The sequence below is a fragment of the Lissotriton vulgaris genome, chromosome 12, assembly GCF_964263255.1.
Source record: "Lissotriton vulgaris chromosome 12, aLisVul1.2, whole genome shotgun sequence".
Lineage (NCBI taxonomy): Eukaryota > Metazoa > Chordata > Amphibia > Caudata > Salamandridae > Lissotriton > Lissotriton vulgaris.
In genome coordinates, this window is record NC_141700.1 from 451,281,929 (window position 1) to 451,354,017 (window position 72,089).

Sequence of the window (72,089 nt, forward strand, 5' to 3'; positions counted from 1 at the left end):
CCAACATAGAGAGTGCAGGAGAAGAGGTTAGATGAGCTTCCTTCCTTGAGTATGTAACACTATTTTTCATAAGTGAGATGGTGCATTTCAGTCTCAAACGCAGATATTTCCTCGAATAGAATGTTGCTAGCACCAGGATCTAAAGCAGGTTTTAGTAGAGTTTGAGTCAGTCAGTCTTTTATTAACTATCATGACCAACATAATGTGATACATATTACTTCCATCTTGACAGAAATAATATTCAGGCACAGGCTCCCACTATAAATTAGTGAGGACATTCCGATGCTATTTACATCTTTTTAATGCCTAAAAGAATGATTGGGAGTTTTACTTACCACATAAATTGGTAAAATGATGCAGTATGCCAGAAGACTTCCTTTTTTTTTTTTTGCTTCAGTCTCGGCAATTCAGAGAAACTCTGCTGTGAAACACTGCCACTGCTGGTCATTCAGTATAATCTGCAGATGGAAAAGTCCACTGTTAGTACATTTAGTATAAGCAATACAAAATGTTTAGATTTTTATAAAGGGTAACCAGATCAATACTATGGAGTCTGTTTTATTGTGAAAATCAACAGCTCAATTTAAAAATCAAATCTCAATTTGTGTTTATAACCTCTCATACTTCTCTGCGTCCCCTTGCCTCATTTGCTAACACTCTCTAAACAATTGTAGCACGTACATTGGGATATAAATCTTTTGCCAGCCAAGTGGCAGCGCACCCTTCTTACTTCCTTTGTTTTAGGATATGGTACACCAGTAGCGATTAAGCCAGCTGGTAAGTTGAGAGAGGAAGGGTTATGCTACAGTTAACAGGAATAATAGAAACTATGAATAGCATAATTTGCATCTTCTCTTTAGCCAAATCCTACCAGTGCAGCAATGGTGAAGTTGAGACTCTTATGCTCAAACCTGCGTTCATACAAATGTGTAAGTCTAAATAAAGTTCTAATTTCTTTCTTCTTACCATCTCATCTTTTCGTTGGGCATCCTATCTACCCTGCAACTCATCTCATTACCAAGATAAATGTATCCTACTCCTTGTTAGGTAACAGAGTGGCTCTCATGTCAGACAACATCTTCCTTTACCTTCATGATGCCAGCTGCTTTGCAACAGAGTGGCCTTCTAGTCAGAAAACATTGTGCTTTAGCTTCATGATGTCAGACTGCTAGGCAACAGAATGGCACCTCATGTCAGACAACTTCTTGCTTTAGCTTTATGATGTCAGACACCCCTGGACCAATTGTCCTTGTGGAAGCTAACCACACAGGAGGATGAGATATCAGAAGTTATGCAGTAGGTTACTATCTGTATTCATGACTGCCAGCCACGTAGGAGGGGGAATGGTAAAGGAATGGGAACCAGTCGAAGCACTGTGTCCTTTTCAAAAGTGGGATTGAGGTACAAAGACAGATTAACCTTAACAACAATCCATCTTGAGTATCAGAGTCCAACATAGAGAGTGCAGGAGAAGAGGTTAGATGAGCTTCCTTCCTTGAGTATGTAACACTATTTTTCATAAGTGAGATGGTGCATTTCAGTCTCAAACGCAGATATTTCCTCGAATAGAATGTTGCTAGCACCAGGATCTAAAGCAGGTTTTAGTAGAGTTTGAGTCAGTCAGTCTTTTATTAACTATCATGACCAACATAATGTGATACATATTACTTCCATCTTGACAGAAATAATATTCAGGCACAGGCTCCCACTATAAATTAGTGAGGACATTCCGATGCTATTTACATCTTTTTAATGCCTAAAAGAATGATTGGGAGTTTTACTTACCACATAAATTGGTAAAATGATGCAGTATGCCAGAAGACTTCCTTTTTTTTTTGCTTCATTCTCGGCAATTCAGAGTAACTCTGCTGTGAAACACTGCCACTGCTGGTCATTCAGTATAATCTGCAGATGGAAAAGTCCACTGTTATTACATTTAGTATAAGCAATACAAAATGTTTAGATTTTTATAAAGGGTAACCAGATCAATACTATGGAGTCTGTTTTATTGTGAAAATCAACAGCTCAATTAAAAAATCAAATCTCAATTTGTGTTTATAACCTCTCATACTTCTATGCGTCCCCTTGCCTCATTTGCTAACACTCTCTAAACAATTGTAGCACGTACATTGGGATATAAATCTTTTTGCCAGCCAAGTGGCAGCGCACCCTTCTTACTTCCTTTGTTTTAGGATATGGTACACCAGTAGCGATTAAGCCAGCTGGTAAGTTGAGAGAGGAAGGGTTATGCTACAGTTAACAGGAATAATAGAAACTATGAATAGCATGATTTGCATCTTCTCTTTAGCCAAATCCTACCAGTGCAGCAATGGTGAAGTTGAGACTCTTATGCTCAAACCTGCGTTCATACAAATGTGTAAGTCTAAATAAAAATCTAATTTCTTTCTTTGTACCATCTCATCTTTTCGTTGGGCATCCTGTCTACCCTGCAACTCATCTCATTACCAAGATAAATGTATCCTACTCCTTGTTAGGCAACAGAGTGGCTCTCATGTCAGACAACATCTTCCTTTACCTTCATGATGCCAGCTGCTTTGCAACAGAGTGGCCTTCTAGTCAGAAAACATCTTGCTTTAGCTTTATGATGTCAGACTGCTAGGCAACAGAATGGCACCTCATGTCAGACAACTTCTTGCTTTAGCTTTATGATGTCAGACACCCCTGGACCAATTGTCCTTGTGGAAGCTAACCCCACAGGAGGATGAGATATCAGAAGTTACGCAGTAGGTTACTATCTGTATTCATGACTGCCAGCCACGTAGGAGGGGGAATGGTAAAGGAATGGGAACCAGTCGAAGCACTGTGTCCTTTTCAAAAGTGGGATTGAGGTACAAAGACAGATTAACCTTAACAACAATCCATCTTGAGTATCAGAGTCCAACATAGAGAGTGCAGGAGAAGAGGTTAGATGAGCTTCCTTCCTTGAGTATGTAACACTATTTTTCATAAGTGAGATGGTGCATTTCAGTCTCAAAGGCAGATATTTCCTCGAATAGAACGTTGCTAGCACCAGGATCTAAAGCAGGTTTTAGTAGAGTTTGAGTCAGTCAGTCTTTTATTAACTATCATGACCAACATAATGTGATACATATTACTTCCATCTTGACAGAAATAATATTCAGGCACAGGCTCCCACTATAAATTAGTGAGGACATTCCGATGCTATTTACATCTTTTTAATGCCTAAAAGAATGATTGGGAGTTTTACTTACCACATAAATTGGTAAAATGATGCAGTATGCCAGAAGACTTCCTTTTTTTTTTGCTTCATTCTCGGCAATTCAGAGAAACTCTGCTGTGAAACACTGCCACTGCTGGTCATTCAGTATAATCTGCAGATGGAAAAGTCCACTGTTAGTACATTTAGTATAAGCAATACAAAAAGTTTAGATTTTTATAAAGGGTAACCAGATCAATACTATGGAGTCTGTTTTATTGTGAAAATCAACAGCTCAATTAAAAAATCAAATCTCAATTTGTGTTTATAACCTCTCATACTTCTCTGCATTCCCTTGCCTCATTTGCTAACACTCTCTAAACAATTGTAGCACGTACATTGGGATATAAATCTTTTTGCCAGCCAAGTGGCAGCGCACCCTTCTTACTTCCTTTGTTTTAGGATATGGTACACCAGTAGCGATTAAGCCAGCTGGTAAGTTGAGAGAGGAAGGGTTATGCTACAGTTAACAGGAATAATAGAAACTATGAATAGCATAATTTGCATCTTCTCTTTAGCCAAATCCTACCAGTGCAGCAATGGTGAAGTTGAGACTCTTATGCTCAAACCTGCGTTCATACAAATGTGTAAGTCTAAATAAAGTTCTAATTTCTTTCTTCGTACCATCTCATCTTTTCGTTGGGCATCCTATCTACCCTGCAACTCATCTCATTACCAAGATAAATGTATCCTACTCCATGTTAGGCAACAGAGTGGCTCTCATGTCAGACAACATCTTCCTTTACCTTCATGATGCCAGCTGCTTTGCAACAGAGTGGCCTTCTAGTCAGAAAACATCTTGCTTTAGCTTCATGATGTCAGACTGCTAGGCAACAGAATGGCACCTCATGTCAGACAACTTCTTGCTTTAGCTTTATGATGTCAGACACCCCTGGACCAATTGTCCTTGTGGAAGCTAACCCCACAGGAGGATGAGATATCAGAAGTTACGCAGTAGGTTACGATCTGTATTCATGACTGCCAGCCACGTAGGAGGGGGAATGGTAAAGGAATGGGAACCAGTCGAAGCACTGTGTCCTTTTCGAAAGTGGGATTGAGGTACAAAGACAGATTAACCTTAACAACAATCCATCTTGAGTATCAGAGTCCAACATACAGAGTGCAGGAGAAGAGGTTAGATGAGCTTCCTTCCTTGAGTATGTAACACTATTTTTCATAAGTGAGATGGCGCATTTCAGTCTCAAAGGCAGCAATTTCCTCGAATAGAACATTGCTAGCACCAGGATCTAAAGCAGGTTTTAGTAGAGTTTGAGTCAGTCAGTCTTTTATTAACTATCATGACCAACATAATGTGATACATATTACTTCCATATTGACAGAAATTACTATTCAGGCACAGGCTCCCACTATAAAGTAGTGACAACATTCCAATGCTATTAACATCTTTTTAATGCCTAAAAGAATGATTGGGAGTTTTACTTACCACATAAATTGGTAAAATGATGCAGTATGCCAGAAGACTTCCTTTTTTTTTTGCTTCATTCTCGGCAATTCAGAGAAACTCTGCTGTGAAACACTGCCACTGCTGGTCATTCAGTATAATCTGCAGATGGAAAAGTCCACTGTTAGTACATTTAGTATAAGCAATACAAAAAGTTTAGATTTTTTTAAAGGGTAACCAGATCAATACTATGGAGTCTGTTTTATTGTGAAAATCAACAGCTCAATTAAAAAATCAAATCTCAATTTGTGTTTATAACCTCTCATACTTCTCTGCATTCCCTTGCCTCATTTGCTAACACTCTCTAAACAATTGTAGCACGTACATTGGGATATAAATCTTTTTGCCAGCCAAGTGGCAGCGCACCCTTCTTACTTCCTTTGTTTTAGGATATGGTACACCAGTAGCGATTAAGCCAGCTGGTAAGTTGAGAGAGGAAGGGTTATGCTACAGTTAACAGGAATAATAGAAACTATGAATAGCATAATTTGCATCTTCTCTTTAGCCAAATCCTACCAGTGCAGCAATGGTGAAGTTGAGACTCTTATGCTCAAACCTGCGTTCATACAAATGTGTAAGTCTAAATAAAGTTCTAATTTCTTTCTTCGTACCATCTCATCTTTTCGTTGGGCATCCTATCTACCCTGCAACTCATCTCATTACCAAGATAAATGTATCCTACTCCATGTTAGGCAACAGAGTGGCTCTCATGTCAGACAACATCTTCCTTTACCTTCATGATGCCAGCTGCTTTGCAACAGAGTGGCCTTCTAGTCAGAAAACATCTTGCTTTAGCTTCATGATGTCAGACTGCTAGGCAACAGAATGGCACCTCATGTCAGACAACTTCTTGCTTTAGCTTTATGATGTCAGACACCCCTGGACCAATTGTCCTTGTGGAAGCTAACCCCACAGGAGGATGAGATATCAGAAGTTACGCAGTAGGTTACGATCTGTATTCATGACTGCCAGCCACGTAGGAGGGGGAATGGTAAAGGAATGGGAACCAGTCGAAGCACTGTGTCCTTTTCGAAAGTGGGATTGAGGTACAAAGACAGATTAACCTTAACAACAATCCATCTTGAGTATCAGAGTCCAACATACAGAGTGCAGGAGAAGAGGTTAGATGAGCTTCCTTCCTTGAGTATGTAACACTATTTTTCATAAGTGAGATGGCGCATTTCAGTCTCAAAGGCAGCAATTTCCTCGAATAGAACATTGCTAGCACCAGGATCTAAAGCAGGTTTTAGTAGAGTTTGAGTCAGTCAGTCTTTTATTAACTATCATGACCAACATAATGTGATACATATTACTTCCATATTGACAGAAATTACTATTCAGGCACAGGCTCCCACTATAAAGTAGTGACAACATTCCAATGCTATTAACATCTTTTTAATGCCTAAAAGAATGATTGGGAGTTTTACTTACCACATAAATTGGTAAAATGATGCAGTATGCCAGAAGACTTCCTTTTTTTTTTGCTTCATTCTCGGCAATTCAGAGAAACTCTGCTGTGAAACACTGCCACTGCTGGTCATTCAGTATAATCTGCAGATGGAAAAGTCCACTGTTAGTACATTTAGTATAAGCAATACAAAAAGTTTAGATTTTTTTAAAGGGTAACCAGATCAATACTATGGAGTCTGTTTTATTGTGAAAATCAACAGCTCAATTAAAAAATCAAATCTCAATTTGTGTTTATAACCTCTCATACTTCTCTGCATTCCCTTGCCTCATTTGCTAACACTCTCTAAACAATTGTAGCACGTACATTGGGATATAAATCTTTTTGCCAGCCAAGTGGCAGCGCACCCTTCTTACTTCCTTTGTTTTAGGATATGGTACACCAGTAGCGATTAAGCCAGCTGGTAAGTTGAGAGAGGAAGGGTTATGCTACAGTTAACAGGAATAATAGAAACTATGAATAGCATAATTTGCATCTTCTCTTTAGCCAAATCCTACCAGTGCAGCAATGGTGAAGTTGAGACTCTTATGCTCAAACCTCCGTTCATACAAATGTGTAAGTCTAAATAAAGTTCTAATTTCTTTCTTCGTACCATCTCATCTTTTCGTTGGGCATCCTATCTACCCTGCAACTCATCTCATTACCAAGATAAATGTATCCTACTCCTTGTTAGGCAACAGAGTGGCTCTCATGTCAGACAACATCTTCCTTTACCTTCATGATGCCAGCTGCTTTGCAACAGAGTGGCCTTCTAGTCAGAAAACATCTTGCTTTAGCTTTATGATGTCAGACTGCCCGGCAACAGAATGGCACCTCATGTCAGACAACTTCTTGCTTTAGCTTTATGATGTCAGGCACCCCTGGACCAATTGTCCTTGTGGAAGCTAACCACACAGGAGGATGAGATATCAGAAGTTATGCAGTAGGTTACTATCTGTATTCATGACTGCCAGCCACGTAGGAGGGGGAATGGTAAAGGAATGGGAACCACTCAAAGCACTGTGTCCTTTTCAAAAGTGGGATTGAGGTACAAAGACAGATTAACCTTAACAACAATCCATCTTGAGTATCAGAGTCCAACATAGAGAGTGCAGGAGAAGAGGTTAGATGAGCTTCCTTCCTTGAGTATGTAACACTATTTTTCATAAGTGAGATGGTGCATTTCAGTCTCAAAGGCAGATATTTCCTCGAATAGAACGTTGCTAGCACCAGGATCTAAAGCAGGTTTTAGTAGAGTTTGAGTCAGTCAGTCTTTTATTAACTATCATGACCAACATAATGTGATACATATTACTTCCATCTTGACAGAAATAATATTCAGGCACAGGCTCCCACTATAAATTAGTGAGGACATTCCGATGCTATTTACATCTTTTTAATGCCTAAAAGAATGATTGGGAGTTTTACTTACCACATAAATTGGTAAAATGATGCAGTATGCCAGAAGACTTCCTTTTTTTTTTGCTTCATTCTCGGCAATTCAGAGTAACTCTGCTGTGAAACACTGCCACTGCTGGTCATTCAGTATAATCTGCAGATGGAAAAGTCCACTGTTATTACATTTAGTATAAGCAATACAAAATGTTTAGATTTTTATAAAGGGTAACCAGATCAATACTATGGAGTCTGTTTTATTGTGAAAATCAACAGCTCAATTAAAAAATCAAATCTCAATTTGTGTTTATAACCTCTCATACTTCTCTGCGTCCCCTTGCCTCATTTGCTAACACTCTCTAAACAATTGTAGCACGTACATTGGGATATAAATCTTTTTGCCAGCCAAGTGGCAGCGCACCCTTCTTACTTCCTTTGTTTTAGGATATGGTACACCAGTAGCGATTAAGCCAGCTGGTAAGTTGAGAGAGGAAGGGTTATGCTACAGTTAACAGGAATAATAGAAACTATGAATAGCATGATTTGCATCTTCTCTTTAGCCAAATCCTACCAGTGCAGCAATGGTGAAGTTGAGACTCTTATGCTCAAACCTCCGTTCATACAAATGTGTAAGTCTAAATAAAAATCTAATTTCTTTCTTTGTACCATCTCATCTTTTCGTTGGGCATCCTGTCTACCCTGCAACTCATCTCATTACCAAGATAAATGTATCCTACTCCTTGTTAGGCAACAGAGTGGCTCTCATGTCAGACAACATCTTCCTTTACCTTCATGATGCCAGCTGCTTTGCAACAGAGTGGCCTTCTAGTCAGAAAACATCTTGCTTTAGCTTTATGATGTCAGACTGCTAGGCAACAGAATGGCACCTCATGTCAGACAACTTCTTGCTTTAGCTTTATGATGTCAGACACCCCTGGACCAATTGTCCTTGTGGAAGCTAACCACACAGGAGGATGAGATATCAGAAGTTACGCAGTAGGTTACTATCTGTATTCATGACTGCCAGCCACGTAGGAGGGGGAATGGTAAAGGAATGGGAACCAGTCGAAGCACTGTGTCTTTATCAAAAGTGGGATTGAGGTACAAAGACAGATTAACCTTAACAATCCATCTTGAGTATCAGAGTCCAACATAGAGAGTGCAGGAGAAGAGGTTAGATGAGCTTCCTTCCTTGAGTATGTAACACTATTTTTCATAAGTGAGATGGTGCATTTCAGTCTCCAAGGCAGATATTTTCTCGAATAGAACGTTGCTAGCACCAGGATCTAAAGCAGGTTTTAGTAGAGTTTGAGTCAGTCAGTCTTTTATTAACTATCATGACCAACATAATGTGATACATATTACTTCCATCTTGACAGAAATTATATTCAGGCACAGGCTCCCACTATAAATTAGTGAGGACATTCCAATGCTATTTACATCTTTTTAATGCCTAAAAGAATGATTGGGAGTTTTACTTACAACATAAATTCGTAAAATGATGCAGTATGCCAGAAGATTTCCTTTTTTTTTTTTGCTTCAGTCTCGGCAATTCAGAGAAACTCTGCTGTGAAACACTGCCACTGCTGGTCATTCAGTATAATCTGCAGATGGAAAAGTCCACTGTTAGTACATTTAGTATAAGCAATACAAAAAGTTTAGATTTTTATAAAGGGTAACCACATCAATACTATGGAGTCTGTTTTATTGTGAAAATCAACAGCTCAATTAAAAAATCAAATCTCAATTTGTGTTTATAACCTCTCATACTTCTCTGCATTCCCTTGCCTCATTTGCTAACACTCTCTAAACATTTGTAGCACGTACATTGGGATATAAATCTTTTTGCCAGCCAAGTGGCAGCGCACCCTTCTTACTTCCTTTGTTTTAGGATATGGTACACCAGTAGCGATTAAGCCAGCTGGTAAGTTGAGAGAGGAAGGGTTATGCTACAGTTAACAGGAATAATAGAAACTATGAATAGCATAATTTGCATCTTCTCTTTAGCCAAATCCTACCAGTGCAGCAATGGTGAAGTTGAGACTCTTATGCTCAAACCTCCGTTCATACAAATGTGTAAGTCTAAATAAAGTTCTAATTTCTTTCTTTGTACCATCTCATCTTTTCGTTGGGCATCCTGTCTACCCTGCAACTCATCTCATTACCAAGATAAATGTATCCTACTCCTTGTTAGGCAACAGAGTGGCTCTCATGTCAGACAACATCTTCCTTTACCTTCATGATGCCAGCTGCTTTGAAACAGAGTGGCCTTCTAGTCAGAAAACATCTTGCTTTAGCTTTATGATGTCAGACTGCAAGGCAACAGAATGGCACCTCATGTCAGACAACTTCTTGCTTTAGCTTTATGATGTCAGACACCCCTGGACCAATTGTCCTTGTGGAAGCTAACCCCACAGGAGGATGAGATATCAGAAGTTACGCAGTAGGTTACTATCTGTATTCATGACTGCCAGCCACGTAGGAGGGGGAATGGTAAAGGAATGGGAACCAGTCAAAGCACTGTGTCCTTTTCGAAAGTGGGATTGAGGTACAAAGACAGATTAACCTTAACAACAATCCATCTTGAGTATCAGAGTCCAACATACAGAGTGCAGGAGAAGAGGTTAGATGAGCTTCCTTCCTTGAGTATGTAACACTATTTTTCATAAGTGAGATGGTGCATTTCAGTCTCAAAGGCAGCAATTTCCTCGAATAGAACATTGCTAGCACCAGGATCTAAAGCAGGTTTTAGTAGAGTTTGAGTCAGTCAGTCTTTTATTAACTATCATGACCAACATAATGTGATTCATATTACTTCCATCTTGACAGAAATTATATTCAGGCACAGGCTCCCACTATAAAGTAGTGACGACATTTCGTTGCTATTGACATCTTTTTAGTGCCTAAAAGAATGACTGGGAGTTTTACTTACCACATAAATTGGTAAAATGATGCAGTATGCCAGAAGACTTCCTTTTTTTTTTGCTTCAGTCTCGGCAATTCAGAGTAACTCTGCTGTGAAACACTGCCACTGCTGGTCATTTAGTATAATCTGCAGATGGAAAAGTCCACTGTTAGTACATTTAGTATAAGCAATACAAAAAGGTTAGATTTTTTTAAAGGGTAACCAGATCAATACTATGGAGTCTGTTTTATTGTGAAAATCAACAGCTCAATTAAAAAATCAAATCTCAATTTGTGTTTATAACCTCTCATACTTCTCTGCATTCCCTTGCCTCATTTGCTAACACTCTCTAAACAATTGTAGCACGTACATTGGGATATAAATCTTTTTGCCAGCCAAGTGGCAGCGCACCCTTCTTACTTCCTTCTTTTTAGGATATGGTACACCAGTAGCGATTAAGCCAGCTGGTAAGTTGAGAGAGGAAGGGTTATGCTACAGTTAACAGGAATAATAGAAACTATGAATAGCATAATTTGCATCTTCTCTTTAGCCAAATCCTACCAGTGCAGCAATGGTGAAGTTGAGACTCTTATGCTCAAACCTGCGTTCATACAAATGTGTAAGTCTAAATAAAGTTCTAATTTCTTTCTTCGTACCATCTCATCTTTTCGTTCGGCATCCTATCTACCCTGCAACTCATCTCATTACCAAGATAAATGTATCCTACTCCTTGTTAGGCAACAGAGTGGCTCTGATGTCAGACAACATCTTCCTTTACCTTCATGATGCCAGCTGCTTTGCAACAGAGTGGCCGTCTAGTCAGAAAACATCTTGCTTTAGCTTCATGATGTCAGACTGCTAGGCAACAGAATGGCACCTCATGTCAGACAACTTCTTGCTTTAGCTTTATGATGTCAGACACCCCTGGACCAATTGTCCTTGTGGAAGCTAACCCCACAGGAGGATGAGATATCAGAAGTTATGCAGTAGGTTACTATCTGTATTCATGACTGTCAGCCACGTAGGAGGGGGAATGGTAAAGGAATGGGAACCAGTCGAAGCACTGTGTCCTTTTCAAAAGTGGGATTGAGGTACAAAGACAGATTAACCTTAACAACAATCCATCTTGAGTATCAGAGTCCAACATAGAGTGCAGGAGAAGAGGTTAGATGAGCTACCTTTCTTGAGTATGTAACACTATTTTTCATAAGTGAGATGGTGCATTTCAGTCTCAAAGGCAGATATTTCCTCGAATAGAACGTTGCTAGCACCAGGATCTAAAGCAGGTTTTAGTAGAGTTTGAGTCAGTCATTCTTTTATTAACTATCATGACCAACATAATGTGATACATATTACTTCCATCTTGACAGAAATAATATTCAGGCACAGGCTCCCACTATAAATTAGTGAGGACATTCCGATGCTATTTACATCTTTTTAATGCCTAAAAGAATGATTGGGAGTTTTACTTACCACATAAATTGGTAAAATGATGCAGTATGCCAGAAGACTTCCTTTTTTTTTTGCTTCAGTCTCGGCAATTCAGAGAAACTCTGCTGTGAAACACTGCCACTGCTGGTCATTCAGTATAATCTGCAGATGGAAAAGTCCACTGTTAGTACATTTAGTATAAGCAATACAAAAAGTTTAGATTTTTATAAAGGGTAACCAGATCAATACTATAGAGTCTGTTTTATTGTGAAAATCAACAGCTCAATTAAAAAATCAAATCTCAATTTGTGTTTATAACCTCTCATACTTCTCTGCATTCCCTTGCCTCATTTGCTAACACTCTCTAAACAATTGTAGCACGTACATTGGGATATAAATCTTTTTGCCAGCCAAGTGGCAGCGCACCCTTCTTACTTCCTTTGTTTTAGGATATGGTACACCAGTAGCGATTAAGCGAGCTGGTAAGTTGAGAGAGGAAGGGTTATGCTACAGTTAACAGGAATAATAGAAACTATGAATAGCATAATTTGCATCTTCTCTTTAGCCAAATCCTACCAGTGCAGCAATGGTGAAGTTGAGACTCTTATGCTCAAACCTCCGTTCATACAAATGTGTAAGTCTAAATAAAGTTCTAATTTCTTTCTTTGTACCATCTCATCTTTTCGTTGGGCATCCTATCTACCCTGCAACTCATCTCATTACCAAGATAAATGTATCCTACTCCTTGTTAGGCAACAGAGTGGCTCTCATGTCAGACAACATCTTCCTTTACCTTCATGATGCCAGCTGCTTTGCAACAGAGTGGCCTTCTAGTCAGAAAACATCTTGCTTTAGCTTTATGATGTCAGACTGCCCGGCAACAGAATGGCACCTCATGTGAGACAACCTCTTGCTTTAGCTTTATGATGTCAGACACCCCTGGACCAATTGTCCTTGTGGAAGCTAACCACACAGGAGGATGAGATATCAGAAGTTACGCAGTAGGTTACTATCTGTATTCATGACTGCCAGCCACGTAGGAGGGGGAATGGTAAAGGAATGGGAACCAGTCGAAGCACTGTGTCCTTTTCGAAAGTGGGATTGAGGTACAAAGACAGATTAACCTTAACAACAATCCATCTTGAGTATCAGAGTCCAACATACAGAGTGCAGGAGAAGAGGTTAGATGAGCTTCCTTCCTTGAGTATGTAACACTATTTTTCATAAGTGAGATGGCGCATTTCAGTCTCAAAGGCAGCAATTTCCTCGAATAGAACATTGCTAGCACCAGGATCTAAAGCAGGTTTTAGTAGAGTTTGAGTCAGTCAGTCTTTTATTAACTATCATGACCAACATAATGTGATACATATTACTTCCATCTTGACAGAAATTATATTCAGGCACAGGCTCCCACTATAAAGTAGTGACAACATTCCAATGCTATTAACATCTTTTTAATGCCTAAAAGAATGATTGGGAGTTTTACTTACCACATAAATTGGTAAAATGATGCAGTATGCCAGAAGACTTCCTTTTTTTTTTGCTTCATTCTCGGCAATTCAGAGAAACTCTGCTGTGAAACACTGCCACTGCTGGTCATTCAGTATAATCTGCAGATGGAAAAGTCCACTGTTAGTACATTTAGTATAAGCAATACAAAAAGTTTAGATTTTTTTAAAGGGTAACCAGATCAATACTATGGAGTCTGTTTTATTGTGAAAATCAACAGCTCAATTAAAAAATCAAATCTCAATTTGTGTTTATAACCTCTCATACTTCTCTGCATTCCCTTGCCTCATTTGCTAACACTCTCTAAACAATTGTAGCACGTACATTGGGATATAAATCTTTTTGCCAGCCAAGTGGCAGCGCACCCTTCTTACTTCCTTTGTTTTAGGATATGGTACACCAGTAGCGATTAAGCCAGCTGGTAAGTTGAGAGAGGAAGGGTTATGCTACAGTTAACAGGAATAATAGAAACTATGAATAGCATAATTTGCATCTTCTCTTTAGCCAAATCCTACCAGTGCAGCAATGGTGAAGTTGAGACTCTTATGCTCAAACCTGCGTTCATACAAATGTGTAAGTCTAAATAAAGTTCTAACTTCTTTCTTCGTACATCTCATCTTTTCGTTGGGCATCCTGTCTACCCTGCAACTCATCTCATTACCAAGATAAATGTATCCTACTCCTTGTTAGGCAACAGAGTGGCTCTCATGTCAGACAACATCTTCCTTTACCTTCATGATGCCAGCTGCTTTGCAACAGAGTGGCCTTCTAGTCAGAAAACATCTTGCTTTAGCTTCATGATGTCAGACTGCTAGGCAACAGAATGGCACCTCATGTCAGACAACCTCTTGCTTTAGCTTTATGATGTCAGACACCCCTGGACCAATTGTCCTTGTGGAAGCTAACCACACAGGAGGATGAGATATCAGAAGTTATGCAGTAGGTTACTATCTGTATTCATGACTGCCAGCCACGTAGGAGGGGGAATGGTAAAGGAATGGGAACCAGTCGAAGCACTGTGTCCTTTTCAAAAGTGGGATTGAGGTACAAAGACAGATTAACCTTAACAACAATCCATCTTGAGTATCAGAGTCCAACATAGAGAGTGCAGGAGAAGAGGTTAGATGAGCTTCCTTCCTTGAGTATGTAACACTATTTTTCATAAGTGAGATGGTGCATTTCAGTCTCAAAGGCAGATATTTCCTCGAATAGAACATTGCTAGCACCAGGATCTAAAGCAGGTTTTAGTAGAGTTTGAGTCAGTCAGTCTTTTATTAACTATCATGACCAACATAATGTGATACATATTACTTCCATCTTGACAGAAATAATATTCAGGCACAGGCTCCCACTATAAATTAGTGAGGACATTCCGATGCTATTTACATCTTTTTAATGCCTAAAAGAATGATTGGGAGTTTTACTTACCACATAAATTGGTAAAATGATGCAGTATGCCGGAAGACTTCCTTTTTTTTTTGCTTCAGTCTCGGCAATTCAGAGAAACTCTGCTGTGAAACACTGCCACTGCTGGTCATTCAGTATAATCTGCAGATGGAAAAGTCCACTGTTAGTACATTTAGTATAAGCAATACAAAAAGTTTAGATTTTTTTAAAGGGTAACCAGATCAATACTATGGAGTCTGTTTTATTGTGAAAATCAACAGCTCAATTAAAAAATCAAATCTCAATTTGTGTTTATAACCTCTCATACTTCTCTGCATTCCCTTGCCTCATTTGCTAACACTCTCTAAACAATTGTAGCACGTACATTGGGATATAAATCTTTTTGCCAGCCAAGTGGCAGCGCACCCTTCTTACTTCCTTTGTTTTAGGATATGGTACACCAGTAGCGATTAAGCCAGCTGGTAAGTTGAGAGAGGAAGGGTTATGCTACAGTTAACAGGAATAATAGAAACTATGAATAGCATAATTTGCATCTTCTCTTTAGCCAAATCCTACCAGTGCAGCAATGGTGAAGTTGAGACTCTTATGCTCAAACCTCCGTTCATACAAATGTGTAAGTCTAAATAAAGTTCTAATTTCTTTCTTTGTACCATCTCATCTTTTCGTTGGGCATCCTGTCTACCCTGCAACTCATCTCATTACCAAGATAAATGTATCCTACTCCTTGTTAGGCAACAGAGTGGCTCTCATGTCAGACAACATCTTCCTTTACCTTCATGATGCCAGCTGCTTTGCAACAGAGTGGCCGTCTAGTCAGAAAACATCTTGCTTTAGCTTCATGATGTCAGACTGCTAGGCAACAGAATGGCACCTCATGTCAGACAACTTCTTGCTTTAGCTTTATGATGTCAGACACCCCTGGACCAATTGTCCTTGTGGAAGCTAACCCCACAGGAGGATGAGATATCAGAAGTTACGCAGTAGGTTACTATCTGTATTCATGACTGCCAGCCACGTAGGAGGGGGAATGATAAAGGAATGGGAACCAGTCGAAGCACTGTGTCCTTTTCGAAAGTGGGATTGAGGTACAAAGACAGATTAACCTTAACAACAATCCATCTTGAGTATCAGAGTCCAACATACAGAGTGCAGGAGAAGAGGTTAGATGAGCTTCCTTCCTTGAGTATGTAACACTATTTTTCATAAGTGAGATGGCGCATTTCAGTCTCAAAGGCAGCAATTTCCTCGAATAGAACATTGCTAGCACCAGGATCTAAAGCAGGTTTTAGTAGAGTTTGAGTCAGTCAGTCTTTTATTAACTATCATGACCAACATAATGTGATACATATTACTTCCATCTTGACAGAAATTATATTCAGGCACAGGCTCCCACTATAAAGTAGTGACAACATTCCAATGCTATTAACATCTTTTTAATGCCTAAAAGAATGATTGGGAGTTTTACTTACCACATAAATTGGTAAAATGATGCAGTATGCCAGAAGACTTCCTTTTTTTTTTGCTTCATTCTCGGCAATTCAGAGAAACTCTGCTGTGAAACACTGCCACTGCTGGTCATTCAGTATAATCTGCAGATGGAAAAGTCCACTGTTAGTACATTTAGTATAAGCAATACAAAAAGTTTAGATTTTTTTAAAGGGTAACCAGATCAATACTATGGAGTCTGTTTTATTGTGAAAATCAACAGCTCAATTAAAAAATCAAATCTCAATTTGTGTTTATAACCTCTCATACTTCTCTGCATTCCCTTGCCTCATTTGCTAACACTCTCTAAACAATTGTAGCACGTACAGTGGGATATAAATCTTTTTGCCAGCCAAGTGGCAGCGCACCCTTCTTACTTCCTTTGTTTTAGGATATGGTACACCAGTAGCGATTAAGCCAGCTGGTAAGTTGAGAGAGGAAGGGTTATGCTACAGTTAACAGGAATAATAGAAACTATGAATAGCATAATTTGCATCTTCTCTTTAGCCAAATCCTACCAGTGCAGCAATGGTGAAGTTGAGACTCTTATGCTCAAACCTGCGTTCATACAAATGTGTAAGTCTAAATAAAGTTCTAATTTCTTTCTTCGTACCATCTCATCTTTTCGTTGGGCATCCTATCTACCCTGCAACTCATCTCATTACCAAGATAAATGTATCCTACTCCATGTTAGGCAACAGAGTGGCTCTCATGTCAGACAACATCTTCCTTTACCTTCATGATGCCAGCTGCTTTGCAACAGAGTGGCCTTCTAGTCAGAAAACATCTTGCTTTAGCTTCATGATGTCAGACTGCTAGGCAACAGAATGGCACCTCATGTCAGACAACTTCTTGCTTTAGCTTTATGAGGTCAGACACCCCTGGACCAATTGTCCTTGTGTAAGCTAACCCCACAGGAGGATGAGATATCAGAAGTTACGCAGTAGGTTACTATCTGTATTCATGACTGCCAGCCACGTAGGAGGGGGAATGGTAAAGGAATGGGAACCAGTCGAAGCACTGTGTCCTTTTCGAAAGTGGGATTGAGGTACAAAGACAGATTAACCTTAACAACAATCCATCTTGAGTATCAGAGTCCAACATACAGAGTGCAGGAGAAGAGGTTAGATGAGCTTCCTTCCTTGAGTATGTAACACTATTTTTCATAAGTGAGATGGCGCATTTCAGTCTCAAAGGCAGCAATTTCCTCGAATAGAACATTGCTAGCACCAGGATCTAAAGTAGGTTTTAGTAGAGTTTGAGTCAGTCAGTCTTTTATTAACTATCATGACCAACATAATGTGATACATATTACTTCCATCTTGACAGAAATTATATTCAGGCACAGGCTCCCACTATAAAGTAGTGACAACATTCCAATGCTATTAACATCTTTTTAATGCCTAAAAGAATGATTGGGAGTTTTACTTACCACATAAATTGGTAAAATGATGCAGTATGCCAGAAGACTTCCTTTTTTTTTTGCTTCATTCTCGGCAATTCAGAGAAACTCTGCTGTGAAACACTGCCACTGCTGGTCATTCAGTATAATCTGCAGATGGAAAAGTCCACTGTTAGTACATTTAGTATAAGCAATACAAAAAGTTTAGATTTTTATAAAGGGTAACCAGATCAATACTATGGAGTCTGTTTTAGTGTGAAAATCAACAGCTCAATTAAAAAATCAAATCTCAATTTGTGTTTATAACCTCTCATACTTCTCTGCGTTCCCTTGCCTCATTTGCTAACACTCTCTAAAGAATTGTAGCACGTACATTGGGATATAAATCTTTTTGCCAGCCAAGTGGCAGCGCACCCTTCTTACTTCCTTTGTTTTAGGATATGGTACACCAGTAGCGATTAAGCCAGCTGGTAAGTTGAGAGAGGAAGGGTTATGCTACAGTTAACAGGAATAATAGAAACTATGAATAGCATAATTTGCATCTTCTCTTTAGCCAAATCCTACCAGTGCAGCAATGGTGAAGTTGAGACTCTTATGCTCAAACCTCCGTTCATACAAATGTGTAAGTCTAAATAAAGTTCTAATTTCTTTCTTTGTACCATCTCATCTTTTCGTTGGGCATCCTATCTACCCTGCAACTCATCTCATTACCAAGATAAATGTATCCTACTCCTTGTTAGGCAACAGAGTGGCTCTCATGTCAGACAACATCTTCCTTTACCTTCATGATGCCAGCTGCTTTGCAACAGAGTGGCCTTCTAGTCAGAAAACATCTTGCTTTAGCTTTATGATGTCAGACTGCCCGGCAACAGAATGGCACCTCATGTCAGACAACCTCTTGCTTTAGCTTTATGATGTCAGACACCCCTGGACCAATTGTCCTTGTGGAAGCTAACCACACAGGAGGATGAGATATCAGAAGTTACGCAGTAGGTTACTATCTGTATTCATGACTGCCAGCCACGTAGGAGGGGGAATGGTAAAGTAATGGGAACCAGTCGAAGCACTGTGTCCTTTTCAAAAGTGGGATTGAGGTACAAAGACAGATTAACCTTAACAACAATCCATCTTGAGTATCAGAGTCCAACATAGAGTGCAGGAGAAGAGGTTAGATGAGCTTCCTTCCTTGAGTATGTAACACTATTTTTCATAAGTGAGATGGCGCATTTCAGTCTCAAAGGCAGCAATTTCCTCGAATAGAACATTGCTAGCACCAGGATCTAAAGCAGGTTTTAGTAGAGTTTGAGTCAGTCAGTCTTTTATTAACTATCATGACCAACATAATGTGATACATATTACTTCCATCTTGACAGAAATTATATTCAGGCACAGGCTCCCACTATAAAGTAGTGACAACATTCCAATGCTATTAACATCTTTTTAATGCCTAAAAGAATGATTGGGAGTTTTACTTACCACATAAATTGGTAAAATGATGCAGTATGCCAGAAGACTTCCTTTTTTTTTTGCTTCATTCTCGGCAATTCAGAGAAACTCTGCTGTGAAACACTGCCACTGCTGGTCATTCAGTATAATCTGCAGATGGAAAAGTCCACTGTTAGTACATTTAGTATAAGCAATACAAAAAGTTTAGATTTTTTTAAAGGGTAACCAGATCAATACTATGGAGTCTGTTTTATTGTGAAAATCAACAGCTCAATTAAAAAATCAAATCTCAATTTGTGTTTATAACCTCTCATACTTCTCTGCATTCCCTTGCCTCATTTGCTAACACTCTCTAAACAATTGTAGCACGTACATTGGGATATAAATCTTTTTGCCAGCCAAGTGGCAGCGCACCCTTCTTACTTCCTTTGTTTTAGGATATGGTACACCAGTAGCGATTAAGCCAGCTGGTAAGTTGAGAGAGGAAGGGTTATGCTACAGTTAACAGGAATAATAGAAACTATGAATAGCATAATTTGCATCTTCGCTTTAGCCAAATCCTACCAGTGCAGCAATGGTGAAGTTGAGACTCTTATGCTCAAACCTCCGTTCATACAAATGTGTAAGTCTAAATAAAGTTCTAATTTCTTTCTTTGTACCATCTCATCTTTTCGTTGGGCATCCTGTCTACCCTGCAACTCATCTCATTACCAAGATAAATGTATCCTACTCCTTGTTAGGCAACAGAGTGGCTCTCATGTCAGACAACATCTTCCTTTACCTTCATGATGCCAGCTGCTTTGCAACAGAGTGGCCGTCTAGTCAGAAAACATCTTGCTTTAGCTTCATGATGTCAGACTGCTAGGCAACAGAATGGCACCTCATGTCAGACAACTTCTTGCTTTAGCTTTATGATGTCAGACACCCCTGGACCAATTGTCCTTGTGGAAGCTAACCCCACAGGAGGATGAGATATCAGAAGTTACGCAGTAGGTTACTATCTGTATTCATGACTGCCAGCCACGTAGGAGGGGGAATGATAAAGGAATGGGAACCAGTCGAAGCACTGTGTCCTTTTCGAAAGTGGGATTGAGGTACAAAGACAGATTAACCTTAACAACAATCCATCTTGAGTATCAGAGTCCAACATACAGAGTGCAGGAGAAGAGGTTAGATGAGCTTCCTTCCTTGAGTATGTAACACTATTTTTCATAAGTGAGATGGCGCATTTCAGTCTCAAAGGCAGCAATTTCCTCGAATAGAACATTGCTAGCACCAGGATCTAAAGCAGGTTTTAGTAGAGTTTGAGTCAGTCAGTCTTTTATTAACTATCATGACCAACATAATGTGATACATATTACTTCCATCTTGACAGAAATTATATTCAGGCACAGGCTCCCACTATAAAGTAGTGACAACATTCCAATGCTATTAACATCTTTTTAATGCCTAAAAGAATGATTGGGAGTTTTACTTACCACATAAATTGGTAAAATGATGCAGTATGCCAGAAGACTTCCTTTTTTTTTTGCTTCATTCTCGGCAATTCAGAGAAACTCTGCTGTGAAACACTGCCACTGCTGGTCATTCAGTATAATCTGCAGATGGAAAAGTCCACTGTTAGTACATTTAGTATAAGCAATACAAAAAGTTTAGATTTTTTTAAAGGGTAACCAGATCAATACTATGGAGTCTGTTTTATTGTGAAAATCAACAGCTCAATTAAAAAATCAAATCTCAATTTGTGTTTATAACCTCTCATACTTCTCTGCATTCCCTTGCCTCATTTGCTAACACTCTCTAAACAATTGTAGCACGTACATTGGGATATAAATCTTTTTGCCAGCCAAGTGGCAGCGCACCCTTCTTACTTCCTTTGTTTTAGGATATGGTACACCAGTAGCGATTAAGCCAGCTGGTAAGTTGAGAGAGGAAGGGTTATGCTACAGTTAACAGGAATAATAGAAACTATGAATAGCATAATTTGCATCTTCTCTTTAGCCAAATCCTACCAGTGCAGCAATGGTGAAGTTGAGACTCTTATGCTCAAACCTGCGTTCATACAAATGTGTAAGTCTAAATAAAGTTCTAATTTCTTTCTTCGTACCATCTCATCTTTTCGTTGGGCATCCTATCTACCCTGCAACTCATCTCATTACCAAGATAAATGTATCCTACTCCATGTTAGGCAACAGAGTGGCTCTCATGTCAGACAACATCTTCCTTTACCTTCATGATGCCAGCTGCTTTGCAACAGAGTGGCCTTCTAGTCAGAAAACATCTTGCTTTAGCTTCATGATGTCAGACTGCTAGGCAACAGAATGGCACCTCATGTCAGACAACTTCTTGCTTTAGCTTTATGAGGTCAGACACCCCTGGACCAATTGTCCTTGTGTAAGCTAACCCCACAGGAGGATGAGATATCAGAAGTTACGCAGTAGGTTACTATCTGTATTCATGACTGCCAGCCACGTAGGAGGGGGAATGGTAAAGGAATGGGAACCAGTCGAAGCACTGTGTCCTTTTCGAAAGTGGGATTGAGGTACAAAGACAGATTAACCTTAACAACAATCCATCTTGAGTATCAGAGTCCAACATACAGAGTGCAGGAGAAGAGGTTAGATGAGCTTCCTTCCTTGAGTATGTAACACTATTTTTCATAAGTGAGATGGCGCATTTCAGTCTCAAAGGCAGCAATTTCCTCGAATAGAACATTGCTAGCACCAGGATCTAAAGTAGGTTTTAGTAGAGTTTGAGTCAGTCAGTCTTTTATTAACTATCATGACCAACATAATGTGATACATATTACTTCCATCTTGACAGAAATTATATTCAGGCACAGGCTCCCACTATAAAGTAGTGACAACATTCCAATGCTATTAACATCTTTTTAATGCCTAAAAGAATGATTGGGAGTTTTACTTACCACATAAATTGGTAAAATGATGCAGTATGCCAGAAGACTTCCTTTTTTTTTTGCTTCATTCTCGGCAATTCAGAGAAACTCTGCTGTGAAACACTGCCACTGCTGGTCATTCAGTATAATCTGCAGATGGAAAAGTCCACTGTTAGTACATTTAGTATAAGCAATACAAAAAGTTTAGATTTTTATAAAGGGTAACCAGATCAATACTATGGAGTCTGTTTTAGTGTGAAAATCAACAGCTCAATTAAAAAATCAAATCTCAATTTGTGTTTATAACCTCTCATACTTCTCTGCGTTCCCTTGCCTCATTGTCAGGTTTGCCCCACAAGTCTTACCTTTGCTTGTGGCGCGATTCCGCAGAGGCGACAAGAGCACCCGTCCCTGTACCCACCTGACCCTCGTGGACGATTATACCCAGCAGGGATGAGATGGACGCAGGGATGGGAGCCAGGGTGTAGGGTTAAGGATGGCGTGGAGCTGGTGGGGCGTCCCGGTGTCACTGGAAACCAGAACAAGAAAGATCAGAAAGTGAAGCAGACCCGAAAAGGAACCACCCCACATACACACACACAGGACCAGTTACCCTTGAGGACTCACCAAGGCTCTTGAAACGAATGTTCCCCGATGAGTGTAGCTCCGGATGTGAATAGCGAGGAAGGCGCTCCTGCGCGATATCGCCAAGTGCACACTAAATAAAGCGCCCCTGCGCGTTCACCCAAGCTAAAACAAAATGAAAGCGCTCCTGCGCGGGTAGCTGAAAACCGGAAACAACCACCCAGGTATGTGGTATCCCTGGTAAGGTGACAGGGTCTGTAGGCAGGGTTATTCCCAATGGCGCTCCTGCGCAGTGGGAAAACTAAAGTGTACACCCAAAACACAATCCTAGGTTCAATGTACACCCTTAGGGCGCTCCTGCGCACCAAGGGTCATGAAAACAAAAAATGAGCTTTTCCTGGAACCCCCAGGTGAATAATTGCACAAGCGCTCCTGCGTGGCGCTTTCTGAGACAAGGTAGCGCTTCAGCGCGGCTTGCCTCCTAGAAGGGTAAGAATCAAAGTATCCCTTCAGCTCGGCTCTCCGAGAAGGCAGCAGAAACAAAGTATCTTTTCAGCGCGGCTCTCCGGGAAGGCAGTTTGAAACAAAGTATCTTTTCAGCGCGGCTCTCCGGGAAGGCAGCTGAAACAAAGTATCTTTTCAGCGCGGCTCTCCGGGAAGGCAGTTTGAAACAAAGTATCTTTTCAGCGCGGCTCTCCGGGAAGGCAGCTGAAACAAAGTATCCCTTCAGCGCGGCTCTCCGGGAAGGCAGCTGAAACAAAGTATCCCTTCAGCGCGGCTCTCCGTGAGTCAGCAGAAGAGAGCTTGGAAGGGCATGCAGGTCTCGGCAAACAGTGTCCCAGCAAGGTACTGGAATCCGAAGCACTCAGCCGGCGGGAAACGCGAGGTTTATGCGTTTTCCCCCGGAAGTGCTTCTGAGCCTTGCTGCCTGGTGACTAGACCGGGTACTCGACTTCCGCCGGAAGTGAGTATCCCGGCCTCCCGTGTGTGATTGCGGAAATGGCCGGCCGCGGCAACGCCGCGAGCCGTGACACTCATTTGCTAACACTCTCTAAAGAATTGTAGCACGTACATTGGGATATAAATCTTTTTGCCAGCCAAGTGGCAGCGCACCCTTCTTACTTCCTTTGTTTTAGGATATGGTACACCAGTAGCGATTAAGCCAGCTGGTAAGTTGAGAGAGGAAGGGTTATGCTACAGTTAACAGGAATAATAGAAACTATGAATAGCATAATTTGCATCTTCTCTTTAGCCAAATCCTACCAGTGCAGCAATGGTGAAGTTGAGACTCTTATGCTCAAACCTCCGTTCATACAAATGTGTAAGTCTAAATAAAGTTCTAATTTCTTTCTTTGTACCATCTCATCTTTTCGTTGGGCATCCTATCTACCCTGCAACTCATCTCATTACCAAGATAAATGTATCCTACTCCTTGTTAGGCAACAGAGTGGCTCTCATGTCAGACAACATCTTCCTTTACCTTCATGATGCCAGCTGCTTTGCAACAGAGTGGCCTTCTAGTCAGAAAACATCTTGCTTTAGCTTTATGATGTCAGACTGCCCGGCAACAGAATGGCACCTCATGTCAGACAACCTCTTGCTTTAGCTTTATGATGTCAGACACCCCTGGACCAATTGTCCTTGTGGAAGCTAACCACACAGGAGGATGAGATATCAGAAGTTACGCAGTAGGTTACTATCTGTATTCATGACTGCCAGCCACGTAGGAGGGGGAATGGTAAAGTAATGGGAACCAGTCGAAGCACTGTGTCCTTTTCAAAAGTGGGATTGAGGTACAAAGACAGATTAACCTTAACAACAATCCATCTTGAGTATCAGAGTCCAACATAGAGTGCAGGAGAAGAGGTTAGATGAGCTACCTTTCTTGAGTATGTAACACTATTTTTCATAAGTGAGATGGTGCATTTCAGTCTCAAAGGCAGATATTTCCTCGAATAGAACGTTGCTAGCACCAGGATCTAAAGCAGGTTTTAGTAGAGTTTGAGTCAGTCATTCTTTTATTAACTATCATGACCAACATAATGTGATACATATTACTTCCATCTTGACAGAAATAATATTCAGGCACAGGCTCCCACTATAAATTAGTGAGGACATTCCGATGCTATTTACATCTTTTTAATGCCTAAAAGAATGATTGGGAGTTTTACTTACCACATAAATTGGTAAAATGATGCAGTATGCCAGAAGACTTCCTTTTTGTTTTTTGCTTCAGTCTCGGCAATTCAGAGAAACTCTGCTGTGAAACACTGCCACTGCTGGTCATTCAGTATAATCTGCAGATGGAAAAGTCCACTGTTAGTACATTTAGTATAAGCAATACAAAAAGTTTAGATTTTTATAAAGGGTAACCAGATCAATACTATGGAGTCTGTTTTATTGTGAAAATCAACAGCTCAATTAAAAAATCAAATCTCAATTTGTGTTTATAACCTCTCATACTTCTCTGCAATCCCTTGCCTCATTTGCTAACACTCTCTAAACAATTGTAGCACGTACATTGGGATATAAATCTTTTTGCCAGCCAAGTGGCAGCGCACCCTTCTTACTTCCTTTGTTTTAGGATATGGTACACCAGTAGCGATTAAGCCAGCTGGTAAGTTGAGAGAGGAAGGGTTATGCTACAGTTAACAGGAATAATAGAAACTATGAATAGCATAATTTGCATCTTCTCTTTAGCCAAATCCTACCAGTGCAGCAATGGTGAAGTTGAGACTCTTATGCTCAAACCTGCGTTCATACAAATGTGTAAGTCTAAATAAAGTTCTAACTTCTTTCTTCGTACCATCTCATCTTTTCGTTGGGCATCCTGTCTACCCTGCAACTCATCTCATTACCAAGATAAATGTATCCTACTCCTTGTTAGGCAACAGAGTGGCTCTCATGTCAGACAACATCTTCCTTTACCTTCATGATGCCAGCTGCTTTGCAACAGAGTGGCCTTCTAGTCAGAAAACATCTTGCTTTAGCTTTATGATGTCAGACTGCCCGGCAACAGAATGGCACCTCATGTCAGACAACCTCTTGCTTTAGCTTTATGATGTCAGACACCCCTGGACCAATTGTCCTTGTGGAAGCTAACCACACAGGAGGATGAGATATCAGAAGTTACGCAGTAGGTTACTATCTGTATTCATGACTGCCAGCCACGTAGGAGGGGGAATGGTAAAGTAATGGGAACCAGTCGAAGCACTGTGTCCTTTTCAAAAGTGGGATTGAGGTACAAAGACAGATTAACCTTAACAACAATCCATCTTGAGTATCAGAGTCCAACATAGAGTGCAGGAGAAGAGGTTAGATGAGCTACCTTTCTTGAGTATGTAACACTATTTTTCATAAGTGAGATGGTGCATTTCAGTCTCAAAGGCAGATATTTCCTCGAATAGAACGTTGCTAGCACCAGGATCTAAAGCAGGTTTTAGTAGAGTTTGAGTCAGTCATTCTTTTATTAACTATCATGACCAACATAATGTGATACATATTACTTCCATCTTGACAGAAATAATATTCAGGCACAGGCTCCCACTATAAATTAGTGAGGACATTCCGATGCTATTTACATCTTTTTAATGCCTAAAAGAATGATTGGGAGTTTTACTTACCACATAAATTGGTAAAATGATGCAGTATGCCAGAAGACTTCCTTTTTTTTTTTGCTTCAGTCTCGGCAATTCAGAGAAACTCTGCTGTGAAACACTGCCACTGCTGGTCATTCAGTATAATCTGCAGATGGAAAAGTCCACTGTTAGTACATTTAGTATAAGCAATACAAAAAGTTTAGATTTTTATAAAGGGTAACCAGATCAATACTATGGAGTCTGTTTTATTGTGAAAATCAACAGCTCAATTAAAAAATCAAATCTCAATTTGTGTTTATAACCTCTCATACTTCTCTGCATTCCCTTGCCTCATTTGCTAACACTCTCTAAACAATTGTAGCACGTACATTGGGATATAAATCTTTTTGCCAGCCAAGTGGCAGCGCACCCTTCTTACTTCCTTTGTTTTAGGATATGGTACACCAGTAGCGATTAAGCCAGCTGGTAAGTTGAGAGAGGAAGGGTTATGCTACAGTTAACAGGAATAATAGAAACTATGAATAGCATAATTTGCATCTTCTCTTTAGCCAAATCCTACCAGTGCAGCAATGGTGAAGTTGAGACTCTTATGCTCAAACCTGCGTTCATACAAATGTGTAAGTCTAAATAAAGTTCTAACTTCTTTCTTCGTACCATCTCATCTTTTCGTTGGGCATCCTGTCTACCCTGCAACTCATCTCATTACCAAGATAAATGTATCCTACTCCTTGTTAGGCAACAGAGTGGCTCTCATGTCAGACAACATCTTCCTTTACCTTCATGATGCCAGCTGCTTTGCAACAGAGTGGCCTTCTAGTCAGAAAACATCTTGCTTTAGCTTTATGATGTCAGACTGCCCGGCAACAGAATGGCACCTCATGTCAGACAACCTCTTGCTTTAGCTTTATGATGTCAGACACCCCTGGACCAATTGTCCTTGTGGAAGCTAACCACACAGGAGGATGAGAAATCAGAAGTTACGCAGTAGGTTACTATCTGTATTCATGACTGCCAGCCACGTAGGAGGGGGAATGGTAAAGGAATGGGAACCAGTCGAAGCACTGTGTCCTTTTCAAAAGTGGGATTGAGGTACAAAGACAGATTAACCTTAACAACAATCCATCTTGAGTATCAGAGTCCAACATAGAGTGCAGGAGAAGAGGTTAGATGAGCTACCTTTCTTGAGTATGTAACACTATTTTTCATAAGTGAGATGGTGCATTTCAGTCTCAAAGGCAGATATTTCCTCGAATAGAACGTTGCTAGCACCAGGATCTAAAGCAGGTTTTAGTAGAGTTTGAGTCAGTCATTCTTTTATTAACTATCATGACCAACATAATGTGATACATATTACTTCCATCTTGACAGAAATAATATTCAGGCACAGGCTCCCACTATAAATTAGTGAGGACATTCCGATGCTATTTACATCTTTTTAATGCCTAAAAGAATGATTGGGAGTTTTACTTACCACATAAATTGGTAAAATGATGCAGTATGCCAGAAGACTTCCTTTTTTTTTTTGCTTCAGTCTCGGCAATTCAGAGAAACTCTGCTGTGAAACACTGCCACTGCTGGTCATTCAGTATAATCTGCAGATGGAAAAGTCCACTGTTAGTACATTTAGTATAAGCAATACAAAAAGTTTAGATTTTTATAAAGGGTAACCAGATCAATACTATGGAGTCTGTTTTATTGTGAAAATCAACAGCTCAATTAAAAAATCAAATCTCAATTTGTGTTTATAACCTCTCATACTTCTCTGCATTCCCTTGCCTCATTTGCTAACACTCTCTAAACAATTGTAGCACGTACATTGGGATATAAATCTTTTTGCCAGCCAAGTGGCAGCGCACCCTTCTTACTTCCTTTGTTTTAGGATATGGTACACCAGTAGCGATTAAGCCAGCTGGTAAGTTGAGAGAGGAAGGGTTATGCTACAGTTAACAGGAATAATAGAAACTATGAATAGCATAATTTGCATCTTCTCTTTAGCCAAATCCTACCAGTGCAGCAATGGTGAAGTTGAGACTCTTATGCTCAAACCTCCGTTCATACAAATGTGTAAGTCTAAATAAAGTTCTAATTTCTTTCTTTGTACCATCTCATCTTTTCGTTGGGCATCCTGTCTACCCTGCAACTCATCTCATTACCAAGATAAATGTATCCTACTCCTTGTTAGGCAACAGAGTGGCTCTCATGTCAGACAACATCTTCCTTTACCTTCATGATGCCAGCTGCTTTGCAACAGAGTGGCCGTCTAGTCAGAAAACATCTTGCTTTAGCTTCATGATGTCAGACTGCTAGGCAACAGAATGGCACCTCATGTCAGACAACTTCTTGCTTTAGCTTTATGATGTCAGACACCCCTGGACCAATTGTCCTTGTGGAAGCTAACCCCACAGGAGGATGAGATATCAGAAGTTACGCAGTAGGTTACTATCTGTATTCATGACTGCCAGCCACGTAGGAGGGGGAATGGTAAAGGAATGGGAACCAGTCGAAGCACTGTGTCCTTTTCGAAAGTGGGATTGAGGTACAAAGACAGATTAACCTTAACAACAATCCATCTTGAGTATCAGAGTCCAACATACAGAGTGCAGGAGAAGAGGTTAGATGAGCTTCCTTCCTTGAGTATGTAACACTATTTTTCATAAGTGAGATGGCGCATTTCAGTCTCAAAGGCAGCAATTTCCTCGAATAGAACATTGCTAGCACCAGGATCTAAAGCAGGTTTTAGTAGAGTTTGAGTCAGTCAGTCTTTTATTAACTATCATGACCAACATAATGTGATACATATTACTTCCATCTTGACAGAAATTATATTCAGGCACAGGCTCCCACTATAAAGTAGTGACAACATTCCAATGCTATTAACATCTTTTTAATGCCTAAAAGAATGATTGGGAGTTTTACTTACCACATAAATTGGTAAAATGATGCAGTATGCCAGAAGACTTCCTTTTTTTTTTGCTTCATTCTCGGCAATTCAGAGAAACTCTGCTGTGAAACACTGCCACTGCTGGTCATTCAGTATAATCTGCAGATGGAAAAGTCCACTGTTAGTACATTTAGTATAAGCAATACAAAAAGTTTAGATTTTTTTAAAGGGTAACCAGATCAATACTATGGAGTCTGTTTTATTGTGAAAATCAACAGCTCAATTAAAAAATCAAATCTCAATTTGTGTTTATAACCTCTCATACTTCTCTGCATTCCCTTGCCTCATTTGCTAACACTCTCTAAACAATTGTAGCACGTACATTGGGATATAAATCTTTTTGCCAGCCAAGTGGCAGCGCACCCTTCTTACTTCCTTTGTTTTAGGATATGGTACACCAGTAGCGATTAAGCCAGCTGGTAAGTTGAGAGAGGAAGGGTTATGCTACAGTTAACAGGAATAATAGAAACTATGAATAGCATAATTTGCATCTTCTCTTTAGCCAAATCCTACCAGTGCAGCAATGGTGAAGTTGAGACTCTTATGCTCAAACCTGCGTTCATACAAATGTGTAAGTCTAAATAAAGTTCTAATTTCTTTCTTCGTACCATCTCATCTTTTCGTTGGGCATCCTATCTACCCTGCAACTCATCTCATTACCAAGATAAATGTATCCTACTCCATGTTAGGCAACAGAGTGGCTCTCATGTCAGACAACATCTTCCTTTACCTTCATGATGCCAGCTGCTTTGCAACAGAGTGGCCTTCTAGTCAGAAAACATCTTGCTTTAGCTTCATGATGTCAGACTGCTAGGCAACAGAATGGCACCTCATGTCAGACAACTTCTTGCTTTAGCTTTATGATGTCAGACACCCCTGGACCAATTGTCCTTGTGGAAGCTAACCACACAGGAGGATGAGATATCAGAAGTTATGCAGTAGGTTACTATCTGTATTCATGACTGCCAGCCACGTAGGAGGGGGAATGGTAAAGGAATGGGAACCAGTCGAAGCACTGTGTCCTTTTCAAAAGTGGGATTGAGGTACAAAGACAGATTAACCTTAACAACAATCCATCTTGAGTATCGGAGTCCAACATAGAGAGTGCAGGAGAAGAGGTTAGATGAGCTTCCTTCCTTGAGTATGTAACACTATTTTTCATAAGTGAGATGGTGCATTTCAGTCTCAAAGGCAGATATTTCCTCGAATAGAACGTTGCTAGCACCAGGATCTAAAGCAGGTTTTAGTAGAGTTTGAGTCAGTCAGTCTTTTATTAACTATCATGACCAACATAATGTGATACATATTACTTCCATCTTGACAGAAATAATATTCAGGCACAGGCTCCCACTATAAATTAGTGAGGACATTCCGATGCTATTTACATCTTTTTAATGCCTAAAAGAATGATTGGGAGTTTTACTTACCACATAAATTGGTAAAATGATGCAGTATGCCAGAAGACTTCCTTTTTTTTTTGCTTCAGTCTCGGCAATTCAGAGAAACTCTGCTGTGAAACACTGCCACTGCTGGTCATTCAGTATAATCTGCAGATGGAAAAGTCCACTGTTAGTACATTTAGTATAAGCAATACAAAAAGTTTAGATTTTTATAAAGGGTAACCAGATCAATACTATGGAGTCTGTTTTATTGTGAAAATCAACAGCTCAATTAAAAAATCAAATCTCAATTTGTGTTTATAACCTCTCATACTTCTCTGCGTTCCCTTGCCTCATTTGCTAACACTCTCTAAAGAATTGTAGCACGTACATTGGGATATAAATCTTTTTGCCAGCCAAGTGGCAGCGCACCCTTCTTACTTCCTTTGTTTTAGGATATGGTACACCAGTAGCGATTAAGCCAGCTGGTAAGTTGAGAGAGGAAGGGTTATGCTACAGTTAACAGGAATAATAGAAACTATGAATAGCATAATTTGCATCTTCTCTTTAGCCAAATCCTACCAGTGCAGCAATGGTGAAGTTGAGACTCTTATGCTCAAACCTCCGTTCATACAAATGTGTAAGTCTAAATAAAGTTCTAATTTCTTTCTTTGTACCATCTCATCTTTTCGTTGGGCATCCGATCTACCCTGCAACTCATCTCATTACCAAGATAAATGTATCCTACTCCTTGTTAGGCAACAGAGTGGCTCTCATGTCAGACAACATCTTCCTTTACCTTCATGATGCCAGCTGCTTTGCAACAGAGTGGCCTTCTAGTCAGAAAACATCTTGCTTTAGCTTTATGATGTCAGACTGCCCGGCAACAGAATGGCACCTCATGTCAGACAACCTCTTGCTTTAGCTTTATGATGTCAGACACCCCTGGACCAATTGTCCTTGTGGAAGCTAACCACACAGGAGGATGAGATATCAGAAGTTACGCAGTAGGTTACTATCTGTATTCATGACTGCCAGCCACGTAGGAGGGGGAATGGTAAAGGAATGGGAACCAGTCGAAGCACTGTGTCCTTTTCAAAAGTGGGATTGAGGTACAAAGACAGATTAACCTTAACAACAATCCATCTTGAGTATCAGAGTCCAACATAGAGTGCAGGAGAAGAGGTTAGATGAGCTACCTTTCTTGAGTATGTAACACTATTTTTCATAAGTGAGATGGTGCATTTCAGTCTCAAAGGCAGATATTTCCTCGAATAGAACGTTGCTAGCACCAGGATCTAAAGCAGGTTTTAGTAGAGTTTGAGTCAGTCATTCTTTTATTAACTATCATGACCAACATAATGTGATACATATTACTTCCATCTTGACAGAAATAATATTCAGGCACAGGCTCCCACTATAAATTAGTGAGGACATTCCGATGCTATTTACATCTTTTTAATGCCTAAAAGAATGATTGGGAGTTTTACTTACCACATAAATTGGTAAAATGATGCAGTATGCCAGAAGACTTCCTTTTTTTTTTTGCTTCAGTCTCGGCAATTCAGAGAAACTCTGCTGTGAAACACTGCCACTGCTGGTCATTCAGTATAATCTGCAGATGGAAAAGTCCACTGTTAGTACATTTAGTATAAGCAATACAAAAAGTTTAGATTTTTATAAAGGGTAACCAGATCAATACTATGGAGTCTGTTTTATTGTGAAAATCAACAGCTCAATTAAAAAATCAAATCTCAATTTGTGTTTATAACCTCTCATACTTCTCTGCATTCCCTTGCCTCATTTGCTAACACTCTCTAAACAATTGTAGCACGTACATTGGGATATAAATCTTTTTGCCAGCCAAGTGGCAGCGCACCCTTCTTACTTCCTTTGTTTTAGGATATGGTACACCAGTAGCGATTAAGCCAGCTGGTAAGTTGAGAGAGGAAGGGTTATGCTACAGTTAACAGGAATAATAGAAACTATGAATAGCATAATTTGCATCTTCTCTTTAGCCAAATCCTACCAGTGCAGCAATGGTGAAGTTGAGACTCTTATGCTCAAACCTCCGTTCATACAAATGTGTAAGTCTAAATAAAGTTCTAATTTCTTTCTTTGTACCATCTCATCTTTTCGTTGGGCATCCTATCTACCCTGCAACTCATCTCATTACCAAGATAAATGTATCCTACTCCTTGTTAGGCAACAGAGTGGCTCTCATGTCAGACAACATCTTCCTTTACCTTCATGATGCCAGCTGCTTTGCAACAGAGTGGCCTTCTAGTCAGAAAACATCTTGCTTTAGCTTTATGATGTCAGACTGCCCGGCAACAGAATGGCACCTCATGTCAGACAACCTCTTGCTTTAGCTTTATGATGTCAGACACCCCTGGACCAATTGTCCTTGTGGAAGCTAACCACACAGGAGGATGAGATATCAGAAGTTACGCAGTAGGTTACTATCTGTATTCATGACTGCCAGCCACGTAGGAGGGGGAATGGTAAAGTAATGGGAACCAGTCGAAGCACTGTGTCCTTTTCAAAAGTGGGATTGAGGTACAAAGACAGATTAACCTTAACAACAATCCATCTTGAGTATCAGAGTCCAACATAGAGTGCAGGAGAAGAGGTTAGATGAGCTACCTTTCTTGAGTATGTAACACTATTTTTCATAAGTGAGATGGTGCATTTCAGTCTCAAAGGCAGATATTTCCTCGAATAGAACGTTGCTAGCACCAGGATCTAAAGCAGGTTTTAGTAGAGTTTGAGTCAGTCATTCTTTTATTAACTATCATGACCAACATAATGTGATACATATTACTTCCATCTTGACAGAAATAATATTCAGGCACAGGCTCCCACTATAAATTAGTGAGGACATTCCGATGCTATTTACATCTTTTTAATGCCTAAAAGAATGATTGGGAGTTTTACTTACCACATAAATTGGTAAAATGATGCAGTATGCCAGAAGACTTCCTTTTTTTTTTTGCTTCAGTCTCGGCAATTCAGAGAAACTCTGCTGTGAAACACTGCCACTGCTGGTCATTCAGTATAATCTGCAGATGGAAAAGTCCACTGTTAGTACATTTAGTATAAGCAATACAAAAAGTTTAGATTTTTATAAAGGGTAACCAGATCAATACTATGGAGTCTGTTTTATTGTGAAAATCAACAGCTCAATTAAAAAATCAAATCTCAATTTGTGTTTATAACCTCTCATACTTCTCTGCATTCCCTTGCCTCATTTGCTAACACTCTCTAAACAATTGTAGCACGTACATTGGGATATAAATCTTTTTGCCAGCCAAGTGGCAGCGCACCCTTCTTACTTCCTTTGTTTTAGGATATGGTACACCAGTAGCGATTAAGCCAGCTGGTAAGTTGAGAGAGGAAGGGTTATGCTACAGTTAACAGGAATAATAGAAACTATGAATAGCATAATTTGCATCTTCTCTTTAGCCAAATCCTACCAGTGCAGCAATGGTGAAGTTGAGACTCTTATGCTCAAACCTGCGTTCATACAAATGTGTAAGTCTAAATAAAGTTCTAACTTCTTTCTTCGTACCATCTCATCTTTTCGTTGGGCATCCTGTCTACCCTGCAACTCATCTCATTACCAAGATAAATGTATCCTACTCCTTGTTAGGCAACAGAGTGGCTCTCATGTCAGACAACATCTTCCTTTACCTTCATGATGCCAGCTGCTTTGCAACAGAGTGGCCTTCTAGTCAGAAAACATCTTGCTTTAGCTTTATGATGTCAGACTGCCCGGCAACAGAATGGCACCTCATGTCAGACAACCTCTTGCTTTAGCTTTATGATGTCAGACACCCCTGGACCAATTGTCCTTGTGGAAGCTTACCACACAGGAGGATGAGATATCAGAAGTTACGCAGTAGGTTACTATCTGTATTCATGACTGCCAGCCACGTAGGAGGGGGAATGGTAAAGGAATGGGAACCAGTCGAAGCACTGTGTCCTTTTCAAAAGTGGGATTGAGGTACAAAGACAGATTAACCTTAACAACAATCCATCTTGAGTATCAGAGTCCAACATAGAGTGCAGGAGAAGAGGTTAGATGAGCTACCTTTCTTGAGTATGTAACACTATTTTTCATAAGTGAGATGGTGCATTTCAGTCTCAAAGGCAGATATTTCCTCGAATAGAACGTTGCTAGCACCAGGATCTAAAGCAGGTTTTAGTAGAGTTTGAGTCAGTCATTCTTTTATTAACTATCATGACCAACATAATGTGATACATATTACTTCCATCTTGACAGAAATAATATTCAGGCACAGGCTCCCACTATAAATTAGTGAGGACATTCCGATGCTATTTACATCTTTTTAATGCCTAAAAGAATGATTGGGAGTTTTACTTACCACATAAATTGGTAAAATGATGCAGTATGCCAGAAGACTTCCTTTTTTTTTTTGCTTCAGTCTCGGCAATTCAGAGAAACTCTGCTGTGAAACACTGCCACTGCTGGTCATTCAGTATAATCTGCAGATGGAAAAGTCCACTGTTAGTACATTTAGTATAAGCAATACAAAAAGTTTAGATTTTTATAAAGGGTAACCAGATCAATACTATGGAGTCTGTTTTATTGTGAAAATCAACAGCTCAATTAAAAAAATCAAATCTCAATTTGTGTTTATAACCTCTCATACTTCTCTGCATTCCCTTGCCTCATTTGCTAACACTCTCTAAACAATTGTAGCACGTACATTGGGATATAAATCTTTTTGCCAGCCAAGTGGCAGCGCACCCTTCTTACTTCCTTTGTTTTAGGATATGGTACACCAGTAGCGATTAAGCCAGCTGGTAAGTTGAGAGAGGAAGGGTTATGCTACAGTTAACAGGAATAATAGAAACTATGAATAGCATAATTTGCATCTTCTCTTTAGCCAAATCCTACCAGTGCAGCAATGGTGAAGTTGAGACTCTTATGCTCAAACCTCCGTTCATACAAATGTGTAAGTCTAAATAAAGTTCTAATTTCTTTCTTTGTACCATCTCATCTTTTCGTTGGGCATCCGATCTACCCTGCAACTCATCTCATTACCAAGATAAATGTATCCTACTCCTTGTTAGGCAACAGAGTGGCTCTCATGTCAGACAACATCTTCCTTTACCTTCATGATGCCAGCTGCTTTGCAACAGAGTGGCCTTCTAGTCAGAAAACATCTTGCTTTAGCTTTATGATGTCAGACTGCCCGGCAACAGAATGGCACCTCATGTCAGACAACCTCTTGCTTTAGCTTTATGATGTCAGACACCCCTGGACCAATTGTCCTTGTGGAAGCTAACCACACAGGAGGATGAGATATCAGAAGTTACGCAGTAGGTTACTATCTGTATTCATGACTGCCAGCCACGTAGGAGGGGGAATGGTAAAGGAATGGGAACCAGTCGAAGCACTGTGTCCTTTTCAAAAGTGGGATTGAGGTACAAAGACAGATTAACCTTAACAACAATCCATCTTGAGTATCAGAGTCCAACATAGAGTGCAGGAGAAGAGGTTAGATGAGCTACCTTTCTTGAGTATGTAACACTATTTTTCATAAGTGAGATGGTGCATTTCAGTCTCAAAGGCAGATATTTCCTCGAATAGAACGTTGCTAGCACCAGGATCTAAAGCAGGTTTTAGTAGAGTTTGAGTCAGTCATTCTTTTATTAACTATCATGACCAACATAATGTGATACATATTACTTCCATCTTGACAGAAATAATATTCAGGCACAGGCTCCCACTATAAATTAGTGAGGACATTCCGATGCTATTTACATCTTTTTAATGCCTAAAAGAATGATTGGGAGTTTTACTTACCACATAAATTGGTAAAATGATGCAGTATGCCAGAAGACTTCCTTTTTTTTTTTTGCTTCAGTCTCGGCAATTCAGAGAAACTCTGCTGTGAAACACTGCCACTGCTGGTCATTCAGTATAATCTGCAGATGGAAAAGTCCACTGTTAGTACATTTAGTATAAGCAATACAAAAAGTTTAGATTTTTATAAAGGGTAACCAGATCAATACTATGGAGTCTGTTTTATTGTGAAAATCAACAGCTCAATTAAAAAATCAAATCTCAATTTGTGTTTATAACCTCTCATACTTCTCTGCATTCCCTTGCCTCATTTGCTAACACTCTCTAAACAATTGTAGCACGTACATTGGGATATAAATCTTTTTGCCAGCCAAGTGGCAGCGCACCCTTCTTACTTCCTTTGTTTTAGGATATGGTACACCAGTAGCGATTAAGCCAGCTGGTAAGTTGAGAGAGGAAGGGTTATGCTACAGTTAACAGGAATAATAGAAACTATGAATAGCATAATTTGCATCTTCTCTTTAGCCAAATCCTACCAGTGCAGCAATGGTGAAGTTGAGACTCTTATGCTCAAACCTGCGTTCATACAAATGTGTAAGTCTAAATAAAGTTCTAATTTCTTTCTTCGTACCATCTCATCTTTTCGTTGGGCATCCTATCTACCCTGCAACTCATCTCATTACCAAGATAAATGTATCCTACTCCATGTTAGGCAACAGAGTGGCTCTCATGTCAGACAACATCTTCCTTTACCTTCATGATGCCAGCTGCTTTGCAACAGAGTGGCCTTCTAGTCAGAAAACATCTTGCTTTAGTTTCATGATGTCAGACTGCTAGGCAACAGAATGGCACCTCATGTCAGACAACTTCTTGCTTTAGCTTTATGATGTCAGACACCCCTGGACCAATTGTCCTTGTGGAAGCTAACCACACAGGAGGATGAGATATCAGAAGTTATGCAGTAGGTTACTATCTGTATTCATGACTGCCAGCCACGTAGGAGGGGGAATGGTAAAGGAATGGGAACCAGTCGAAGCACTGTGTCCTTTTCAAAAGTGGGATTGAGGTACAAAGACAGATTAACCTTAACAACAATCCATCTTGAGTATCAGAGTCCAACATAGAGAGTGCAGGAGAAGAGGTTAGATGAGCTTCCTTCCTTGAGTATGTAACACTATTTTTCATAAGTGAGATGGTGCATTTCAGTCTCAAAGGCAGATATTTCCTCGAATAGAATGTTGCTAGCACCAGGATCTAAAGCAGGTTTTAGTAGAGTTTGAGTCAGTCAGTCTTTTATTAACTATCATGACCAACATAATGTGATACATATTACTTCCATCTTGACAGAAATAATATTCAGGCACAGGCTCCCACTATAAATTAGTGAGGACATTCCGATGCTATTTACATCTTTTTAATGCCTAAAAGAATGATTGGGAGTTTTACTTACCACATAAATTGGTAAAATGATGCAGTATGCCAGAAGACTTCCTTTTTTTTTTTGCTTCAGTCTCGGAAATTCAGAGAAACTCTGCTGTGAAACACTGCCACTGCTGGTCATTCAGTATAATCTGCAGATGGAAAAGTCCACTGTTAGTACATTTAGTATAAGCAATACAAAAAGTTTAGATTTTTATAAAGGGTAACCAGATCAATACTATGGAGTCTGTTTTATTGTGAAAATCAACAGCTCAATTAAAAAATCATATCTCAATTTGTGTTTATAACCTCTCATACTTCTCTGCATTCCCTTGCCTCATTTGCTAACACTCTCTAAACAATTGTAGCACGTACATTGGGATATAAATCTTTTTGCCAGCCAAGTGGCAGCGCACCCTTCTTACTTCCTTTGTTTTAGGATATGGTACACCAGTAGCGATTAAGCCAGCTGGTAAGTTGAGAGAGGAAGGGTTATGCTACAGTTAACAGGAATAATAGAAACTATGAATAGCATAATTTGCATCTTCTCTTTAGCCAAATCCTACCAGTGCAGCAATGGTGAAGTTGAGACTCTTATGCTCAAACCTGCGTTCATACAAATGTGTAAGTCTAAATAAAGTTCTAATTTCTTTCTTCGTACCATCTCATCTTTTCGTTCGGCATCCTATCTACCCTGCAACTCATCTCATTACCAAGATAAATGTATCCTACTCCTTGTTAGGCAACAGAGTGGCTCTGATGTCAGACAACATCTTCCTTTACCTTCATGATGCCAGCTGCTTTGCAACAGAGTGGCCGTCTAGTCAGAAAACATCTTGCTTTAGCTTCATGATGTCAGACTGCTAGGCAACAGAATGGCACCTCATGTCAGACAACTTCTTGCTTTAGCTTTATGAGGTCAGACACCCCTGGACCAATTGTCCTTGTGTAAGCTAACCCCACAGGAGTATGAGATATCAGAAGTTACGCAGTAGGTTACTATCTGTATTCATGACTGCCAGCCACGTAGGAGGGGGAATGGTAAAGGAATGGGAACCAGTCGAAGCACTGTGTCCTTTTCGAAAGTGGGATTGAGGTACAAAGACAGATTAACCTTAACAACAATCCATCTTGAGTATCAGAGTCCAACATAGAGTGCAGGAGAAGAGGTTAGATGAGCTACCTTTCTTGAGTATGTAACACTATTTTTCATAAGTGAGATGGTGCATTTCAGTCTCAAAGGCAGATATTTCCTCGAATAGAACGTTGCTAGCACCAGGATCTAAAGCAGGTTTTAGTAGAGTTTGAGTCAGTCATTCTTTTATTAACTATCATGACCAACATAATGTGATACATATTACTTCCATCTTGACAGAAATAATATTCAGGCACAGGCTCCCACTATAAATTAGTGAGGACATTCCGATGCTATTTACATCTTTTTAATGCCTAAAAGAATGATTGGGAGTTTTACTTACCACATAAATTGGTAAAATGATGCAGTATGCCAGAAGACTTCCTTTTTTTTTTTGCTTCAGTCTCGGCAATTCAGAGAAACTCTGCTGTGAAACACTGCCACTGCTGGTCATTCAGTATAATCTGCAGATGGAAAAGTCCACTGTTAGTACATTTAGTATAAGCAATACAAAAAGTTTAGATTTTTATAAAGGGTAACCAGATCAATACTATGGAGTCTGTTTTATTGTGAAAATCAACAGCTCAATTAAAAAATCAAATCTCAATTTGTGTTTATAACCTCTCATACTTCTCTGCATTCCCTTGCCTCATTTGCTAACACTCTCTAAACAATTGTAGCACGTACATTGGGATATAAATCTTTTTGCCAGCCAAGTGGCAGCGCACCCTTCTTACTTCCTTTGTTTTAGGATATGGTACACCAGTAGCGATTAAGCCAGCTGGTAAGTTGAGAGAGGAAGGGTTATGCTACAGTTAACAGGAATAATAGAAACTATGAATAGCATAATTTGCATCTTCTCTTTAGCCAAATCCTACCAGTGCAGCAATGGTGAAGTTGAGACTCTTATGCTCAAACCTGCGTTCATACAAATGTGTAAGTCTAAATAAAGTTCTAACTTCTTTCTTCGTACCATCTCATCTTTTCGTTGGGCATCCTGTCTACCCTGCAACTCATCTCATTACCAAGATAAATGTATCCTACTCCTTGTTAGGCAACAGAGTGGCTCTCATGTCAGACAACATCTTCCTTTACCTTCATGATGCCAGCTGCTTTGCAACAGAGTGGCCTTCTAGTCAGAAAACATCTTGCTTTAGCTTTATGATGTCAGACTGCCCGGCAACAGAATGGCACCTCATGTCAGACAACCTCTTGCTTTAGCTTTATGATGTCAGACACCCCTGGACCAATTGTCCTTGTGGAAGCTTACCACACAGGAGGATGAGATATCAGAAGTTACGCAGTAGGTTACTATCTGTATTCATGACTGCCAGCCACGTAGGAGGGGGAATGGTAAAGGAATGGGAACCAGTCGAAGCACTGTGTCCTTTTCAAAAGTGGGATTGAGGTACAAAGACAGATTAACCTTAACAACAATCCATCTTGAGTATCAGAGTCCAACATACAGAGTGCAGGAGAAGAGGTTAGATGAGCTTCCTTCCTTGAGTATGTAACACTATTTTTCATAAGTGAGATGGCGCATTTCAGTCTCAAAGGCAGCAATTTCCTCGAATAGAACGTTGCTAGCACCAGGATCTAAAGCAGGTTTTAGTAGAGTTTGAGTCAGTCATTCTTTTATTAACTATCATGACCAACATAATGTGATACATATTACTTCCATCTTGACAGAAATAATATTCAGGCACAGGCTCCCACTATAAATTAGTGAGGACATTCCGATGCTATTTACATCTTTTTAATGCCTAAAAGAATGATTGGGAGTTTTGCTTACCACATAAATTGGTAAAATGATGCAGTACGCCAGAAGACTTCCTTTTTTTTTTGCTTCAGTCTTGGCAATTCAGAGAAACTCTGCTGTGAAACACTGCCACTGCTGGTCATTCAGTATAATCTGCAGATGGAAAAGTCCACTGTTAGTACATTTAGTATAAGCAATACAAAAAGTTTAGATTTTTATAAAGGGTAACCAGATCAATACTATGGAGTCTGTTTTATTGTGAAAATCAACAGCTCAATTAAAAAATCATATCTCAATTTGTGTTTATAACCTCTCATACTTCTCTGCATTCCCTTGCCTCATTTGCTAACACTCTCTAAACAATTGTAGCACGTACATTGGGATATAAATCTTTTTGCCAGCCAAGTGGCAGCGCACCCTTCTTACTTCCTTTGTTTTAGGATATGGTACACCAGTAGCGATTAAGCCAGCTGGTAAGTTGAGAGAGGAAGGGTTATGCTACAGTTAACAGGAATAATAGAAACTATGAATAGCATAATTTGCATCTTCTCTTTAGCCAAATCCTACCAGTGCAGCAATGGTGAAGTTGAGACTCTTATGCTCAAACCTGCGTTCATACAAATGTGTAAGTCTAAATAAAGTTCTAATTTCTTTCTTCGTACCATCTCATCTTTTCGTTCGGCATCCTATCTACCCTGCAACTCATCTCATTACCAAGATAAATGTATCCTACTCCTTGTTAGGCAACAGAGTGGCTCTGATGTCAGACAACATCTTCCTTTACCTTCATGATGCCAGCTGCTTTGCAACAGAGTGGCCGTCTAGTCAGAAAACATCTTGCTTTAGCTTCATGATGTCAGACTGCTAGGCAACAGAATGGCACCTCATGTCAGACAACTTCTTGCTTTAGCTTTATGAGGTCAGGCACCCCTGGACCAATTGTCCTTGTGTAAGCTAACCCCACAGGAGTATGAGATATCAGAAGTTACGCAGTAGGTTACTATCTGTATTCATGACTGCCAGCCACGTAGGAGGGGGAATGGTAAAGGAATGGGAACCAGTCGAAGCACTGTGTCCTTTTCGAAAGTGGGATTGAGGTACAAAGACAGATTAACCTTAACAACAATCCATCTTGAGTATCAGAGTCCAACATACAGAGTGCAGGAGAAGAGGTTAGATGAGCTTCCTTCCTTGAGTATGTAACACTATTTTTCATAAGTGAGATGGCGCATTTCAGTCTCAAAGGCAGCAATTTCCTCGAATAGAACGTTGCTAGCACCAGGATCTAAAGCAGGTTTTAGTAGAGTTTGAGTCAGTCATTCTTTTATTAACTATCATGACCAACATAATGTGATACATATTACTTCCATCTTGACAGAAATAATATTCAGGCACAGGCTCCCACTATAAATTAGTGAGGACATTCCGATGCTATTTACATCTTTTTAATGCCTAAAAGAATGATTGGGAGTTTTACTTACCACATAAATTGGTAAAATGATGCAGTATGCCAGAAGACTTCCTTTTTTTTTTTTTGCTTCAGTCTCGGCAATTCAGAGAAACTCTGCTGTGAAACACTGCCACTGGTGGTCATTCAGTATAATCTGCAGATGGAAAAGTCCACTGTTAGTACATTTAGTATAAGCAATACAAAAAGTTTAGATTTTTATAAAGGGTAACCAGATCAATACTATGGAGTCTGTTTTATTGTGAAAATCAACAGCTCAATTAAAAAATCAAATCTCAATTTGTGTTTATAACCTCTCATACTTCTCTGCATTCCCTTGCCTCATTTGCTAACACTCTCTAAACAATTGTAGCACGTACATTGGGATATAAATCTTTTTGCCAGCCAAGTGGCAGCGCACCCTTCTTACTTCCTTTGTTTTAGGATATGGTACACCAGTAGCGATTAAGCCAGCTGGTAAGTTGAGAGAGGAAGGGTTATGCTACAGTTAACAGGAATAATAGAAACTATGAATAGCATAATTTGCATCTTCTCTTTAGCCAAATCCTACCAGTACAGCAATGGTGAAGTTGAGACTCTTATGCTCAAACCTGCGTTCATACAAATGTGTAAGTCTAAATAAAGTTCTAAATTCTTTCTTCGTACCATCTCATCTTTTCGTTGGGCATCCTGTCTACCCTGCAACTCATCTCATTACCAAGATAAATGTATCCTACTCCTTGTTAGGCAACAGAGTGGCTCTCATGTCAGACAACATCTTCCTTTACCTTCATGATGCCAGCTGCTTTGCAACAGAGTGGCCTTCTAGTCAGAAAACATCTTGCTTTAGCTTTATGATGTCAGACTGCCCGGCAACAGAATGGCACCTCATGTCAGACAACCTCTTGCTTTAGCTTTATGATGTCAGACACCCCTGGACCAATTGTCCTTGTGGAAGCTAACCACACAGGAGGATGAGATATCAGAAGTTACGCAGTAGGTTACTATCTGTATTCATGACTGCCAGCCACGTAGGAGGGGGAATGGTAAAGGAATGGGAACCAGTCGAAGCACTGTGTCCTTTTCAAAAGTGGGATTGAGGTACAAAGACAGATTAACCTTAACAACAATCCATCTTGAGTATCAGAGTCCAACATAGAGTGCAGGAGAAGAGGTTAGATGAGCTACCTTTCTTGAGTATGTAACACTATTTTTCATAAGTGAGATGGTGCATTTCAGTCTCAAAGGCAGATATTTCCTCGAATAGAACGTTGCTAGCACCAGGATCTAAAGCAGGTTTTAGTAGAGTTTGAGTCAGTCATTCTTTTATTAACTATCATGACCAACATAATGTGATACATATTACTTCCATCTTGACAGAAATAATATTCAGGCACAGGCTCCCACTATAAATTAGTGAGGACATTCCGATGCTATTTACATCTTTTTAATGCCTAAAAGAATGATTGGGAGTTTTACTTACAACATAAATTGGTAAAATGATGCAGTATGCCAGAAGATTTCCTTTTTTTTTTTTGCTTCAGTCTCGGCAATTCAGAGAAACTCTGCTGTGAAACACTGCCACTGGTGGTCATTCAGTATAATCTGCAGATGGAAAAGTCCACTGTTAGTACATTTAGTATAAGCAATACAAAAAGTTTAGATTTTTATAAAGGGTAACCAGATCAATACTATGGAGTCTGTTTTATTGTGAAAATCAACAGCTCAATTAAAAAATCAAATCTCAATTTGTGTTTATAACCTCTCATACTTCTCTGCATTCCCTTGCCTCATTTGCTAACACTCTCTAAACAATTGTAGCACGTACATTGGGATATAAATCTTTTTGCCAGCCAAGTGGCAGCGCACCCTTCTTACTTCCTTTGTTTTAGGATATGGTACACCAGTAGCGATTAAGCCAGCTGGTAAGTTGAGAGAGGAAGGGTTATGCTACAGTTAACAGGAATAATAGAAACTATGAATAGCATAATTTGCATCTTCTCTTTAGCCAAATCCTACCAGTGCAGCAATGGTGAAGTTGAGACTCTTATGCTCAAACCTGCGTTCATACAAATGTGTAAGTCTAAATAAAGTTCTAACTTCTTTCTTCGTACCATCTCATCTTTTCGTTGGGCATCCTGTCTACCCTGCAACTCATCTCATTACCAAGATAAATGTATCCTACTCCTTGTTAGGCAACAGAGTGGCTCTCATGTCAGACAACATCTTCCTTTACCTTCATGATGCCAGCTGCTTTGCAACAGAGTGGCCTTCTAGTCAGAAAACATCTTGCTTTAGCTTTATGATGTCAGACTGCCCGGCAACAGAATGGCACCTCATGTCAGACAACCTCTTGCTTTAGCTTTATGATGTCAGACACCCCTGGACCAATTGTCCTTGTGGAAGCTTACCACACAGGAGGATGAGATATCAGAAGTTACGCAGTAGGTTACTATCTGTATTCATGACTGCCAGCCACGTAGGAGGGGGAATGGTAAAGGAATGGGAACCAGTCGAAGCACTGTGTCCTTTTCAAAAGTGGGATTGAGGTACAAAGACAGATTAACCTTAACAACAATCCATCTTGAGTATCAGAGTCCAACATAGAGTGCAGGAGAAGAGGTTAGATGAGCTACCTTTCTTGAGTATGTAACACTATTTTTCATAAGTGAGATGGTGCATTTCAGTCTCAAAGGCAGATATTTCCTCGAATAGAACGTTGCTAGCACCAGGATCTAAAGCAGGTTTTAGTAGAGTTTGAGTCAGTCATTCTTTTATTAACTATCATGACCAACATAATGTGATACATATTACTTCCATCTTGACAGAAATAATATTCAGGCACAGGCTCCCACTATAAATTAGTGAGGACATTCCGATGCTATTTACATCTTTTTAATGCCTAAAAGAATGATTGGGAGTTTTACTTACCACATAAATTGGTAAAATGATGCAGTATGCCAGAAGACTTCCTTTTTTTTTTTGCTTCAGTCTCGGCAATTCAGAGAAACTCTGCTGTGAAACACTGCCACTGCTGGTCATTCAGTATAATCTGCAGATGGAAAAGTCCACTGTTAGTACATTTAGTATAAGCAATACAAAAAGTTTAGATTTTTATAAAGGGTAACCAGATCAATACTATGGAGTCTGTTTTATTGTGAAAATCAACAGCTCAATTAAAAAAATCAAATCTCAATTTGTGTTTATAACCTCTCATACTTCTCTGCATTCCCTTGCCTCATTTGCTAACACTCTCTAAACAATTGTAGCACGTACATTGGGATATAAATCTTTTTGCCAGCCAAGTGGCAGCGCACCCTTCTTACTTCCTTTGTTTTAGGATATGGTACACCAGTAGCGATTAAGCCAGCTGGTAAGTTGAGAGAGGAAGGGTTATGCTACAGTTAACAGGAATAATAGAAACTATGAATAGCATAATTTGCATCTTCTCTTTAGCCAAATCCTACCAGTGCAGCAATGGTGAAGTTGAGACTCTTATGCTCAAACCTCCGTTCATACAAATGTGTAAGTCTAAATAAAGTTCTAATTTCTTTCTTTGTACCATCTCATCTTTTCGTTGGGCATCCGATCTACCCTGCAACTCATCTCATTACCAAGATAAATGTATCCTACTCCTTGTTAGGCAACAGAGTGGCTCTCATGTCAGACAACATCTTCCTTTACCTTCATGATGCCAGCTGCTTTGCAACAGAGTGGCCTTCTAGTCAGAAAACATCTTGCTTTAGCTTTATGATGTCAGACTGCCCGGCAACAGAATGGCACCTCATGTCAGACAACCTCTTGCTTTAGCTTTATGATGTCAGACACCCCTGGACCAATTGTCCTTGTGGAAGCTAACCACACAGGAGGATGAGATATCAGAAGTTACGCAGTAGGTTACTATCTGTATTCATGACTGCCAGCCACGTAGGAGGGGGAATGGTAAAGGAATGGGAACCAGTCGAAGCACTGTGTCCTTTTCAAAAGTGGGATTGAGGTACAAAGACAGATTAACCTTAACAACAATCCATCTTGAGTATCAGAGTCCAACATAGAGTGCAGGAGAAGAGGTTAGATGAGCTACCTTTCTTGAGTATGTAACACTATTTTTCATAAGTGAGATGGTGCATTTCAGTCTCAAAGGCAGATATTTCCTCGAATAGAACGTTGCTAGCACCAGGATCTAAAGCAGGTTTTAGTAGAGTTTGAGTCAGTCATTCTTTTATTAACTATCATGACCAACATAATGTGATACATATTACTTCCATCTTGACAGAAATAATATTCAGGCACAGGCTCCCACTATAAATTAGTGAGGACATTCCGATGCTATTTACATCTTTTTAATGCCTAAAAGAATGATTGGGAGTTTTACTTACCACATAAATTGGTAAAATGATGCAGTATGCCAGAAGACTTCCTTTTTTTTTTTGCTTCAGTCTCGGCAATTCAGAGAAACTCTGCTGTGAAACACTGCCACTGCTGGTCATTCAGTATAATCTGCAGATGGAAAAGTCCACTGTTAGTACATTTAGTATAAGCAATACAAAAAGTTTAGATTTTTATAAAGGGTAACCAGATCAATACTATGGAGTCTGTTTTATTGTGAAAATCAACAGCTCAATTAAAAAATCAAATCTCAATTTGTGTTTATAACCTCTCATACTTCTCTGCATTCCCTTGCCTCATTTGCTAACACTCTCTAAACAATTGTAGCACGTACATTGGGATATAAATCTTTTTGCCAGCCAAGTGGCAGCGCACCCTTCTTACTTCCTTTGTTTTAGGATATGGTACACCAGTAGCGATTAAGCCAGCTGGTAAGTTGAGAGAGGAAGGGTTATGCTACAGTTAACAGGAATAATAGAAACTATGAATAGCATAATTTGCATCTTCTCTTTAGCCAAATCCTACCAGTGCAGCAATGGTGAAGTTGAGACTCTTATGCTCAAACCTGCGTTCATACAAATGTGTAAGTCTAAATAAAGTTCTAATTTCTTTCTTCGTACCATCTCATCTTTTCGTTGGGCATCCTATCTACCCTGCAACTCATCTCATTACCAAGATAAATGTATCCTACTCCATGTTAGGCAACAGAGTGGCTCTCATGTCAGACAACATCTTCCTTTACCTTCATGATGCCAGCTGCTTTGCAACAGAGTGGCCTTCTAGTCAGAAAACATCTTGCTTTAGTTTCATGATGTCAGACTGCTAGGCAACAGAATGGCACCTCATGTCAGACAACTTCTTGCTTTAGCTTTATGATGTCAGACACCCCTGGACCAATTGTCCTTGTGGAAGCTAACCACACAGGAGGATGAGATATCAGAAGTTATGCAGTAGGTTACTATCTGTATTCATGACTGCCAGCCACGTAGGAGGGGGAATGGTAAAGGAATGGGAACCAGTCGAAGCACTGTGTCCTTTTCAAAAGTGGGATTGAGGTACAAAGACAGATTAACCTTAACAACAATCCATCTTGAGTATCAGAGTCCAACATAGAGAGTGCAGGAGAAGAGGTTAGATGAGCTTCCTTCCTTGAGTATGTAACACTATTTTTCATAAGTGAGATGGTGCATTTCAGTCTCAAAGGCAGATATTTCCTCGAATAGAATGTTGCTAGCACCAGGATCTAAAGCAGGTTTTAGTAGAGTTTGAGTCAGTCAGTCTTTTATTAACTATCATGACCAACATAATGTGATACATATTACTTCCATCTTGACAGAAATAATATTCAGGCACAGGCTCCCACTATAAATTAGTGAGGACATTCCGATGCTATTTACATCTTTTTAATGCCTAAAAGAATGATTGGGAGTTTTACTTACCACATAAATTGGTAAAATGATGCAGTATGCCAGAAGACTTCCTTTTTTTTTTTGCTTCAGTCTCGGAAATTCAGAGAAACTCTGCTGTGAAACACTGCCACTGCTGGTCATTCAGTATAATCTGCAGATGGAAAAGTCCACTGTTAGTACATTTAGTATAAGCAATACAAAAAGTTTAGATTTTTATAAAGGGTAACCAGATCAATACTATGGAGTCTGTTTTATTGTGAAAATCAACAGCTCAATTAAAAAATCATATCTCAATTTGTGTTTATAACCTCTCATACTTCTCTGCATTCCCTTGCCTCATTTGCTAACACTCTCTAAACAATTGTAGCACGTACATTGGGATATAAATCTTTTTGCCAGCCAAGTGGCAGCGCACCCTTCTTACTTCCTTTGTTTTAGGATATGGTACACCAGTAGCGATTAAGCCAGCTGGTAAGTTGAGAGAGGAAGGGTTATGCTACAGTTAACAGGAATAATAGAAACTATGAATAGCATAATTTGCATCTTCTCTTTAGCCAAATCCTACCAGTGCAGCAATGGTGAAGTTGAGACTCTTATGCTCAAACCTGCGTTCATACAAATGTGTAAGTCTAAATAAAGTTCTAATTTCTTTCTTCGTACCATCTCATCTTTTCGTTCGGCATCCTATCTACCCTGCAACTCATCTCATTACCAAGATAAATGTATCCTACTCCTTGTTAGGCAACAGAGTGGCTCTGATGTCAGACAACATCTTCCTTTACCTTCATGATGCCAGCTGCTTTGCAACAGAGTGGCCGTCTAGTCAGAAAACATCTTGCTTTAGCTTCATGATGTCAGACTGCTAGGCAACAGAATGGCACCTCATGTCAGACAACTTCTTGCTTTAGCTTTATGAGGTCAGACACCCCTGGACCAATTGTCCTTGTGTAAGCTAACCCCACAGGAGTATGAGATATCAGAAGTTACGCAGTAGGTTACTATCTGTATTCATGACTGCCAGCCACGTAGGAGGGGGAATGGTAAAGGAATGGGAACCAGTCGAAGCACTGTGTCCTTTTCGAAAGTGGGATTGAGGTACAAAGACAGATTAACCTTAACAACAATCCATCTTGAGTATCAGAGTCCAACATAGAGTGCAGGAGAAGAGGTTAGATGAGCTACCTTTCTTGAGTATGTAACACTATTTTTCATAAGTGAGATGGTGCATTTCAGTCTCAAAGGCAGATATTTCCTCGAATAGAACGTTGCTAGCACCAGGATCTAAAGCAGGTTTTAGTAGAGTTTGAGTCAGTCATTCTTTTATTAACTATCATGACCAACATAATGTGATACATATTACTTCCATCTTGACAGAAATAATATTCAGGCACAGGCTCCCACTATAAATTAGTGAGGACATTCCGATGCTATTTACATCTTTTTAATGCCTAAAAGAATGATTGGGAGTTTTACTTACCACATAAATTGGTAAAATGATGCAGTATGCCAGAAGACTTCCTTTTTTTTTTTGCTTCAGTCTCGGCAATTCAGAGAAACTCTGCTGTGAAACACTGCCACTGCTGGTCATTCAGTATAATCTGCAGATGGAAAAGTCCACTGTTAGTACATTTAGTATAAGCAATACAAAAAGTTTAGATTTTTATAAAGGGTAACCAGATCAATACTATGGAGTCTGTTTTATTGTGAAAATCAACAGCTCAATTAAAAAATCAAATCTCAATTTGTGTTTATAACCTCTCATACTTCTCTGCATTCCCTTGCCTCATTTGCTAACACTCTCTAAACAATTGTAGCACGTACATTGGGATATAAATCTTTTTGCCAGCCAAGTGGCAGCGCACCCTTCTTACTTCCTTTGTTTTAGGATATGGTACACCAGTAGCGATTAAGCCAGCTGGTAAGTTGAGAGAGGAAGGGTTATGCTACAGTTAACAGGAATAATAGAAACTATGAATAGCATAATTTGCATCTTCTCTTTAGCCAAATCCTACCAGTGCAGCAATGGTGAAGTTGAGACTCTTATGCTCAAACCTGCGTTCATACAAATGTGTAAGTCTAAATAAAGTTCTAACTTCTTTCTTCGTACCATCTCATCTTTTCGTTGGGCATCCTGTCTACCCTGCAACTCATCTCATTACCAAGATAAATGTATCCTACTCCTTGTTAGGCAACAGAGTGGCTCTCATGTCAGACAACATCTTCCTTTACCTTCATGATGCCAGCTGCTTTGCAACAGAGTGGCCTTCTAGTCAGAAAACATCTTGCTTTAGCTTTATGATGTCAGACTGCCCGGCAACAGAATGGCACCTCATGTCAGACAACCTCTTGCTTTAGCTTTATGATGTCAGACACCCCTGGACCAATTGTCCTTGTGGAAGCTTACCACACAGGAGGATGAGATATCAGAAGTTACGCAGTAGGTTACTATCTGTATTCATGACTGCCAGCCACGTAGGAGGGGGAATGGTAAAGGAATGGGAACCAGTCGAAGCACTGTGTCCTTTTCAAAAGTGGGATTGAGGTACAAAGACAGATTAACCTTAACAACAATCCATCTTGAGTATCAGAGTCCAACATACAGAGTGCAGGAGAAGAGGTTAGATGAGCTTCCTTCCTTGAGTATGTAACACTATTTTTCATAAGTGAGATGGCGCATTTCAGTCTCAAAGGCAGCAATTTCCTCGAATAGAACGTTGCTAGCACCAGGATCTAAAGCAGGTTTTAGTAGAGTTTGAGTCAGTCATTCTTTTATTAACTATCATGACCAACATAATGTGATACATATTACTTCCATCTTGACAGAAATAATATTCAGGCACAGGCTCCCACTATAAATTAGTGAGGACATTCCGATGCTATTTACATCTTTTTAATGCCTAAAAGAATGATTGGGAGTTTTGCTTACCACATAAATTGGTAAAATGATGCAGTACGCCAGAAGACTTCCTTTTTTTTTTGCTTCAGTCTTGGCAATTCAGAGAAACTCTGCTGTGAAACACTGCCACTGCTGGTCATTCAGTATAATCTGCAGATGGAAAAGTCCACTGTTAGTACATTTAGTATAAGCAATACAAAAAGTTTAGATTTTTATAAAGGGTAACCAGATCAATACTATGGAGTCTGTTTTATTGTGAAAATCAACAGCTCAATTAAAAAATCATATCTCAATTTGTGTTTATAACCTCTCATACTTCTCTGCATTCCCTTGCCTCATTTGCTAACACTCTCTAAACAATTGTAGCACGTACATTGGGATATAAATCTTTTTGCCAGCCAAGTGGCAGCGCACCCTTCTTACTTCCTTTGTTTTAGGATATGGTACACCAGTAGCGATTAAGCCAGCTGGTAAGTTGAGAGAGGAAGGGTTATGCTACAGTTAACAGGAATAATAGAAACTATGAATAGCATAATTTGCATCTTCTCTTTAGCCAAATCCTACCAGTGCAGCAATGGTGAAGTTGAGACTCTTATGCTCAAACCTGCGTTCATACAAATGTGTAAGTCTAAATAAAGTTCTAATTTCTTTCTTCGTACCATCTCATCTTTTCGTTCGGCATCCTATCTACCCTGCAACTCATCTCATTACCAAGATAAATGTATCCTACTCCTTGTTAGGCAACAGAGTGGCTCTGATGTCAGACAACATCTTCCTTTACCTTCATGATGCCAGCTGCTTTGCAACAGAGTGGCCGTCTAGTCAGAAAACATCTTGCTTTAGCTTCATGATGTCAGACTGCTAGGCAACAGAATGGCACCTCATGTCAGACAACTTCTTGCTTTAGCTTTATGAGGTCAGGCACCCCTGGACCAATTGTCCTTGTGTAAGCTAACCCCACAGGAGTATGAGATATCAGAAGTTACGCAGTAGGTTACTATCTGTATTCATGACTGCCAGCCACGTAGGAGGGGGAATGGTAAAGGAATGGGAACCAGTCGAAGCACTGTGTCCTTTTCGAAAGTGGGATTGAGGTACAAAGACAGATTAACCTTAACAACAATCCATCTTGAGTATCAGAGTCCAACATACAGAGTGCAGGAGAAGAGGTTAGATGAGCTTCCTTCCTTGAGTATGTAACACTATTTTTCATAAGTGAGATGGCGCATTTCAGTCTCAAAGGCAGCAATTTCCTCGAATAGAACGTTGCTAGCACCAGGATCTAAAGCAGGTTTTAGTAGAGTTTGAGTCAGTCATTCTTTTATTAACTATCATGACCAACATAATGTGATACATATTACTTCCATCTTGACAGAAATAATATTCAGGCACAGGCTCCCACTATAAATTAGTGAGGACATTCCAATGCTATTTACATCTTTTTAATGCCTAAAAGAATGATTGGGAGTTTTACTTACCACATAAATTGGTAAAATGATGCAGTATGCCAGAAGACTTCCTTTTTTTTTTTGCTTCAGTCTCGGCAATTCAGAGAAACTCTGCTGTGAAACACTGCCACTGGTGGTCATTCAGTATAATCTGCAGATGGAAAAGTCCACTGTTAGTACATTTAGTATAAGCAATACAAAAAGTTTAGATTTTTATAAAGGGTAACCAGATCAATACTATGGAGTCTGTTTTATTGTGAAAATCAACAGCTCAATTAAAAAATCAAATCTCAATTTGTGTTTATAACCTCTCATACTTCTCTGCATTCCCTTGCCTCATTTGCTAACACTCTCTAAACAATTGTAGCACGTACATTGGGATATAAATCTTTTTGCCAGCCAAGTGGCAGCGCACCCTTCTTACTTCCTTTGTTTTAGGATATGGTACACCAGTAGCGATTAAGCCAGCTGGTAAGTTGAGAGAGGAAGGGTTATGCTACAGTTAACAGGAATAATAGAAACTATGAATAGCATAATTTGCATCTTCTCTTTAGCCAAATCCTACCAGTACAGCAATGGTGAAGTTGAGACTCTTATGCTCAAACCTGCGTTCATACAAATGTGTAAGTCTAAATAAAGTTCTAAATTCTTTCTTCGTACCATCTCATCTTTTCGTTGGGCATCCTGTCTACCCTGCAACTCATCTCATTACCAAGATAAATGTATCCTACTCCTTGTTAGGCAACAGAGTGGCTCTCATGTCAGACAACATCTTCCTTTACCTTCATGATGCCAGCTGCTTTGCAACAGAGTGGCCTTCTAGTCAGAAAACATCTTGCTTTAGCTTTATGATGTCAGACTGCCCGGCAACAGAATGGCACCTCATGTCAGACAACCTCTTGCTTTAGCTTTATGATGTCAGACACCCCTGGACCAATTGTCCTTGTGGAAGCTAACCACACAGGAGGATGAGATATCAGAAGTTACGCAGTAGGTTACTATCTGTATTCATGACTGCCAGCCACGTAGGAGGGGGAATGGTAAAGGAATGGGAACCAGTCGAAGCACTGTGTCCTTTTCAAAAGTGGGATTGAGGTACAAAGACAGATTAACCTTAACAACAATCCATCTTGAGTATCAGAGTCCAACATAGAGTGCAGGAGAAGAGGTTAGATGAGCTACCTTTCTTGAGTATGTAACACTATTTTTCATAAGTGAGATGGTGCATTTCAGTCTCAAAGGCAGATATTTCCTCGAATAGAACGTTGCTAGCACCAGGATCTAAAGCAGGTTTTAGTAGAGTTTGAGTCAGTCATTCTTTTATTAACTATCATGACCAACATAATGTGATACATATTACTTCCATCTTGACAGAAATAATATTCAGGCACAGGCTCCCACTATAAATTAGTGAGGACATTCCGATGCTATTTACATCTTTTTAATGCCTAAAAGAATGATTGGGAGTTTTACTTACAACATAAATTGGTAAAATGATGCAGTATGCCAGAAGATTTCCTTTTTTTTTTTTTGCTTCAGTCTCGGCAATTCAGAGAAACTCTGCTGTGAAACACTGCCACTGGTGGTCATTCAGTATAATCTGCAGATGGAAAAGTCCACTGTTAGTACATTTAGTATAAGCAATACAAAAAGTTTAGATTTTTATAAAGGGTAACCAGATCAATACTATGGAGTCTGTTTTATTGTGAAAATCAACAGCTCAATTAAAAAATCAAATCTCAATTTGTGTTTATAACCTCTCATACTTCTCTGCATTCCCTTGCCTCATTTGCTAACACTCTCTAAACAATTGTAGCACGTACATTGGGATATAAATCTTTTTGCCAGCCAAGTGGCAGCGCACCCTTCTTACTTCCTTTGTTTTAGGATATGGTACACCAGTAGCGATTAAGCCAGCTGGTAAGTTGAGAGAGGAAGGGTTATGCTACAGTTAACAGGAATAATAGAAACTATGAATAGCATAATTTGCATCTTCTCTTTAGCCAAATCCTACCAGTACAGCAATGGTGAAGTTGAGACTCTTATGCTCAAACCTGCGTTCATACAAATGTGTAAGTCTAAATAAAGTTCTAAATTCTTTCTTCGTACCATCTCATCTTTTCGTTGGGCATCCTGTCTACCCTGCAACTCATCTCATTACCAAGATAAATGTATCCTACTCCTTGTTAGGCAACAGAGTGGCTCTCATGTCAGACAACATCTTCCTTTACCTTCATGATGCCAGCTGCTTTGCAACAGAGTGGCCTTCTAGTCAGAAAACATCTTGCTTTAGCTTTATGATGTCAGACTGCCCGGCAACAGAATGGCACCTCATGTCAGACAACCTCTTGCTTTAGCTTTATGATGTCAGACACCCCTGGACCAATTGTCCTTGTGGAAGCTAACCACACAGGAGGATGAGATATCAGAAGTTACGCAGTAGGTTACTATCTGTATTCATGACTGCCAGCCACGTAGGAGGGGGAATGGTAAAGGAATGGGAACCAGTCGAAGCACTGTGTCCTTTTCAAAAGTGGGATTGAGGTACAAAGACAGATTAACCTTAACAACAATCCATCTTGAGTATCAGAGTCCAACATAGAGTGCAGGAGAAGAGGTTAGATGAGCTACCTTTCTTGAGTATGTAACACTATTTTTCATAAGTGAGATGGTGCATTTCAGTCTCAAAGGCAGATATTTCCTCGAATAGAACGTTGCTAGCACCAGGATCTAAAGCAGGTTTTAGTAGAGTTTGAGTCAGTCATTCTTTTATTAACTATCATGACCAACATAATGTGATACATATTACTTCCATCTTGACAGAAATAATATTCAGGCACAGGCTCCCACTATAAATTAGTGAGGACATTCCGATGCTATTTACATCTTTTTAATGCCTAAAAGAATGATTGGGAGTTTTACTTACAACATAAATTGGTAAAATGATGCAGTATGCCAGAAGATTTCCTTTTTTTTTTTTTGCTTCAGTCTCGGCAATTCAGAGAAACTCTGCTGTGAAACACTGCCACTGCTGGTCATTCAGTATAATCTGCAGATGGAAAAGTCCACTGTTAGTACATTTAGTATAAGCAATACAAAAAGTTTAGATTTTTATAAAGGGTAACCAGATCAATACTATGGAGTCTGTTTTATTGTGAAAATCAACAGCTCAATTAAAAAATCAAATCTCAATTTGTGTTTATAACCTCTCATACTTCTCTGCATTCCCTTGCCTCATTTGCTAACACTCTCTAAACAATTGTAGCACGTACATTGGGATATAAATCTTTTTGCCAGCCAAGTGGCAGCGCACCCTTCTTACTTCCTTTGTTTTAGGATATGGTACACCAGTAGCGATTAAGCGAGCTGGTAAGTTGAGAGAGGAAGGGTTATGCTACAGTTAACAGGAATAATAGAAACTATGAATAGCATAATTTGCATCTTCTCTTTAGCCAAATCCTACCAGTGCAGCAATGGTGAAGTTGAGACTCTTATGCTCAAACCTCCGTTCATACAAATGTGTAAGTCTAAATAAAGTTCTAATTTCTTTCTTTGTACCATCTCATCTTTTCGTTGGGCATCCTGTCTACCCTGCAACTCATCTCATTACCAAGATAAATGTATCCTACTCCTTGTTAGGCAACAGAGTGGCTCTCATGTCAGACAACATCTTCCTTTACCTTCATGATGCCAGCTGCTTTGAAACAGAGTGGCCTTCTAGTCAGAAAACATCTTGCTTTAGCTTTAGGATGTCAGACTGCAAGGCAACAGAATGGCACCTCATGTCAGACAACTTCTTGCTTTAGCTTTATGATGTCAGACACCCCTGGACCAATTGTCCTTGTGGAAGCTAACCCCACAGGAGGATGAGATATCAGAAGTTACGCAGTAGGTTACTATCTGTATTCATGACTGCCAGCCACGTAGGAGGGGGAATGGTAAAGGAATGGGAACCAGTCGAAGCACTGTGTCCTTTTCGAAAGTGGGATTGAGGTACAAAGACAGATTAACCTTAACAACAATCCATCTAGAGTATCAGAGTCCAACATACAGAGTGCAGGAGAAGAGGTTAGATGAGCTTCCTTCCTCGAGTATGTAACACTATTTTTCATAAGTGAGATGGTGCATTTCAGTCTCAAAGGCAGCAATTTCCTCGAATAGAACATTGCTAGCACCAGGATCTAAAGCAGGTTTTAGTAGAGTTTGAGTCAGTCAGTCTTTTATTAACTATCATGACCAACATAATGTGATTCATATTACTTCCATCTTGACAGAAATAATATTCAGGCACAGGCTCCCACTATAAATTAGTGAGGACATTCCGATGCTATTTACATCTTTTTAATGCCTAAAAGAATGATTGGGAGTTTTGCTTACCACATAAATTGGTAAAATGATGCAGTACGCCAGAAGACTTCCTTTTTTTTTTGCTTCAGTCTTGGCAATTCAGAGAAACTCTGCTGTGAAACACTGCCACTGCTGGTCATTCAGTATAATCTGCAGATGGAAAAGTCCACTGTTAGTACATTTAGTATAAGCAATACAAAAAGTTTAGATTTTTATAAAGGGTAACCAGATCAATACTATGGAGTCTGTTTTATTGTGAAAATCAACAGCTCAATTAAAAAATCATATCTCAATTTGTGTTTATAACCTCTCATACTTCTCTGCATTCCCTTGCCTCATTTGCTAACACTCTCTAAACAATTGTAGCACGTACATTGGGATATAAATCTTTTTGCCAGCCAAGTGGCAGCGCACCCTTCTTACTTCCTTTGTTTTAGGATATGGTACACCAGTAGCGATTAAGCCAGCTGGTAAGTTGAGAGAGGAAGGGTTATGCTACAGTTAACAGGAATAATAGAAACTATGAATAGCATAATTTGCATCTTCTCTTTAGCCAAATCCTACCAGTGCAGCAATGGTGAAGTTGAGACTCTTATGATCAAACCTGCGTTCATACAAATGTGTAAGTCTAAATAAAGTTCTAATTTCTTTCTTCGTACCATCTCATCTTTTCGTTCGGCATCCTATCTACCCTGCAACTCATCTCATTACCAAGATAAATGTATCCTACTCCTTGTTAGGCAACAGAGTGGCTCTGATGTCAGACAACATCTTCCTTTACCTTCATGATGCCAGCTGCTTTGCAACAGAGTGGCCGTCTAGTCAGAAAACATCTTGCTTTAGCTTCATGATGTCAGACTGCTAGGCAACAGAATGGCACCTCATGTCAGACAACTTCTTGCTTTAGCTTTATGAGGTCAGGCACCCCTGGACCAATTGTCCTTGTGTAAGCTAACCCCACAGGAGTATGAGATATCAGAAGTTACGCAGTAGGTTACTATCTGTATTCATGACTGCCAGCCACGTAGGAGGGGGAATGGTAAAGGAATGGGAACCAGTCGAAGCACTGTGTCCTTTTCGAAAGTGGGATTGAGGTACAAAGACAGATTAACCTTAACAACAATCCATCTTGAGTATCAGAGTCCAACATACAGAGTGCAGGAGAAGAGGTTAGATGAGCTTCCTTCCTTGAGTATGTAACACTATTTTTCATAAGTGAGATGGCGCATTTCAGTCTCAAAGGCAGCAATTTCCTCGAATAGAACGTTGCTAGCACCAGGATCTAAAGCAGGTTTTAGTAGAGTTTGAGTCAGTCATTCTTTTATTAACTATCATGACCAACATAATGTGATACATATTACTTCCATCTTGACAGAAATAATATTCAGGCACAGGCTCCCACTATAAATTAGTGAGGACATTCCGATGCTATTTACATCTTTTTAATGCCTAAAAGAATGATTGGGAGTTTTACTTACCACATAAATTGGTAAAATGATGCAGTATGCCAGAAGACTTCCTTTTTTTTTTTGCTTCAGTCTCGGCAATTCAGAGAAACTCTGCTGTGAAACACTGCCACTGCTGGTCATTCAGTATAATCTGCAGATGGAAAAGTCCACTGTTAGTACATTTAGTATAAGCAATACAAAAAGTTTAGATTTTTATAAAGGGTAACCAGATCAATACTATGGAGTCTGTTTTATTGTGAAAATCAACAGCTCAATTAAAAAATCAAATCTCAATTTGTGTTTATAACCTCTCATACTTCTCTGCATTCCCTTGCCTCATTTGCTAACACTCTCTAAACAATTGTAGCACGTACATTGGGATATAAATCTTTTTGCCAGCCAAGTGGCAGCGCACCCTTCTTACTTCCTTTGTTTTAGGATATGGTACACCAGTAGCGATTAAGCCAGCTGGTAAGTTGAGAGAGGAAGGGTTATGCTACAGTTAACAGGAATAATAGAAACTATGAATAGCATAATTTGCATCTTCTCTTTAGCCAAATCCTACCAGTGCAGCAATGGTGAAGTTGAGACTCTTATGCTCAAACCTCCGTTCATACAAATGTGTAAGTCTAAATAAAGTTCTAATTTCTTTCTTTGTACCATCTCATCTTTTCGTTGGGCATCCGATCTACCCTGCAACTCATCTCATTACCAAGATAAATGTATCCTACTCCTTGTTAGGCAACAGAGTGGCTCTCATGTCAGACAACATCTTCCTTTACCTTCATGATGCCAGCTGCTTTGCAACAGAGTGGCCTTCTAGTCAGAAAACATCTTGCTTTAGCTTTATGATGTCAGACTGCCCGGCAACAGAATGGCACCTCATGTCAGACAACCTCTTGCTTTAGCTTTATGATGTCAGACACCCCTGGACCAATTGTCCTTGTGGAAGCTAACCACACAGGAGGATGAGATATCAGAAGTTACGCAGTAGGTTACTATCTGTATTCATGACTGCCAGCCACGTAGGAGGGGGAATGGTAAAGGAATGGGAACCAGTCGAAGCACTGTGTCCTTTTCAAAAGTGGGATTGAGGTACAAAGACAGATTAACCTTAACAACAATCCATCTTGAGTATCAGAGTCCAACATAGAGTGCAGGAGAAGAGGTTAGATGAGCTACCTTTCTTGAGTATGTAACACTATTTTTCATAAGTGAGATGGTGCATTTCAGTCTCAAAGGCAGATATTTCCTCGAATAGAACGTTGCTAGCACCAGGATCTAAAGCAGGTTTTAGTAGAGTTTGAGTCAGTCATTCTTTTATTAACTATCATGACCAACATAATGTGATACATATTACTTCCATCTTGACAGAAATAATATTCAGGCACAGGCTCCCACTATAAATTAGTGAGGACATTCCGATGCTATTTACATCTTTTTAATGCCTAAAAGAATGATTGGGAGTTTTACTTACCACATAAATTGGTAAAATGATGCAGTATGCCAGAAGACTTCCTTTTTTTTTTTGCTTCAGTCTCGGCAATTCAGAGAAACTCTGCTGTGAAACACTGCCACTGCTGGTCATTCAGTATAATCTGCAGATGGAAAAGTCCACTGTTAGTACATTTAGTATAAGCAATACAAAAAGTTTAGATTTTTATAAAGGGTAACCAGATCAATACTATGGAGTCTGTTTTATTGTGAAAATCAACAGCTCAATTAAAAAATCAAATCTCAATTTGTGTTTATAACCTCTCATACTTCTCTGCATTCCCTTGCCTCATTTGCTAACACTCTCTAAACAATTGTAGCACGTACATTGGGATATAAATCTTTTTGCCAGCCAAGTGGCAGCGCACCCTTCTTACTTCCTTTGTTTTAGGATATGGTACACCAGTAGCGATTAAGCCAGCTGGTAAGTTGAGAGAGGAAGGGTTATGCTACAGTTAACAGGAATAATAGAAACTATGAATAGCATAATTTGCATCTTCTCTTTAGCCAAATCCTACCAGTGCAGCAATGGTGAAGTTGAGACTCTTATGCTCAAACCTGCGTTCATACAAATGTGTAAGTCTAAATAAAGTTCTAATTTCTTTCTTCGTACCATCTCATCTTTTCGTTGGGCATCCTATCTACCCTGCAACTCATCTCATTACCAAGATAAATGTATCCTACTCCATGTTAGGCAACAGAGTGGCTCTCATGTCAGACAACATCTTCCTTTACCTTCATGATGCCAGCTGCTTTGCAACAGAGTGGCCTTCTAGTCAGAAAACATCTTGCTTTAGTTTCATGATGTCAGACTGCTAGGCAACAGAATGGCACCTCATGTCAGACAACTTCTTGCTTTAGCTTTATGATGTCAGACACCCCTGGACCAATTGTCCTTGTGGAAGCTAACCACACAGGAGGATGAGATATCAGAAGTTATGCAGTAGGTTACTATCTGTATTCATGACTGCCAGCCACGTAGGAGGGGGAATGGTAAAGGAATGGGAACCAGTCGAAGCACTGTGTCCTTTTCAAAAGTGGGATTGAGGTACAAAGACAGATTAACCTTAACAACAATCCATCTTGAGTATCAGAGTCCAACATAGAGAGTGCAGGAGAAGAGGTTAGATGAGCTTCCTTCCTTGAGTATGTAACACTATTTTTCATAAGTGAGATGGTGCATTTCAGTCTCAAAGGCAGATATTTCCTCGAATAGAATGTTGCTAGCACCAGGATCTAAAGCAGGTTTTAGTAGAGTTTGAGTCAGTCAGTCTTTTATTAACTATCATGACCAACATAATGTGATACATATTACTTCCATCTTGACAGAAATAATATTCAGGCACAGGCTCCCACTATAAATTAGTGAGGACATTCCGATGCTATTTACATCTTTTTAATGCCTAAAAGAATGATTGGGAGTTTTACTTACCACATAAATTGGTAAAATGATGCAGTATGCCAGAAGACTTCCTTTTTTTTTTTGCTTCAGTCTCGGAAATTCAGAGAAACTCTGCTGTGAAACACTGCCACTGCTGGTCATTCAGTATAATCTGCAGATGGAAAAGTCCACTGTTAGTACATTTAGTATAAGCAATACAAAAAGTTTAGATTTTTATAAAGGGTAACCAGATCAATACTATGGAGTCTGTTTTATTGTGAAAATCAACAGCTCAATTAAAAAATCATATCTCAATTTGTGTTTATAACCTCTCATACTTCTCTGCATTCCCTTGCCTCATTTGCTAACACTCTCTAAACAATTGTAGCACGTACATTGGGATATAAATCTTTTTGCCAGCCAAGTGGCAGCGCACCCTTCTTACTTCCTTTGTTTTAGGATATGGTACACCAGTAGCGATTAAGCCAGCTGGTAAGTTGAGAGAGGAAGGGTTATGCTACAGTTAACAGGAATAATAGAAACTATGAATAGCATAATTTGCATCTTCTCTTTAGCCAAATCCTACCAGTGCAGCAATGGTGAAGTTGAGACTCTTATGCTCAAACCTGCGTTCATACAAATGTGTAAGTCTAAATAAAGTTCTAATTTCTTTCTTCGTACCATCTCATCTTTTCGTTCGGCATCCTATCTACCCTGCAACTCATCTCATTACCAAGATAAATGTATCCTACTCCTTGTTAGGCAACAGAGTGGCTCTGATGTCAGACAACATCTTCCTTTACCTTCATGATGCCAGCTGCTTTGCAACAGAGTGGCCGTCTAGTCAGAAAACATCTTGCTTTAGCTTCATGATGTCAGACTGCTAGGCAACAGAATGGCACCTCATGTCAGACAACTTCTTGCTTTAGCTTTATGAGGTCAGACACCCCTGGACCAATTGTCCTTGTGTAAGCTAACCCCACAGGAGTATGAGATATCAGAAGTTACGCAGTAGGTTACTATCTGTATTCATGACTGCCAGCCACGTAGGAGGGGGAATGGTAAAGGAATGGGAACCAGTCGAAGCACTGTGTCCTTTTCGAAAGTGGGATTGAGGTACAAAGACAGATTAACCTTAACAACAATCCATCTTGAGTATCAGAGTCCAACATAGAGTGCAGGAGAAGAGGTTAGATGAGCTACCTTTCTTGAGTATGTAACACTATTTTTCATAAGTGAGATGGTGCATTTCAGTCTCAAAGGCAGATATTTCCTCGAATAGAACGTTGCTAGCACCAGGATCTAAAGCAGGTTTTAGTAGAGTTTGAGTCAGTCATTCTTTTATTAACTATCATGACCAACATAATGTGATACATATTACTTCCATCTTGACAGAAATAATATTCAGGCACAGGCTCCCACTATAAATTAGTGAGGACATTCCGATGCTATTTACATCTTTTTAATGCCTAAAAGAATGATTGGGAGTTTTACTTACCACATAAATTGGTAAAATGATGCAGTATGCCAGAAGACTTCCTTTTTTTTTTTGCTTCAGTCTCGGCAATTCAGAGAAACTCTGCTGTGAAACACTGCCACTGCTGGTCATTCAGTATAATCTGCAGATGGAAAAGTCCACTGTTAGTACATTTAGTATAAGCAATACAAAAAGTTTAGATTTTTATAAAGGGTAACCAGATCAATACTATGGAGTCTGTTTTATTGTGAAAATCAACAGCTCAATTAAAAAATCAAATCTCAATTTGTGTTTATAACCTCTCATACTTCTCTGCATTCCCTTGCCTCATTTGCTAACACTCTCTAAACAATTGTAGCACGTACATTGGGATATAAATCTTTTTGCCAGCCAAGTGGCAGCGCACCCTTCTTACTTCCTTTGTTTTAGGATATGGTACACCAGTAGCGATTAAGCCAGCTGGTAAGTTGAGAGAGGAAGGGTTATGCTACAGTTAACAGGAATAATAGAAACTATGAATAGCATAATTTGCATCTTCTCTTTAGCCAAATCCTACCAGTGCAGCAATGGTGAAGTTGAGACTCTTATGCTCAAACCTGCGTTCATACAAATGTGTAAGTCTAAATAAAGTTCTAACTTCTTTCTTCGTACCATCTCATCTTTTCGTTGGGCATCCTGTCTACCCTGCAACTCATCTCATTACCAAGATAAATGTATCCTACTCCTTGTTAGGCAACAGAGTGGCTCTCATGTCAGACAACATCTTCCTTTACCTTCATGATGCCAGCTGCTTTGCAACAGAGTGGCCTTCTAGTCAGAAAACATCTTGCTTTAGCTTTATGATGTCAGACTGCCCGGCAACAGAATGGCACCTCATGTCAGACAACCTCTTGCTTTAGCTTTATGATGTCAGACACCCCTGGACCAATTGTCCTTGTGGAAGCTTACCACACAGGAGGATGAGATATCAGAAGTTACGCAGTAGGTTACTATCTGTATTCATGACTGCCAGCCACGTAGGAGGGGGAATGGTAAAGGAATGGGAACCAGTCGAAGCACTGTGTCCTTTTCAAAAGTGGGATTGAGGTACAAAGACAGATTAACCTTAACAACAATCCATCTTGAGTATCAGAGTCCAACATACAGAGTGCAGGAGAAGAGGTTAGATGAGCTTCCTTCCTTGAGTATGTAACACTATTTTTCATAAGTGAGATGGCGCATTTCAGTCTCAAAGGCAGCAATTTCCTCGAATAGAACGTTGCTAGCACCAGGATCTAAAGCAGGTTTTAGTAGAGTTTGAGTCAGTCATTCTTTTATTAACTATCATGACCAACATAATGTGATACATATTACTTCCATCTTGACAGAAATAATATTCAGGCACAGGCTCCCACTATAAATTAGTGAGGACATTCCGATGCTATTTACATCTTTTTAATGCCTAAAAGAATGATTGGGAGTTTTGCTTACCACATAAATTGGTAAAATGATGCAGTACGCCAGAAGACTTCCTTTTTTTTTTGCTTCAGTCTTGGCAATTCAGAGAAACTCTGCTGTGAAACACTGCCACTGCTGGTCATTCAGTATAATCTGCAGATGGAAAAGTCCACTGTTAGTACATTTAGTATAAGCAATACAAAAAGTTTAGATTTTTATAAAGGGTAACCAGATCAATACTATGGAGTCTGTTTTATTGTGAAAATCAACAGCTCAATTAAAAAATCATATCTCAATTTGTGTTTATAACCTCTCATACTTCTCTGCATTCCCTTGCCTCATTTGCTAACACTCTCTAAACAATTGTAGCACGTACATTGGGATATAAATCTTTTTGCCAGCCAAGTGGCAGCGCACCCTTCTTACTTCCTTTGTTTTAGGATATGGTACACCAGTAGCGATTAAGCCAGCTGGTAAGTTGAGAGAGGAAGGGTTATGCTACAGTTAACAGGAATAATAGAAACTATGAATAGCATAATTTGCATCTTCTCTTTAGCCAAATCCTACCAGTGCAGCAATGGTGAAGTTGAGACTCTTATGCTCAAACCTGCGTTCATACAAATGTGTAAGTCTAAATAAAGTTCTAATTTCTTTCTTCGTACCATCTCATCTTTTCGTTGGGCATCCTATCTACCCTGCAACTCATCTCATTACCAAGATAAATGTATCCTACTCCATGTTAGGCAACAGAGTGGCTCTCATGTCAGACAACATCTTCCTTTACCTTCATGATGCCAGCTGCTTTGCAACAGAGTGGCCTTCTAGTCAGAAAACATCTTGCTTTAGTTTCATGATGTCAGACTGCTAGGCAACAGAATGGCACCTCATGTCAGACAACTTCTTGCTTTAGCTTTATGATGTCAGACACCCCTGGACCAATTGTCCTTGTGGAAGCTAACCACACAGGAGGATGAGATATCAGAAGTTATGCAGTAGGTTACTATCTGTATTCATGACTGCCAGCCACGTAGGAGGGGGAATGGTAAAGGAATGGGAACCAGTCGAAGCACTGTGTCCTTTTCAAAAGTGGGATTGAGGTACAAAGACAGATTAACCTTAACAACAATCCATCTTGAGTATCAGAGTCCAACATAGAGAGTGCAGGAGAAGAGGTTAGATGAGCTTCCTTCCTTGAGTATGTAACACTATTTTTCATAAGTGAGATGGTGCATTTCAGTCTCAAAGGCAGATATTTCCTCGAATAGAATGTTGCTAGCACCAGGATCTAAAGCAGGTTTTAGTAGAGTTTGAGTCAGTCAGTCTTTTATTAACTATCATGACCAACATAATGTGATACATATTACTTCCATCTTGACAGAAATAATATTCAGGCACAGGCTCCCACTATAAATTAGTGAGGACATTCCGATGCTATTTACATCTTTTTAATGCCTAAAAGAATGATTGGGAGTTTTACTTACCACATAAATTGGTAAAATGATGCAGTATGCCAGAAGACTTCCTTTTTTTTTTTGCTTCAGTCTCGGAAATTCAGAGAAACTCTGCTGTGAAACACTGCCACTGCTGGTCATTCAGTATAATCTGCAGATGGAAAAGTCCACTGTTAGTACATTTAGTATAAGCAATACAAAAAGTTTAGATTTTTATAAAGGGTAACCAGATCAATACTATGGAGTCTGTTTTATTGTGAAAATCAACAGCTCAATTAAAAAATCATATCTCAATTTGTGTTTATAACCTCTCATACTTCTCTGCATTCCCTTGCCTCATTTGCTAACACTCTCTAAACAATTGTAGCACGTACATTGGGATATAAATCTTTTTGCCAGCCAAGTGGCAGCGCACCCTTCTTACTTCCTTTGTTTTAGGATATGGTACACCAGTAGCGATTAAGCCAGCTGGTAAGTTGAGAGAGGAAGGGTTATGCTACAGTTAACAGGAATAATAGAAACTATGAATAGCATAATTTGCATCTTCTCTTTAGCCAAATCCTACCAGTGCAGCAATGGTGAAGTTGAGACTCTTATGCTCAAACCTGCGTTCATACAAATGTGTAAGTCTAAATAAAGTTCTAATTTCTTTCTTCGTACCATCTCATCTTTTCGTTCGGCATCCTATCTACCCTGCAACTCATCTCATTACCAAGATAAATGTATCCTACTCCTTGTTAGGCAACAGAGTGGCTCTGATGTCAGACAACATCTTCCTTTACCTTCATGATGCCAGCTGCTTTGCAACAGAGTGGCCGTCTAGTCAGAAAACATCTTGCTTTAGCTTCATGATGTCAGACTGCTAGGCAACAGAATGGCACCTCATGTCAGACAACTTCTTGCTTTAGCTTTATGAGGTCAGACACCCCTGGACCAATTGTCCTTGTGTAAGCTAACCCCACAGGAGTATGAGATATCAGAAGTTACGCAGTAGGTTACTATCTGTATTCATGACTGCCAGCCACGTAGGAGGGGGAATGGTAAAGGAATGGGAACCAGTCGAAGCACTGTGTCCTTTTCGAAAGTGGGATTGAGGTACAAAGACAGATTAACCTTAACAACAATCCATCTTGAGTATCAGAGTCCAACATAGAGTGCAGGAGAAGAGGTTAGATGAGCTACCTTTCTTGAGTATGTAACACTATTTTTCATAAGTGAGATGGTGCATTTCAGTCTCAAAGGCAGATATTTCCTCGAATAGAACGTTGCTAGCACCAGGATCTAAAGCAGGTTTTAGTAGAGTTTGAGTCAGTCATTCTTTTATTAACTATCATGACCAACATAATGTGATACATATTACTTCCATCTTGACAGAAATAATATTCAGGCACAGGCTCCCACTATAAATTAGTGAGGACATTCCGATGCTATTTACATCTTTTTAATGCCTAAAAGAATGATTGGGAGTTTTACTTACCACATAAATTGGTAAAATGATGCAGTATGCCAGAAGACTTCCTTTTTTTTTTTGCTTCAGTCTCGGCAATTCAGAGAAACTCTGCTGTGAAACACTGCCACTGCTGGTCATTCAGTATAATCTGCAGATGGAAAAGTCCACTGTTAGTACATTTAGTATAAGCAATACAAAAAGTTTAGATTTTTATAAAGGGTAACCAGATCAATACTATGGAGTCTGTTTTATTGTGAAAATCAACAGCTCAATTAAAAAATCAAATCTCAATTTGTGTTTATAACCTCTCATACTTCTCTGCATTCCCTTGCCTCATTTGCTAACACTCTCTAAACAATTGTAGCACGTACATTGGGATATAAATCTTTTTGCCAGCCAAGTGGCAGCGCACCCTTCTTACTTCCTTTGTTTTAGGATATGGTACACCAGTAGCGATTAAGCCAGCTGGTAAGTTGAGAGAGGAAGGGTTATGCTACAGTTAACAGGAATAATAGAAACTATGAATAGCATAATTTGCATCTTCTCTTTAGCCAAATCCTACCAGTGCAGCAATGGTGAAGTTGAGACTCTTATGCTCAAACCTGCGTTCATACAAATGTGTAAGTCTAAATAAAGTTCTAACTTCTTTCTTCGTACCATCTCATCTTTTCGTTGGGCATCCTGTCTACCCTGCAACTCATCTCATTACCAAGATAAATGTATCCTACTCCTTGTTAGGCAACAGAGTGGCTCTCATGTCAGACAACATCTTCCTTTACCTTCATGATGCCAGCTGCTTTGCAACAGAGTGGCCTTCTAGTCAGAAAACATCTTGCTTTAGCTTTATGATGTCAGACTGCCCGGCAACAGAATGGCACCTCATGTCAGACAACCTCTTGCTTTAGCTTTATGATGTCAGACACCCCTGGACCAATTGTCCTTGTGGAAGCTTACCACACAGGAGGATGAGATATCAGAAGTTACGCAGTAGGTTACTATCTGTATTCATGACTGCCAGCCACGTAGGAGGGGGAATGGTAAAGGAATGGGAACCAGTCGAAGCACTGTGTCCTTTTCAAAAGTGGGATTGAGGTACAAAGACAGATTAACCTTAACAACAATCCATCTTGAGTATCAGAGTCCAACATACAGAGTGCAGGAGAAGAGGTTAGATGAGCTTCCTTCCTTGAGTATGTAACACTATTTTTCATAAGTGAGATGGCGCATTTCAGTCTCAAAGGCAGCAATTTCCTCGAATAGAACGTTGCTAGCACCAGGATCTAAAGCAGGTTTTAGTAGAGTTTGAGTCAGTCATTCTTTTATTAACTATCATGACCAACATAATGTGATACATATTACTTCCATCTTGACAGAAATAATATTCAGGCACAGGCTCCCACTATAAATTAGTGAGGACATTCCGATGCTATTTACATCTTTTTAATGCCTAAAAGAATGATTGGGAGTTTTGCTTACCACATAAATTGGTAAAATGATGCAGTACGCCAGAAGACTTCCTTTTTTTTTTGCTTCAGTCTTGGCAATTCAGAGAAACTCTGCTGTGAAACACTGCCACTGCTGGTCATTCAGTATAATCTGCAGATGGAAAAGTCCACTGTTAGTACATTTAGTATAAGCAATACAAAAAGTTTAGATTTTTATAAAGGGTAACCAGATCAATACTATGGAGTCTGTTTTATTGTGAAAATCAACAGCTCAATTAAAAAATCATATCTCAATTTGTGTTTATAACCTCTCATACTTCTCTGCATTCCCTTGCCTCATTTGCTAACACTCTCTAAACAATTGTAGCACGTACATTGGGATATAAATCTTTTTGCCAGCCAAGTGGCAGCGCACCCTTCTTACTTCCTTTGTTTTAGGATATGGTACACCAGTAGCGATTAAGCCAGCTGGTAAGTTGAGAGAGGAAGGGTTATGCTACAGTTAACAGGAATAATAGAAACTATGAATAGCATAATTTGCATCTTCTCTTTAGCCAAATCCTACCAGTGCAGCAATGGTGAAGTTGAGACTCTTATGCTCAAACCTGCGTTCATACAAATGTGTAAGTCTAAATAAAGTTCTAATTTCTTTCTTCGTACCATCTCATCTTTTCGTTCGGCATCCTATCTACCCTGCAACTCATCTCATTACCAAGATAAATGTATCCTACTCCTTGTTAGGCAACAGAGTGGCTCTGATGTCAGACAACATCTTCCTTTACCTTCATGATGCCAGCTGCTTTGCAACAGAGTGGCCGTCTAGTCAGAAAACATCTTGCTTTAGCTTCATGATGTCAGACTGCTAGGCAACAGAATGGCACCTCATGTCAGACAACTTCTTGCTTTAGCTTTATGAGGTCAGGCACCCCTGGACCAATTGTCCTTGTGTAAGCTAACCCCACAGGAGTATGAGATATCAGAAGTTACGCAGTAGGTTACTATCTGTATTCATGACTGCCAGCCACGTAGGAGGGGGAATGGTAAAGGAATGGGAACCAGTCGAAGCACTGTGTCCTTTTCGAAAGTGGGATTGAGGTACAAAGACAGATTAACCTTAACAACAATCCATCTTGAGTATCAGAGTCCAACATACAGAGTGCAGGAGAAGAGGTTAGATGAGCTTCCTTCCTTGAGTATGTAACACTATTTTTCATAAGTGAGATGGCGCATTTCAGTCTCAAAGGCAGCAATTTCCTCGAATAGAACGTTGCTAGCACCAGGATCTAAAGCAGGTTTTAGTAGAGTTTGAGTCAGTCATTCTTTTATTAACTATCATGACCAACATAATGTGATACATATTACTTCCATCTTGACAGAAATAATATTCAGGCACAGGCTCCCACTATAAATTAGTGAGGACATTCCGATGCTATTTACATCTTTTTAATGCCTAAAAGAATGATTGGGAGTTTTACTTACCACATAAATTGGTAAAATGATGCAGTATGCCAGAAGACTTCCTTTTTTTTTTTGCTTCAGTCTCGGCAATTCAGAGAAACTCTGCTGTGAAACACTGCCACTGGTGGTCATTCAGTATAATCTGCAGATGGAAAAGTCCACTGTTAGTACATTTAGTATAAGCAATACAACAAGTTTAGATTTTTATAAAGGGTAACCAGATCAATACTATGGAGTCTGTTTTATTGTGAAAATCAACAGCTCAATTAAAAAATCAAATCTCAATTTGTGTTTATAACCTCTCATACTTCTCTGCATTCCCTTGCCTCATTTGCTAACACTCTCTAAACAATTGTAGCACGTACATTGGGATATAAATCTTTTTGCCAGCCAAGTGGCAGCGCACCCTTCTTACTTCCTTTGTTTTAGGATATGGTACACCAGTAGCGATTAAGCCAGCTGGTAAGTTGAGAGAGGAAGGGTTATGCTACAGTTAACAGGAATAATAGAAACTATGAATAGCATAATTTGCATCTTCTCTTTAGCCAAATCCTACCAGTACAGCAATGGTGAAGTTGAGACTCTTATGCTCAAACCTGCGTTCATACAAATGTGTAAGTCTAAATAAAGTTCTAAATTCTTTCTTCGTACCATCTCATCTTTTCGTTGGGCATCCTGTCTACCCTGCAACTCATCTCATTACCAAGATAAATGTATCCTACTCCTTGTTAGGCAACAGAGTGGCTCTCATGTCAGACAACATCTTCCTTTACCTTCATGATGCCAGCTGCTTTGCAACAGAGTGGCCTTCTAGTCAGAAAACATCTTGCTTTAGCTTTATGATGTCAGACTGCCCGGCAACAGAATGGCACCTCATGTCAGACAACCTCTTGCTTTAGCTTTATGATGTCAGACACCCCTGGACCAATTGTCCTTGTGGAAGCTAACCACACAGGAGGATGAGATATCAGAAGTTACGCAGTAGGTTACTATCTGTATTCATGACTGCCAGCCACGTAGGAGGGGGAATGGTAAAGGAATGGGAACCAGTCGAAGCACTGTGTCCTTTTCAAAAGTGGGATTGAGGTACAAAGACAGATTAACCTTAACAACAATCCATCTTGAGTATCAGAGTCCAACATAGAGTGCAGGAGAAGAGGTTAGATGAGCTACCTTTCTTGAGTATGTAACACTATTTTTCATAAGTGAGATGGTGCATTTCAGTCTCAAAGGCAGATATTTCCTCGAATAGAACGTTGCTAGCACCAGGATCTAAAGCAGGTTTTAGTAGAGTTTGAGTCAGTCATTCTTTTATTAACTATCATGACCAACATAATGTGATACATATTACTTCCATCTTGACAGAAATAATATTCAGGCACAGGCTCCCACTATAAATTAGTGAGGACATTCCGATGCTATTTACATCTTTTTAATGCCTAAAAGAATGATTGGGAGTTTTACTTACAACATAAATTGGTAAAATGATGCAGTATGCCAGAAGATTTCCTTTTTTTTTTTTTGCTTCAGTCTCGGCAATTCAGAGAAACTCTGCTGTGAAACACTGCCACTGGTGGTCATTCAGTATAATCTGCAGATGGAAAAGTCCACTGTTAGTACATTTAGTATAAGCAATACAAAAAGTTTAGATTTTTATAAAGGGTAACCAGATCAATACTATGGAGTCTGTTTTATTGTGAAAATCAACAGCTCAATTAAAAAATCAAATCTCAATTTGTGTTTATAACCTCTCATACTTCTCTGCATTCCCTTGCCTCATTTGCTAACACTCTCTAAACAATTGTAGCACGTACATTGGGATATAAATCTTTTTGCCAGCCAAGTGGCAGCGCACCCTTCTTACTTCCTTTGTTTTAGGATATGGTACACCAGTAGCGATTAAGCCAGCTGGTAAGTTGAGAGAGGAAGGGTTATGCTACAGTTAACAGGAATAATAGAAACTATGAATAGCATAATTTGCATCTTCTCTTTAGCCAAATCCTACCAGTGCAGCAATGGTGAAGTTGAGACTCTTATGCTCAAACCTCCGTTCATACAAATGTGTAAGTCTAAATAAAGTTCTAATTTCTTTCTTTGTACCATCTCATCTTTTCGTTGGGCATCCTGTCTACCCTGCAACTCATCTCATTACCAAGATAAATGTATCCTACTCCTTGTTAGGCAACAGAGTGGCTCTCATGTCAGACAACATCTTCCTTTACCTTCATGATGCCAGCTGCTTTGAAACAGAGTGGCCTTCTAGTCAGAAAACATCTTGCTTTAGCTTTAGGATGTCAGACTGCAAGGCAACAGAATGGCACCTCATGTCAGACAACTTCTTGCTTTAGCTTTATGATGTCAGACACCCCTGGACCAATTGTCCTTGTGGAAGCTAACCCCACAGGAGGATGAGATATCAGAAGTTACGCAGTAGGT

The 72,089-nt window shown here is 39.6% G+C and overlaps 1 long non-coding RNA gene across 1 annotated transcript; it reads right to left on the reverse strand.

Moving 5' to 3' along the window:
- Positions 1 to 13,368: 13,368 nt before the first annotated feature.
- Positions 13,369 to 42,280, reverse strand: LOC147676745 (uncharacterized). The gene is made up of 19 exons (XR_015302560.1): positions 42,158 to 42,280; positions 40,710 to 40,829; positions 39,261 to 39,381; positions 37,814 to 37,934; positions 36,364 to 36,485; positions 34,916 to 35,036; positions 33,469 to 33,589; positions 32,022 to 32,142; positions 30,576 to 30,695; positions 29,128 to 29,247; positions 27,679 to 27,799; positions 26,232 to 26,352; positions 24,784 to 24,905; positions 22,054 to 22,173; positions 20,606 to 20,725; positions 19,158 to 19,277; positions 17,712 to 17,831; positions 16,264 to 16,383; positions 13,369 to 13,488 (listed from the first exon to the last, which is right to left on the reverse strand). It is a non-coding gene; the product is annotated as an uncharacterized LOC147676745 (long non-coding RNA).
- Positions 42,281 to 72,089: the final 29,809 nt, after the last annotated feature.